The sequence below is a fragment of the Macrobrachium nipponense genome, chromosome 25 (assembly GCF_015104395.2).
Source record: "Macrobrachium nipponense isolate FS-2020 chromosome 25, ASM1510439v2, whole genome shotgun sequence".
Lineage (NCBI taxonomy): Eukaryota > Metazoa > Arthropoda > Malacostraca > Decapoda > Palaemonidae > Macrobrachium > Macrobrachium nipponense.
The window spans coordinates 34,285,762-34,357,850 of record NC_087214.1 but is presented as its reverse complement, the minus strand read 5'-3'; the positions used below and the strand labels follow the sequence as shown (position 1 = coordinate 34,357,850).

Sequence of the window (72,089 nt, the reverse complement as noted above, 5' to 3'; positions counted from 1 at the left end):
AGTATTTATGAAACTTTATTGTATATAACATATCATTTTCATACATCAACTTACCTTCGATATATACATAGCTGATTGGCACCCTTCGGTGGAGGGTAAGAGACAGCTACTACTGGAATAGACAGGTAAACAACATCTGTTGTAGGTATAAAATAAAAACCTTGGTTCCTACCTGATAGGTGGTAGACTTCGTGGGTGTTTGCCCGTAGTCTGCATCACCTCAAGAAACTTTTAGCGAGAATAGTGATCTATGGCCAAGAATTCTTGTGGGTCTGCCGAAGGGGTCTTATCCACTTACTCGGTTCATAGCCATGAAAGGACTTTGTCAATGGGTGCTGATCCAACTTACATGACAACACACCTTATTAAGGAGCACACAACCAATCCCGACCACCTGATCCTAACCACCATGTTAGTATTAAAAATTGCTCCGAGTTATCCCCAACTCTTCGCAACAACCGTAACTCAAACCACAATGCACACGCACACAATAATTTAAAAAAAAAACAAAAAAAAATTTTATCTATTACAAGATATCACAAGAGTTCCTTACTGAACGGAATGTGACTGGCCGCTTGTGCGGCAACTGCACTTGTTCAGCAGAAAGTCTAGAACATATCTATTAGACTTAAAGTAGTAAAAAAAAAAAATTTAAGGATTGTTGTCAGCTCCTGTACCCAGGATTGTGCCCGCAGACACAAAAGGACCTAAGGAAAAACATTTTTCATAGGTCACACGCACGTCCTTCAAATAGTGAGCAGCAAACACAGAATTACATCTCCAATATGTCGCTTCCAAGATATTCTTCAGTGACATATTTCTCTGAAAAGAGAGAGACGTCGCCACTGCTCTCACTTCATGAGCTCTTACTCTCAGGAGTTTTAAAGAATCATCCGTGCAAGCCTTATGAGCGTCCGTAATTACGTTCCTGACAAAAAAGGCTAAAGCATTCTTAGACATAGGTCTTGATGGATCCTTCACTGAGCACCAAAGACCTTGTCTAGAACCTCCCAACTGTTCCTTTTTCTGTAAGTAAAACTTTAACGCCCTTACTGGGCAAAGAGACCTCTCCGGTTCCCTGCCGACGAGACCCGATAATCCTTTTTACCTCGAAAGTTTCTCGGCCAGGGATTCGAAGGATTTTCATTCTTCGCCAAGAATAATTCCTTGAAGGAACAGATTGGCTGAATCTATATTGAACCCGACTTTGTCACTAAGGGCGTGCAGTTCACTAACTCTTTTTGCCGTCGCTAGTGACAAAAGGAATAAACATTTTCTCGTTATATCACGAAACGAGGCCAAATGTAGGGGTTCAAATCTCTCTGAAGCCAAGAACTTCAGCACTACGTCTAGATTCCAGTTAGGGGGAGAAGTAATCCTAGACTTCTTGGTCTCAAACGACCTAATCAGATCATGCAGATCCTTATCGTTTCCCAAATCTAGGCCTCTATTCCTAAAGACGGCCGATAGCATACTCCTATAGCCCTTTATCGTGGCTACGGAGAGCTGCGATTCTTCTCTCAGAAATAACAGAAAATCAGCTATTTCTGTTACAGAGGTACTGGAGGAGGACAACTTCTTTGACTTACACCACCTTCTAAAAACTTCCCACTTGGATTGGTAAACCCGGATAGTGGAAGTTCTCCGGGCTCTAGCGATCGAGCATTGACTGCTTTGCTAGAAAAGCCTCTCGCTCTGACAAGTCTTTCGATAGTCGAAAGGCAGTCAGAGCGAGAGCGGGGAGGTTTTGATGAAACCTCTCGAAGTGTGGTTGTCTGAGAAGATCCCTCCTTTGTGGAAGGGATCTGGGGAAGTCTACTATCCACTCCAGTACCTCTGGGAACCACTCTTGAGCTGGCCAAAAGGGGGCTATCAGGGTCATTCTTGTCCCCTTTGAAGTCACAAACTTCCTGAGCACTTGCCCCAGAATCTTGAATGGGGGAAAAAATGCGTAAACGTCTACCTGAGACCAATCTAGCAGGAAGGCGTCTACTGCTAGAGCTCTGGGATCTTCTACTACTGAACAGAAGACTTCCAGTCTCTTCGAGAGGGAACGTGGCAAAGAGGTCGACATGAGGAGTTCCCCAAAGAGACCAGAGCTTGAGGCAAACGTCTGAGTGGAGGGTCCACTCGGTATGAAGGACCTGGTTCCTCCTGCTCAGCCTGTCCGCTCTTACGTTCCTTACTCCCTGAACGAACCTCGTCAAGAGAGAGATGTTCCTTTGCGATGTCCACAACAGCAGTTCTCTTGCGAGTTCGTAAAGGGCATACGAGTGAGTACCTCCTTGCTTCCGAATGTATGCCAGAGCGGTTGTATTGTCCGCATTCACTTGTACTATTTTGTTGCATACTAACGGTTCGAAGCTCTTTAGAGCTAGGTGTACAGCCAACAGTCTTTGCAGTTTATGTGCCAGGACACTTGAAGAGCATTCCAAGTGCCTGACACTTCTCTCTTTCCCAAAGTTGCTCCCCAACCTTTTTCCGACGCGTCGGAAAACAATACAAGGTTTGGGCTCTGTATTTCCAGGGAAGTACCCTTGTTTTTCCCTCAGTGGGAGTAACCACCATTCTAGATGTCGTTTTATCAGATCTGGAATGGGAAAAACTGTCCGAGAGGAGTCCTGTCTTCATGTTCCACGAACTTCTGAGGAATAACTGAAGAGGACGGAGATGAAGTCTTACTAGATGAAAGAACTGTTCGAGCGAGGAAAGGGTCCCTAACAGGCTCAACCATTCCCTCGCCGAAGTCCGTTCCTTCCTTAGGAAGAGAGAGACTTTTTCTAAACCTCTCGCTAGTCTCTCTTGAGAAGGAAATACTCGAAAACCCCGAGAATCCATCCGAATCCCCAGATAGACCAAGTTCTGGCTGGGGATCAGTTGGGACTTCTCGAGGTTCACGAGTAATCCTAATGTCTTTATCAGGTTTAGTGTCACAGTCAGGTCCTCCAAACACTGTTTCTCTGACTTTGCTCTGATAAGCCAGTCGTCTTAGGTATAGAGATATACTGATTCCTTTCAGATGAAGCCATCTCGCCACATTTTTCAAAAGGTTCGTGAAAACCTGAGGCGCCGTAGACAGGCCGAAACACAAGGCTCTGAATTGGAAGATCCTTCCCCCCCGTCATGAAACGGAGGTACTTCTTCGACGAAGGATGGATCGGGACGTGAAAATAGGCGTCCTGGAGATCCAGAGACACCATCCAATCCCCTTGGCGAAGAGCCGCAAGGACTGAAGCAGAGGTTTCCATGGAGAACTTCTGTTTTTGAACAAACTTGTTCAGAGCGCTGACATCCAGAACTGGTCTCCAGCCCCCCGAGGCTTTCTTCACAACCAAGAAAAGACGATTGTAAAACCCTGGGGAGCTTTGATCCAGCACTAGTTCTATAGCTCTCTTGTCCACATCTGATCCACCATTTGTTGAAGAGTATCTTTCAACACAGGGTCCTTGTAATTGGCGGACAATTCCCTCGGAGTTGACGTCAGGAGGAGGATTGTCCCAGGAAAGGAATGAGATATCCCTTCTGAAGAACCGACATCGACCAAGCGTCTGTGTCGATGAGAGTCCAGGCTTCCGCAAATCCCCGGAGCCTGGCACCTACTGGTGTTGGAGGAGCGCCACTTCACTTTCCCCTTTTAAAGGGGCGGAACGAGGCTCGACCTCTTTTCTCGGTCGTTTTCCTTTTAGCGGTAACTCTAGTGGGAGGGCCTCCTCGAAAGGGACGAACAGGAGTAGACCCCCCTTTCTTTTTCCCTCCCACCATCACTGGTCTCTTCTTCCTGGACGATTGCAGGAGAAGATCCTGTGTCGCTTTTCTCCGTCAGAGATCGGGAAATATCCCTCACCAACTGTGAAGGGACAGAAAATCAGACCTAGGGGCGCGAATAACAAAGCTGCTCTTTGCGAATGTGATACTGCTTTCGTCAAGAAAGCGCTAAAAACAGATCTCTTCTTCAAGAGACCTGCTCCAAATAAGGAAGAAACTTCCCCTGAGCCGTCTTGCACCGCCTTGTCAATACATGACAAAATTGCCAGGAGTACATCCGGTTCTAGCCCTTCAGGGCATGAGCCTTCTTGGACATCACCCAAGGGACCAATCTAGGAAGTTAAAGACTTCTAGAATGTGAAAAAGTCCCTTGAGAGATGATCCAACTCTGAAAGACCCCAAGTAATCTTAGCCGTGTGAAGGCTATGTCTCCTGGATGCATCTACCAGACTGGAAAAGTCAGCTTCAGCTGAAGCTGGTAGTGTGAGACCCATATTCTCCCCAGTCTGGTACCAAATCCCTCTCTGCCCGTAAGTCTAGCGGGAGGCATGCAAAACACTGTCCTTACTAGCTCTTTCTTAGTTAGCATCCAGCTATCCAGCGATTGCAGAGCTCTCTTCATAGAAATCGTCGGTTCCATCTTCAAGAAAGCCGACGATTTCGGTGTCTTAGAGCATGAAAAAAGTGAACGAGGCGAAGGAGGAGCGGCAGGGATCAATGCATCTCCGTATTCCTGGAGAAGGAGAGCTGTCAAAACTTTGTAGTTCGACAGTCCTTCTTTACCGTGAGACTCGTCCTCTGAGTCCTCTTCCAAAATCGGATCAGAAGGAGAGGCCACTTCCCGTTCCGGGTCTTCCTGTTCAAAAACTCTCTCTACGGGAGACAAACTCCTAATAGGAGAGGGGCTAAGAGAGTGTAAAGAGCTCCTATGCTTGGCTGACTCTTCGTACTTGGCTGGCTCTTCGCGCTTGGCTGGCGCCTTCGCTTGGCTGGCGCTTGCGCTTGGCTTGCGCCTTCGGAGCTGGCTGCGCCTCGGCTGGGCGGCCTTCGCGCCTTGGCTGGCGCCATCTCGCTGGCTGGCGCCTCGCGCCTGGCTGGCGTCTCGGCGCCTGGCACTGGACGCCTCGCGCTTGGTGGCGTCTCGCGCCTGGCTGACTCCTCGCGCTTGGCTGGCGTCTGTCGCGCCTGGCTGACTCCTCGCGCTTGGCTGGCGCCTCGCGCCTGGCAGGATCCTCGCGCCTGGCTGGCGTCTCGCTCCTGACTGACTCCTCGCGCCCCCCCTTGGCTGGCGCCTCGCGCCTGACTGGTGCTGTCCTCGCGCCTCTCAAAGCTCTCGCGCCTGACTGACGCCTCGCGCCTGGTTGAAGTCTCGCGTCTTTCTGGTGGCCACATCCTTGTATGACAGATGCTTGTCTGGCGCCTCGCTTCTTGGCTGAATCCTCACGCCTGGTTTTGTTACCTCGCGCTCGGCTGAAGCTGCTGGTCTGGCAGACGTATCCCATCTGGGAGTATCCTCTCGTCTGTAAAGCGTTTCTCGCTTGTCTGACTCTCTAATCCTAGAAGACGCTTCTCGTCTGTAGGACGCCTCGCGCTTGACTGGCGCGCCGCGCTTGTCTGGCGAATCAAAATCGTCCAAAGAGTCTCTATCCGAGTAATTCTCAAAAGACTCACGTCTCACAGGAGCCTCACTCCTGGCGGGAGAGGAAGACGAGTCTTCTTGACCGGCAGTCTCACGTCTTTCTTACGAGGAGGATCCTTCGAAAGGACTCCTACTAAGGCGGATAGCTGTTCCTGCACCGCCAAATGATCCTCTTGGAAGCCTCTCCTGCGTCTTCTTGAAAACGGGAGAGGGAGACCTCGAAGGCGTATTGCCCACATCATGGGACGTCAAAATCCTCTTCGCCTTCTTGATGGAAGGAGGCGCTTCTTCCGAAAAGCGTTCTGGGCTTGAATCCAACACAAGATCTCTCCAGTGCCTTTTCAGGGGCCTGGACAAGTCCGAATCCTTCCACCCTGTTTAGGAGAGGGAGAAGCGGACGAAGAGAAGCACTCTGAGGACGCTTTTTCGATAGCGGTCCTGAGCAGTCTGTCCTATATACAGAACCTGCTGAAGGGACGCCTGACCGGGGGGTGGGGAATTCCTCCACAACCTCCGTACGGCTTTCGACTTTCCTTCTCCTCTCCTTCCATGGTAGCCATTTTTGGATCTCATCCTGTGAGAGTAGACCTTCAGTTCAGCAATTTCCGAGGCCGAATCTGAATGTAAAAGCCAGTGAGGGTCCTGATACAGAATCATAATTAAGAGAAGAGTTAGAATTATCCAAAGGCTCAATAGGCCTTGTACTACTACCGCAATCTTAGATGCAGCCCTTCTGACTCTATCCCTTTCTAACTTCTTCAAGTAAGAAGTTAGAGTCTTCCATTCCTCAACATTCAACCTCTCACACTCATGACAGGTGTTAGAAATAGAACAATCAAAACCCCTACATTTGCGACATACAGTGTGAGGATCAACCGAAGCTTTCGGTATCCTCACCTTGCAGCCTACATTCACACACATCTCACACAAACTTGAATCAGACATTCTGAAGAAAAATCAAAAGCAAGTCCAAATCCAGTCCACAGAAGCGAATGCCAAAACAACGATCAGGTACGTCACCAAAAGTCCACAAAAAGATGATCAATTGTCTAGAAAAGCGAATTCCAGTTCAAGAGGTGCAGCAACGATGTTGATACCACCGGCGACAGAAAATATATGAGTAGAAAACGGGAATGGTTCCTAGTCCTGCCGCCCAGGGCAGGCCGGTAGATCACCTGACCTACCTGTAGCGAGTGGCGCGAAATTTGAATTTCTGTCGGGGACGACGGAGTCTTAGCTATGTATATATCTGACAGGTAAGTTGATTGTATGAAAATGATATTGTTATGATACAATAAAGTTTCATACATACTTACCTGGCAGATATATACATAGCTATCGACTCCGTGTCCCCCCGACAGAAATTCAAATTTCGCGGCACACGCTACAGGTAGGTTTCAGGGTGATCTACCGGCCTGACCGCTGGGTGGCCAGGACTAGGAACCATTCCGTTTTCTAATCAGATTCTCTCTTCCACCTGTCTCCTGCGGGGAGCTGGGTGGGTCTTCAATCGTATATATCTGCCAGGTAAGTATGTATGAAACTTTATTGTATCATAACAATATCATTTTCATACATTCAACTTACCTGTCAGATATATACATAGCTGATTGACCCCCACCCTTTGGTGAGGGCAAGAGACAGCTAACTCCTGACTAGACAGGTAAACAACATGTGTTGTAGGTATTTATAGACCTTGGTTCCTCTGTAGTTTCTAAGAAGGGTCGACTTCCTAGCTATTGCATAGAGTCTGCTTCGTCTCAAGAGCCTTAGCAAGATAGTGATCTGTGGCCAAGAGTTCTTGTGGGTCTACCGATGGGTCTTATCACTACTCGGTCGAGCCTAATTGGCATTTGTCAATGGGTGCTAATCCCGGCTTATATGACAACATGCCTATGCCTATTGGCATAACTAAGGAGCGCAACACCGATCCCGATCACCTGTTCCTAACATGAGGGTTCGCGCTAAAATTGAAAAAGAGTTATCCCCAAACTCCTTTCAAACCTCAAAAAAAATCACTAAGTTAAAATAAATTCAACTCATTATTAAAGGATCAGTGTCGGCTCCTTATCCCAGCAACGTATCCGCTGATACGTATAAACAAGAGAGAGATCTCTCGTAGGTTAACTTGAAGTCCTTCGTGTAATGAATCAGTCAACACAATAGGTTTTGCATCTCTCAATATGTTAAAGCTAATATGTCTTCCTGACATATTGTTACGAAAAGAACAAGAATTTGCAAAAGCTCGCACTTCATGAGCTTTTAAATTCTCAGCTGTTTGAAGGTATCATCAAGTCACTTATGAATGCTTTAGAGATCACCATTGTTTCAAAGAAGACTAGGACTTTCTTTGAACTGGATCTCATCTGGATGAAGCCTAGAGTCTGGCTTGCGCCTGCTGGTGCGAGGAGTATCCTGTTTGGAATACTCCTGGCGCCTGACAGTCGTAACACTCCTCGAATACTCCTGCCGTCTGGAAGGCGCATCTCGCTCCAAATACTCCTGGCGCCTGTTAGGAGTATTAAGCTCAGAATACTCCTGGCGCTTGGTATGCACATCGCGCTTCGAATACTCCTGGCGCCTGGTAGGAGTAAAAAGTCTAGAAGGTACTCCTGGCGGTCCTGGCGCCTGGGAGGAGTATCGAGGTCAGAGTACCTCAAGGCGCCTAGCAGGAGTATCTCTTCCCAAATACTCCTGACCTATGGGAAGCGCATCTAGTTCCGAATACTCCTGTTGCTGGTAGGAGTATCGCTCATGGAATGCGCCTTTCGAATGGCAAGTATATTGCGCTTAGCGGGCGCTATACTCCTATCAGGAGTTCTCTCTTCTCCAGTTGGCTCTTGTTGCCTTGTAATGAAGATCTGGGCCTAGAACGATCTACATAAAGTCAGGTCTCTTTGCGCCTGGCTCCTAGTTGGCGCCATACGCTTGGAGACAGGAGTTTAACTTACCTTTCCAACGTCTCTCCTGCCTAACCGCATCGCTCCCCCTGAGATGGCCGCTTGTGCGACAAACTCCCCTGTAGGGTTCGTCGTCCCGACAGGAGATCGGTATTTGGATCTCTTAACTCGGAGCCTGTCATCCTTTTTACGAGTAGGCTCTTTAGAAAGTACTCCTACCAAAGACGCTAATTGCTCCTGCACATTCATCAAAATTTAGTCAGCTACATCCAGTAGACGATAGGAAATCTAAAAGTTCGAGAGACAAGTCTTCCTCCGAGGAGGATCCTTATTGAATACTTCCGTTGCTAACGATCTCCTCCTAAATGTTGATGAGTTTTCTTGTTGCAGAAGCTTCCCTATCCTTGCCCGAAGGAAGGGAAGGAGCCTGGAAGCTTAGAGAGATTCTGAGCTGAAATTGGTAGGACTCCTGATTTCTAGCTCTTGAATGTATCTCTCTGACCCTTTTGGGAAGTAGTTTGAGCCCTCATCGCATTCCAAAGACTCTGTCAGTAAACGTTTAAACCTTGTCTTCTTCTGTAGATGACAATGTCAATACATTACCCGGACAACGAAACCTCTATTGAAAGCGTGCTTTCATTCCCACGGTTGAATCCAGAATAAAAGGCTTTAGTTCTTTTGCCAAACATACTATGCTGGCCAGAACCCATTGCCGAGTCTTCATAGAATTTGATTCCAGATTCTAAAGCCCAAAATTTCACTTGTCCTTTTGATCGTTTAGGACAAGAGAAACATTTGATTAGGAGCAGTTCCATCTTGTCGGAACACGGAATCTGAGGCCCAAATTAGGATCCCCATTCAAGTATAAGATCTCTTACTCTTATCGTATAGAGGTATTGTATAGATCCCGAAGATCTTAATTCTCTACTATCTCTAATATTCTTTGTCGAGACAGAGTATATCTTTTTACTGTGTTCATTGATAGCATAAAATACCAAGGTGATTTTCCCTTCCCTCTGAAAGGGAAGAAAACCATTATGTGGTTACAAGAGGTATCGGAAGAGGGACAGTTTCCCCTTTCCATCTAGCACGATCTGCAGCTATTCTATGTCTTTAACATATTTAAAGGAATTATCAAGCTTCCCTTGAAAAATCCTCTCATTCATATTTACTTCTGGTCAGTCTGCACGCAGACAGACTCAGAGTGGATAGGTTTTTCAGGTCCAATATTTATAATAGATTCCGATAAAATCTCTACTCTCTTAGAAAAACCTTCCGACACATGCTGAAAGAAGAACGTGCCTCTGTGAATCCAACCTTTTTATTGCCAAAATGATGCATTCATCTTCTTCCTTTGACGCCCATTTATTTAATATCTGTTAAGAATATATATAACTAGGGGAAAAAAGACTAAAGTTTATTCCCCTATTTAAATTAAAGATGGCGTATCTTGCTACCTCTTCTTGTTTCGAGGAAAAGGAAGCAATCTATAAGAAGCTCGTTCATCTTCTGCCTTGCGAAGAGATCTGTGAATACTTTCCGCAGGGTCTGACAACTCTTTCCAATAAATGTTAAACATATGTTAACAGTTATTATCGTCGATCAAAAAGGTTCTCACGGACGTGCAAAATCCCGCATCGAACCTGGTAAGGATCGTTACGTTCCGTGTCTGTTTCCAAATAGGTTAAATCGTGCTCTGCCGAATTAAAATCCTTTATAATACCGTCACATTGTGGTAAACAGCATTCATCTAGGAAATCTGTAAGGATAGTAGGAACTCTGTAATTAACCACGGTGTGTCCATAAGGTTTAACCGTACGTTATCTAAGGTGAATTTCCTACTACATTCTTTCCTCGCGAGGCAGAGAGAGATCCTTAGCAAACGAATACGATGTTATTCATGTTTGCCTAAAAAAATCCCCTCAATTCGTGGTTAAGTCCCTGATTGTAGGGGGAATATACGGTGAAGCATTCGATCCCTTAGGAGAGAGATGTAACCAACCGTTCACGACCGAGAACCGGATGGTACTGGATTGGCTCACAATTACAGCCGTCTCGTTCACTGCCTGGCATGCATTCATTCTGAGTTGCCAGTTACTCCCTTCAATGAATGGATATAATAAAATTATTCTCGAGTCTAAGAAAGCTCTCAATAATGCAAATTTAAGCCAAACAACCTTTGTTAAATACCGAAGCTGAGTAGGTATTGTCGTAACAAACATTTTAAGCGAAGTCCTTACTAGGAAAATCCTGTAAGGATATAGATAATTCCGTAGCGAACCAGAAAGGCAACTATGGTATGCGTATATGACTTGTCATTCAGTCGTCGTATACAGCAAGGCTTCTACGGACACTCTTTCCTTTCCGACATGCAGAGAAAGAATGGAAATCTTACTCTCTTCGTCATTTCGTCAATAATCCCGAATGATTATTAGTCGAAAGAGATCGCAAATGACAACCGAGGATCGAAGAGAATCTCTCCAGCTTTTATTATCTTGGAGATAAGTCCGTATTTTACGCCTTTCTTATCTGGAAGAGCCTCTAATCATGAATGAGAGCTCGTACGAATCTTGTACAACTTCCAAACGATTGCCCCTCTTTCTGTAAATGGTTGGTTGCATTATTTTTAGAAGGAGGATGATTTTAATATCCTCTTACTAATACTGAACTAATTCTCACAATTCTGCTCTATCTTCCATTCCTCAAGTTGGGAGAAGACTGAGCAACCGGAGGAGAGCGCTTCCTTTCGAAAGGTGAAGGGCTTTAGCAGTACCGACTCTAACCTGACAAGGGCTACGGCAGCCTGTGCTACATCTTGAGTCCCTGCCTGGAAAAGCCGAACTTGCTCTTGCCTTTATTGCATTAAGACGATCCTGACAAGGGCGACGGCCGCCTGTGCGACAACTCCCGTCCCTATCAGGAGAAGCCTCGAATGTCTTTCACCTTTCGCCTGGAGGACTCTTGGCGGTTATCAGGCTCTTCTTGTAGGAGAAAGTGCCTGGCGCTAAGCAGGAGTATCTTGCCTAGAATACTCCTGGCGCCTGGGAGGAGTATCGCGATCGGAATACTCCTCGTCCTCGGAATACTCCTGGCGCCTGGCAGGAGTATCGCGCTCCGAATACTCCTGGCGCTGGGAGGAGTTATTCGTGCTCGGAATACTCCTGGCGCCTGGCAGAAGTATCGCTTTCCTAGGAGGAGTATCGTGATCGGAATACTCCTGGCGCCTGGCAGGAGTATCACGTTCCGAATACTCCTGGCGCCTGGGAGGAGTATCGTGCTCGTCGGAATACTCCTGGTGCCTGGCAGGAGTATCGCGTTCCGAATACTCCTGGCACCTGGCAGGAGTATCGCGTTCCGATCACGATACTCCTGGCGCTTAGGAGGAGTATCGTGATCAGAATACTCCTGGATCCTAAAAGGACGTATCCGCCGCTTGGGAGTTTTCTTTTGGAAAGTTCCGAGCATTGAAAGGCGATCCTCGCCTGGAAAGTTCTGTACGTCTGGAAGGTTATTTGAATTTGGAATCTTCCGCCTTCTGGAAGGTTCTGTGTGCGGAAGGTTCCGATCTCTTGTACATTTGTTCTTGCTTAGAATTCGACAATACTTCCATTTTCGACATAGCCCTCCCTTTCTTCTGAATGAGAAGGACTTCCATTTCCGATGAAGATCCTGGTTCATAGTGCTTCAGGCGCTTTGCGCCTATATTCAGGCCCTTCAGGTGCTTTGCGCCTCGTTTCAGCCGCTTTGCGCCTTGTTTCAGACGCTTTAGGCGCATTGAGCCTCGTTACGGAGCTTCATGCCCAAGGAGCTAGAAGCTTAAAAGTTATATATATATGTGTAATCACTAAACGAGATCCATATAATTCATTCGATCAACAAATATTCTTTAATATCTAATTCGTTCTTCTCAGAATAGATATATTTTCATATACATGTACCGATGAGGAATTTATTGAAATAACTATTTCAAACCAAACCCCATGGGATAGAGCCCCCCCCCCCCCCCCCCGCCCCCCCCCCCCCGTCCAACTGTACGGGGGGACGAACCCGGATAGGGCAATGCCTCTACCGCAACTGTTATCGAATGATGTCTTCCTTTCTCCGTCTCTTCTGAGGTTCCGATAGCCAGACGAGATTATCTTGCATCTTCATTTAATCTACGCCGTTGAATGTTTCTTCTCCTTATTCGTCAAGACGATAATAATAAGGGGAACACATTGAATTAGGATGCCTTTCCAATGGCTATCCCTGGCAGTCTGGGACGTCCTACGAACCTGCCGAGGGGAGCGTCTGATCGGTGGGGATTCTCTGTAACCTCCGTAAGGCTTTCGACATTCCTTCTCCTCTGGACCTGTGAGCTTGGAAGAGGTCTAGGCCTGGGAGCGAGACAAGAGCCGATCAGACGCACCCTCTATTGCAATGTGGAACACTATAATCACTTCTTACCTTATAATAGCTCGTATCTTGAGCTACATTCCTTTATCTTCAAATTGCAATGAATTGTAGTTTCTGTGAAGTAAGAAGGTGATGAGGAAACTACACTACTAGTACTGTTAATATTCTAACTGCTCGTCAGAACGAGAGCTATTAAAGCTTCTAAAAAAAACATATTCTAGTTCTATGTTTTTCTGACTTCCTCAAATAGGAAGTTACCTTATTTTCCTCAATCAAATTCTAACATTTATTACACTTTATCAATGAATAAATATTTATATTTCCCTTTCTTGCAAACTATGTAATTGTCTACCGAAAACTTCGGTAGTTACACATCCTCTATTCTTCGAAAACTTCGAAGTTAATTAATTAAAAGTTATTAAAAAGTTATTAAAAGCGTATGCCGAACCACCGATCCAGTACTTCCCTGTAAAAGTTGGCCCAGAAGATCGATGGCGATGAAACACGAAAATCAAATCAGGAGGGAAAGTAAACATATGTTTACATTCCCAGCGACAGAGAGAATCTGATTAGAAAACAGGAATGGTTCCTAGTCCTGCCACCCAGCGGCAGGCCGGTAGATCACCTGACCTACCTGTAGCGTGTGCCGCGAAATTTGAATTTCTGTCGGGGACGACGGAGTCGATAGCTATGTATATATCTGCCAGGTAAGTTGAATGTATGAAAATGGAAGATATGGACATATTGTGCCTGAAAGCCAAAGAGGTAGCTACTTCTCTGATTTCATGAGCTTTCACTTTAAAAGTAGGCACCACATATTCCTGGATCTGTGAATATGCCTCCGAAATCAAGCCACTCTCAGACAGAGGACGAGAAGGTTACTGGATGCACCTCTAATATTTTCTGTCCTACTCGGATAGTACTTCAAGAGCTCTTGCAGGACAAAGTACTACCTCTTCTTCCTCAGAGCCAAGGATGTCTATTAAATTCTTAATGGTAAAAGAATGAGACCAGGGTTTGGATGGGTCCTTGTTCTTGGCCAAAACCCTAGGATAAAGGAGCAAACTGCATCCCCTTGGGAAACCTACCCTTTCATCAATGGCTTGAATTTCACTAATACTTTTGGCAGTAGCTGATGCAAAGAGGAAGAGTGTCTTAACCCTTAAATGCCGAAGCGGTATTTTAAAAATCGTCTCCCGTATGCCGGCGGTGTTCGCAAGTGAGCGCCGAAGTGGAAAAAATGTTTTTTTCCAAAAACCACAGCATGCTTATTTTTCAAGATTAAGAATTCATTTTTGGCTCCTTTTTTTGTCATTGCCTGAAGTTTAGTATGCAACCATCAGAAATGAAAAAATATCATTACATATATAAATATTGGGATATATGACAGCACGAAAAAATTTCATATACTATAATTGTATACAAATCGTGCTGTGGGAGCCAAAACGGTTAAAGCTAACGAGTTAATTTTTTTTTTTTGTATTGTACACTAAATTGCGATCATTTTGGTATATAACACATTGTAAAATGATCAAGGCAACACAGAGAAAATATTATCACAAAATGATGCATGAATTTGTAACGCGCGGACATAAAAAAAGTTTTCAAAAATTCACCATTAATCGAAATATTGTGCTAGAGACTTCCCATTTGTTGCAAAATGAAGGTAATTGATTGAATATTACTAGACTGTAAGTGTTGTAGCTTACAATTGCAGTTTTCGACCATTTCGGTCGAGTTAAAGTTGACCGAAGGACGAATTTTTTTCTATTTTATCGTTATTTTATAAACGAAAAATATTTATCAAAACTGATAAAAAGCTACAACCATGGGTTGTTTTTAGTTGTATTCTACATGAAATTGCACACATTTTCATATATAAAACTTTATGTAACGGCTAATTTAAAATGGTGCAAACATTACGACAATCGGACGAAAAAAATTATGATTTTTTCGGAAGAGTTACCGTGCGGACGTAAGGAAAAAGTTTATTTCATAAATTCACCATAAATTGAAACTTCCAATTTATTGCAAAATAAAGGTAAATATTTTAATATTACTAGAATGTAATAGTTTTAGCTTACAATTGCGTTTTTTTACCATTTCGGTCGAGTCAAAGTTGACCGAAGGTTGAAATCTTGCCACTTATTGTTATTTATATCAAAATATTTCAAAATTGATAAAAGCTACAACCATGGGTTGTTTAACGTTGTATTCTACATGAAACTGCACATATTTTCATATATAAAACTTTATGCAACGGCTAATTTAAAATGGTGCAAACATTACGACAATCGGACGAAAAAATTTCAGATTTTTTTCGGAAGAGTTACCGCGCGGACGTAAGGAAAATTGTTTTTTTTTTCATAAATTCACCATAAATCGAAATATTGTCCTAGAGACTTCCAATTTGTTGCAAAATAAAGGTAAATGATTGAATATTACTAGTATATAAGAGTTTTAGCTTACAATTGCGTTTTTTTACCATTTCGGTCGAGTCAAAGTTGACCGAAGGTTGAAATTTTGGCACTTATCGTTATTTATATGAAAATATTTCAAAACTGATAAAAGCTACAACCATGGGTTGTTTTTGTTGCATTCTACATGAAATTGTGCACATTTCCATATATAAAACTTTATGTAACGGCTAATTGAAAACGGTGCAAACAGTATGACAATCGGACGAAAAAATTTATGATTTTTTCGGAAGTTACCACGCGGACGTAAGGAAAAAGTTTTTTCATAAATTCACCATAAATCAAAATACATACTGTGCTAGAGACTTCCAATTTGTTGCAAAATTAAGGTAAATGATTGAATATTACTAGAATATAAGAGTTTTAGCTTACAAGTGCGTTTTTTGACCATTTCAAAACTGATAAAAGCTACAACCATGAGTTGTTTTTTGTTGTATTCTACATTAAATTGTGCACATTTTCATATATAATACTCCATGTAACGGCTAATATGAAATGGTGCAAAAATTATGTCAAAGTGACGAAATAATTTCTGAGATGTGTCGCTGATGCTTTTTAGTGCGAGGAGAAAGAAATTCGCGCTTGCGCGCCTGGGTAATGATTGTAAACAAAACAACCCTTCATCCGTGAGCTCCCAGCATCCCCCAAGGCGCGATTCAAAAGTTTTCACCTAGTAGGCCTATAACTATTTTTCCGCGAATTTAAAAAAAAAAAATTTTATATCGACGTATATACATCCAATCGGCACCCAACAGACAATTCATATCGACGTTTAATACGTCCAATCGGCGTTAAAGGGTTAAGAGTGAGGTTCCCGAGAGAGGTGGAATGAGGGGTTTCAAAAGCAGGACGTGTCAGCCACTTCAAGATTGTCCTTCCTCTACTTTGACGTATCCGAGGACTTGACAAAGTCGTTAATGTCCGAGTCTGACGAAAGACCTGGGCCTTTATGTTTAAAAACTGGGAGAAGCATAGCTCGATAACCCTTAATTGTGGAGGATGACAAATTCTAACACTTCCACACAGGTCTCATAAGAAGAGACGTCGTACTTAAGGCACCATTGGCAAAAAACTGCCCACTTGGCCTGGTAAACAACCCAAGAAGACTTTTGCCTGCATCATGCAATAGCCTCTGCAGCTCCCCTTGAACAGCTCTTCCCTCCGACAAGCTTGTGGACAGTCTGAAGCCTGTCAGGGCAAGAGCAGACAACCCTTGGTGGTGTCTTCTGAAGTGAGTTTGCTTGAGTGTAAACAAATTTTGGAGAACCATTCCTTCAGGGGCCAAAACAGGGCTATGAGGGTCATAGTTGCAGTGTTGGGCTTGAAATTTATTTATCACCCCCTTGATCATGCTAAAGGGTGGAAAAGCATACAGATCCAGATGGACCAGTCTTGCAGCATGGCGTCTGTTGCCCATCCAAGAGGGTCTGGGTCTTGGAGGTGGTAAATAGGTCTTATGTTGGTTTGCTCAACAGTTTCCATAGATCTTTACAGGCCAGAGGATCCAAGGTCCATTCAGTAGGAAGGACCTGCTTCCAACGGCTAAATTCGTCTGCCAAAACATTCAATTTTCCCTAGATAAACTGGGTGACTGGAGTCACTTGATTGTGATCAGAGACTTTACAAAAGGCTACCGCATGAGTAGAAATGTCAGCTATGTAATTACTTGGCAATTTACTTATATGAAATGGTATATACGTATTTCATACAGACATTTTTCCTTCAAAGAAAATTTTACAAAATGTGGTGATATTATTTTGAACATGGCCCCCACATAAAAAAGGGAAAAGATGCAGAGAAATAATTATTTTTTATACTAGTGTCTGCCCAAACAGTCAGTCACTTAATATTTATGTGACTTCACACAAGCTTAAAAGGTTAACCTAAATCTCAATGAAAATACATATGACCGACACGAATTCAACACAAACCAAAACTGAAGATGTTACTCACAGACGGCATAACCATTTGGTTCGAGAATCCCGCTATCCTTGTCCTTGGTGGCACTTGAGGGAGAACTAGAATTGGACAATTCTCGATTGGAAGCAGCTAAGTGTGTTGGAGATTCTTGAACTAAGATAACTCTGTGTGGTTTTGGTGGGGGAGGCGGTGTCTGTTCTTTCACTTTATGTCTTTCTGGTGACTGTCTGCTGGGTGGGTCCTCCTCTTTGTGGACTTCTACTGGTTTCTCATCCACTTGTGGCCTTTGTGCGGACTTTCCGAGAATCTGAGCTCTGTGTAGATGCCTGTAGCCAATGAACAACCAAAACCAAAACAAATACTCATTATCAATTTGGAGTCAAACAACTGGTTTTGTTACAAAGAAAGTTCTAATTTTTCTTTTTTTGTAATATTTACTCACAGACCACAGTATGTATACAAATGGCAAAATCTGTATCTTACATTTTGTACCTGACTCTTCTTTCTTAAAGATTAATTACTGTTAACAGCATTTTCAACATACACCATTTTGTGAACGTGCAAATTCTCAGCAAAATGATGAGTATTCATTACGCAGTAGATTCTGCAGACTCTCGCAAAGCACTGCCCAGACACCGATATTATATGTCACTAACCTAGCAAATCCAACAGCTAGTCAATCTGTGTAACACTTTTTCATGTCTAACCATTTTTATTCTGTCTCTAGGCAGGTTAATGTTTCTTGCTCTCGAGAGGAAAGAGATTGGTCATACACACACACACACACCTGTGGAGAAGAGGATGAAGTGGTTTCCTGGAGTTCTACCCTTGACTTGAAACCCAGCTCCTTCAGCTCTTCAGCATCTGTGGAATTGCTTGCCTCAGGCTCCTCTTCCTGAGCATGGGCTCTTCTCAACTGAGGTATAGTACCCTGAACAAGGCATAGAAAACATAGGATATCAAAAATGGAGACTTCACACAAAAATTGCAAAAGGACCTGGGAAAATAATTTGCGTACTAAGTAACAACAAGAACTAAGATGACGAGAATTCGGGCCATTGCATATCATTATCTTGTTTAGCTATTTGCCACAGAAGGGAACTTCAATTAGTGCTGGTAACTACAAGAATTATAGTGCTTGCTACTAATTCTATTGAGGTACAGTGCCAAGACTTTTACTTGATTGTTGTAAATCTTTCAGACTTGCCTCAACTGTTTTTATAGATAAAGTAATTTGCATATGTTAACTTCCCCTTATTCATTATCTTCTCTTTATTTTCTCTTTTCTCTTATGAATATTCTATTCTGCAGAAACTTCTTTATTACTCGCGGGACTTTCAAGCTGGTATCACGTCAATGTTATTAGTTTTCAATAATAAAAAATGAAACGTAAACGTTTAAATTTAAAATTATTATGGCAATCCATAAACTTTGGTAGCAAATTCTCCTCTGCGACACACACAAACCTATACATCTTCTACGACGACTCATATATCTTTCCACGAGTGTGCAGGTAGTGTTTCCAATCTAGCAAATCTAATTTCTCTATCATGATCCACTACATTCTAATACTACAAGGGCTTCCACCTTTTAAAAAATTATCATCTCAAGATTCACCTTTGTTTACATTCAAGGAAGTATTCATCAAGATTCTGTTCACTGCTAATAATCTTTCGGTGCTTTCCAAGTACATTTCCTAAGGATCACACACTCTTTTGTCCATTATACTACTTAATTTGTGTTTTTATTATGCTTGACATATAGTTTTCCTAAAAAACAATTTTCCCTTTAATAACTTTGTTTCCTTGATTTTAGAGATAACAAGACATATAATTGCTTCAGTGTTTGATGCAAACGGTTCATTTCTCAAATCTTTTATTTTCTTGAGAGAAAGATTATATCAAGGCCCCTTGGTTAAACAATAACATTTCTGGCCGATTCTGTATTTTTTATTATTAATTAGTTCCGATAAATCTTCAGACTACCAAAGAAATTCCTTTCTGATGTCACTAGCTGAAGGTTTTGGGATGCACTCATCTGCAGAATCAATGATGAAATTTGTGATATATATTTGTTTTGTTATGATCTCTTAACCCTTACTGGCGGGGGGGGGGGGGGGGGGGGGGGGACAGGCATGATCAAGTGAGGCAAATAATAGCTCTACAGTGCTGAGCAGACCACCTCTGGTGAGAATCAATATTTCACGCCATACAGCTTGAGCGATTTTCCTTGGAAAATGTTGAAATTGTTCAGTGGCCCATCAATGAGTCATGGCAATCTTACGGCAACACTGTAATACCTCATTACGGGATAGAAGGAAATCGGTGTGACTTGAAATTTGACAAAGGAATGTAATGCACCTCCCCACCCCAGGACATCTTTTTATATATTTGCTCATAAATATACCCAGAGATTGCTGTAAGTTTTCATTCTTATCTTTTATGACAGTATGTCGGTTATAGTAACTGTAATTTCACAAACTAAAGTACAAAGAAGTATTGACCTCACTAAAAGGTACTGCATCACCCATCTCAATACTTCTTGTAAAATATTTTACCAGATGTATACTCAGAATATGGTAATGATTTTAGTTCTTGTTTGTTATGATATTGTGTGAGCTGTAATCATAATTTCACAAAATATACTACCTCTCTCACATGACGTCTTTTTATAAATTTTGCACTAAATATACCCAGGGTTGCTGTTGGTTTTAGTTCTTATCTTGTATGATAGTATGTCAGTTATAATTGTAAAATCTACAATTGTCTAGTAAAACGAGACCCCACAAAAGGTTGTAAATAGGCATTTTCAAATTCTCGTGGAAGGTAGGAGAATTTCTTATAATTTTTTTTCTTACACCTTATGCATTTGCATATCTTCCTCTTTCCACTGGAGTGTTTTTCTTAAATTAGCCGACCACAAAGTTTCTCCCGGCCTGATTTTTTAGCCTGGCTCTTATGGGTTAACGGATTGCATGGTGGTATTTGTATAGTAAATCCAAAGTGTCATTTTCCTAATTTGTTGTTATTTGTGCTATACTGTTTATATCAACAGAATGTTTATCTGGATTTTTTAACCCCTTGTGGACAGGTTACATACATATATGTTTACATATAGATTTGTGGTCAAGTCCAGGTAGCATACATATATGTTCAGATTTGGCGCCATAAAGTTTGAACAAATTCTGAGGGACAAATGTTCCTAGTTCCATTTATCGCTGTTAGCAACCTTCAGATCAGCATGTAAGAGTTGGAGTGAGCTGAGAGAGGTGCCCCCATTCAGTCTTTGCATTGGGAGGTGGTAAAGGGGAAGGATGTTGTCACAACTTCCCATCCAAGGATGCATCGTAAATATTGAAAGATAAATATACTCAAGAGTATTTGTTCCTAGTTTTATTTGTTCTCATCTGTTACGATGTTGTCCCAGCTGTAATTATAAATTGACAAAACAAAATAAAAAATAATATATATATATTAGAAAGACCACTTATAACTTTGTAAAATTAGCATATTTTTACGAATTGGCTTGGGGAAAAGAAGCCTGCACCGGAAATAATCACTTCCACCTTTCTGTAGAAGGTGCAAAAAATGTTTTGAATTTTTTCTTATACCATCAGCATATGTATATCTTCCTCTTTCCTTTGAGGATTTTTTTTTTTTTTTTTTTTTTTTTTTTTTTTTTTTTTTTTTTTTTTTTCAAATTGGCCATCCTCTAATTTAGCATGGTCATGGGTGTATGAATTAGCATATGTACACTAGCCTGGACTGAGAGGGTTAATAACACTACCATATTAGTACTGGGTAATGATCTCTCAAATCTAGTGTCATATCTCTGCCACCCATATCGGTTTACTACAGGTATGAATCAGTGACCAATCAACTGGTCACAAGAATCTACTCGTTTTAGAATACTACTAGTGTTTTGCATCTTCCTCACTTCATCACATGAATTATTTTATCAATTTATCCATGTAAGATATATTATCAATTAAATATTCTATCTCTCCATCAAATCTGTGAAGTTTGCCATTTTGAAACCCACAGAGAGTTGTGGCCACTGAAACCACAAGTAATAGTAATGGCTGTGGTGATGTATTGCACTTGGTTGTAAAATCCCTGCATCCAAAATGTATAACGAGAATGGACTCAACTTTGAAAGGGCACTTACATTTGGTAGACCACTGCTCCCTGCCCTAGGACTAGGTTTTATCGTGTCTTGTAAAGAATCATCACTATCATCTAATACGGCAGTTTGCGCTCGCCTAGCCATCTGCTCGTTTCTGAGAGCCTCCTGTCTCTCACGTTAGGCTCTCACTTCCGTATTCTTTCTTTCCGCTCATCTAGTTCCTTCTTCATTTGTAACCGTTCGCTTTCCATGTCTTGATCGACGCGTTTGTTTATATCTTTGTAATGGACCACTATAGTATCTATCAACCATCTGAAATGGAACGGTAACAATTGAAAGAGGTTATAAAACATGACGAAAAATTTTTGGTGACTAAGAACAGATCATCCCGACACTTTTATAGCTCTGAGAATATCCTAACCAATATCCTACAAAGAAAAATGACAAATTTTTAACTAATTTGTATTTTTCATAACTTACAAACCTGAGGTCTTAACATTAGGATAAATACTCAGCGCCAGCTGGAAACCGGTACAGTTTAAAAAATTGTGTACGCAAGGGACTATTGGCATCTGTGCTTTGTCACGAGACATGTGGAGCCACCCTCATACACCGCATTAACTTGTGACTTCGTTAGTTATTTTCTTACCGCCTTTAAGAGAGGACGTGCTTTGCCTCCGTCCTTTTAAAGCCGGTTTAGTTTGCCCCCTGTTGTTTTCAGTTTGTTGTTTGGAATTCCCGGGTATGTAGCCATCCAGATTCTGAGTTACTACCAAACGATGTGATCAACAAACAGGCTCCAAAAACTTGGGCTATCCTGTATTCATTAAATTAATAGAATGACCAATGTTGCCAAGGCTTTGTCTCTGCTTTCCAAACATGGCAAATGATGATGATGATGATGACATTAATGACATCATTAAAAGATACTGAAGTACAGTAATCCAGATGTGGTGTGTGGTAAACATTTAGTGATAACTTTTCAAATATCCTTACTCTGTTTCTTATTATTTCCACAAAAGACAAGAAAAGAGGGAGGGAAAGAATATCTTCTTATTCAAAACTGCTTTAACACAAGATGTACAACAGATTGAACACAATTTGCTTTAGTACAGAGGTCAAGACTTCAGGGCAAAATAAAGAATAGAATATAGAATTTAGGCCCAAGGACAAGTGCTGGGACCTATGAGGTCATTCAGCGCTGAAATGGAAACCGACAGAAAAAGGTTTGAAAGGTGATACAAAAGGGAAACCTTCCTTTCTGTTCCATTATGAAACAACTGTTAAAAGAGGTTTGAGAAAAGTGAAATGGAAGAAAATGAATATGAACCGAGATACAGTAAAAGGAACGAGAGGGGTCGCAGCCAGTGGCCGAAGGGATGCTGCAAAGAACCTTAAGTAATGCTTACAGTGCACTGCATAAGGTGAACTGATGGCACTACTGACTTAAAGGCCAAGGCAAAATAACAATGACTATGTTGCCTGGTAGTACCTTCAAGCAATACTGCACTGAGTCTCAAAGGTAAAAGACAACGTTATATAAACATGCTTACCTAAAGCCGTCCGCAATCGGTTTATCAGGTTTATTTTTCCGTGTCGTTATGGCAGAACAAGTTTCGACTCGCGTAGGACACTTGTACTTATTTACAATTTCTTCTACATTAAGCGACTCTACTAAATCTATTTCATCCATGGCACCTTCCACATCCTGCTTGTTCGCAAGCCTGAAACAATTAAGGAGAGCAATAATCTATTTTGTCTAAACTAGTACGTACTGTTTTTAAATAAAAGTATTTTTGGTATTATAATTTTTCAGTTTTTCTTTTCAATCATTCTACAGAGAAAATGTAGAAAAAGCAAGTCCCACACTTTAAAAATTAAATATTCCCCATTAAGTTTGAATGAAAATACTCCTATTAATGTTTCCATCATAAAATTACTGGACGTTAAGAGACCAAAACCAACAAATTAATTATGAGGGATGAATTTACACTTCACACAGTGTTGAAGACTGAAAACACTAACCTACTAGACCAATTACCAAAGAGAATAGAAGACAGACCATATGTAGTGAAAACAAGGGGTTCAAACACGTTTGCTAAAACTGTACGTATTCCAAAATTTCCCTTCAAAACTGAATACATACCAAATTCCTCCCAAAACTGTTTCTATTAGTACAAGAGAACCATTGGGGCTACCAATCTTGTAAACTTAAAAGTAAATTACATTCATTACAGACCCCTGGACCTGCTATTTGCGGTTCTGGATTCGCAGCTTATTTGCAAATTTTTCTGTGGAACGTTTATTCACGTTATTCACGAAAAATTTGCCTATCTGCAGATTTTTTCATAGAGAAATAGTCACTAATTGTGGTACTTTCATATTATTTTCGTGACTATGTAATTACATTTTTCATGACAAAACTATTAAAATAGTCAGGTATAAGCATTTTTAGATGAGGTTTTGGTGTTTGAACTATCATAAAAAGGAGTTATAAGCCTTTTTTGAGGGGTATAAATCATTTGCGGATTTTACTTATTCCTGGGGGGGTTGTGGTCCCTAACCCCTGCGAATCCCAGGGGATCAAATATATCTAGTTTAAAAAGAGAGCAGTTGCATTTTTAGACCTACAGGGTTCACCCAAAGGGTTTATTCCATAGTGATAGGGGAAAAATGAGAGACAGTAAGGTTAAAAAGACACTGGATAACTAAGTGGGAAGAGTCGAAAGTAAAATGGAATGCTCCAAGGGGCAGAAGGAGGAGTTGAGAGAACTTTTACCCTTTTCTAAAGGGGAAAGCACAAGGCAGGCCACATGTCACTGTCCTCTTAGAGAACTATAAACTACTGTACAGAACAATACCACATGTCAGAGGCCATATCGACATATCTAAACAATAAACACAGAGCGAATATACTTACACAAGAACAGGCTTTCCAGCAACTTTCTTATGAGACAGCAACCCTGTTAGGACCTCTCGACATTCTCGTATTCTATCCGGAGCACTGGCATCAACCACAAAAATAACACCGTGTACCTGCGATGCAATATAGGAAAGAGCACACTTATTTACTTGTTAACAAATAGCCCCTGTATAATGCAAGATACATATTTTACAGTGCCGTCATACCACTTACTACGGGACCACGGAACTCCTTTTCAGATAAATTATTTAGGCTACAAATAAAATGTTGAATAGTTTTACCCAGGTGTAATTGTGGAACCTTTAGATCCCAATGTTTAAAAACGAGGAGCTAGTTCATTTCTGCTTTCTGGTGATGCCTCCTAAATTCTGGTGTAGCATCAGTTTTATTTCTACTCATTCTTCAGTGACTTATCACCTTTTCATTTAATTTGTCTCTCTCTGCAGGATGGTTTCCCTTTGGAGTCCTCTTGGACTGTTGACTCTCTCCATTAGGGTTTTCAGCTGACGATGTAAAGATAGACAGATAGAAAGAAAAAGATTCCCAGACACTTTACAAGAGGAGAGTTTCATTACTGATTCTGTTGCAATATAGATAACACTGATCATCACTCTAACACCCGTTATGCCATATTTTGCCCTTTGTAGGGTTAGACAAAACAGTGAGTTTTTCATTCCCACCTGATAAGAGGGCTTCATCATTCTAAACACCGTTATGCCATATTTCCCTTTGTAGGGTTAGACAAACAGTGAGTTTTTCATTCCCACCTGATAAGAGGGGCTTTGAACTTGATTATCAGCCTGATACTTCTGCATTTAAGACTTTCTGGCTGCTGCCTCAACTGTTTGAGATCTCGGGGTAATAATGTGAAACATTACACAAAAATGACAATTTGTCCAAAATTGCATTTTTTCCTAACTATCAAACCTGAGGTTCCTTTTACAATAGGAAGGTACTAGCGGCAGCTGGATAGGTCGTAAGCCTTCGAACAAGGGGTTAGGTAGTTACTGCTTGTCCGACAGGCGCGCTTGCGCGCGCGACTGGGAGGTAAACAAATCACTTTTGCTTTTGGCCCAAGCAAAAACTGCAGAGTGAGGGGTGGCATGAGGTTTACTATGTGTAAAAGGACCTCAGGTGTATAGTTAGGAAAAATGCAATTTTGGACAAATTGTCATTTGTTCCGACACGGCATACAAACCTTCGGTCCTTTTACAATAGGAAGACTCACTTCTTGGTGGGAGGAATCTGAGTCTTTTGTGAACAGGGACTGGTGTTCGCCCAACCTTGGAAGCCTCCCTGGTCGTAAGAGCGAGGGAGGGATCCAAGCCTCTGTCCGATTGATCGGGGTGTGCAACCGCAGGATCAATGGTCAGACCTCTGGACCAAGTACTAAGAGAGAGGCAAGCGTATCTCGTTCGTACCATCAAACAAGAACAAGTTCCTATTTGCAAGAGGCAACATAAAGTTATGGTTTGTCTCTTGTTGGCATCCACTTTCCCCCCCCTTGTAGGAGGAAGTGGTGGATATTCGCTCCCATCCCTAGTGAAAGGGATAGGATGGGGCTCTGTCGAGTAGCTCACCGGCATCTCATCCTTATCCAGCAAGTGATGACCGTATCCCTCTACCCACAGGTAGAGGGGTAGAAAAAGATAGGAAGAGAAGCCAGTCACTCTCTCATTCACTTATCTATTCTTACAGTCACACCAGGACTCGATGCTGTTCATCCTGCTAGGGTCTGGGTTAGCTACACAACGTGTTGAGCAGCCACCACGGGTCCCAAGGAAAACGATCCAAGGACCTGTGGGCAAAATCCAAAAGGTAGAAGGAGGTGCTAGTGGTCTGGTTGTACCAGACCCCTGCCTTCAGTACCTGTGCCACGGAGAAGTTCTTGTGTAACTCGAGGGAGTGTACTTCTAGGTCATCTTGGTGCTGACGAAGAGTCTTCAACACTCAGCCTGGGATGTCGAGTTTCTTCAGAAAGCGCGGTCGCGCTTTCACAGGACAAAGCAGCATCTCCTTCGCATCGAAGGCGGTGAAGTCCATTAGGGAGGGGATTGTGAAGGACTCTAACGATCGTCAGGAAACCGAAGGGTTTCTGAGTCTTCGCTACGAAGTCGGTACGAAATCGAGCGTCACGAATCCCCATCCCCTGGATGCTTGACTTCGCAGGAAAAGTCATGCAATTACCTCAGAGGAAAAGAAGGGAATGGTCGTATGACCTATCCCTCTTCTCGACTTCGGTGATGTCCTGTACCCCTACTGGTCTATCGTCTGCAGCGAAGTGTCTCACATTCTCTATTCCCCATGCAGTGAAGTTCTTCTCGGTAGTGGATAGGACACCGACACTCAATGGTGGGTGTCGATGGTATGGGTACTGTGACAAGCCGTTAGGACGAAGAAAAGATTGTTATGGAACAACCGAACTAAGTCCACAGCGAGTTCGTAACTGACTTGGGCGCTCTGACAGCTGCCGACTGACTGCGTTCGGTAGGAGGCAAGTTTGTCCAAGCGCCCGAGCAAGTCACGTGACCTTCGCCTTAAAAGGGTTTTATGCCAAGAGACTAAACAAATAATTTGTTCGTCACCGATGCCAGAAGGCGAGGTGATGATTCTCTTAAGGCATGTGCCCAACAGGCGAAAGTCAATTGCCTTCTAGAGACCGAGTTCCCTGATGGCAAGATATCTCATAGTATAGTTGATTCTCAGCTAAGGAGAAACAACACTATGTGTGCGTTGAAGACGAAGTGTACAGAAAAAGCAACTTACGTCTTCACAGCTGAACCGAGAGAAGGATTCTCAAGATTCTGAACCTGTGCTACAAAGACTGAGAACGCTAACCCGCTTCAGTTGCTGTCCGGTGAGGATCGTAGTTGCAATAAAACGCGAGCGCTTTTCAGTAATGAAGAGACAGGAAATACTGCCTAAAGAACTGCTTCTCATGGGCTGAACATTTAGAAGTAGAGCTGTCAGGTCGGAGAGTAGGCGATGTCTTCTGACCACATCTGTTAATTCGGGGCGAGCAATGAATAATTGCACACCTACGAATAAGAGATATTTGAAGACAAACTCAGATGTCTGCAAAAATCATTCGCATTATCGCGGTGCGATGCAGCGGGAGACTAGTACAGACTTCTGTTACCCGGTGCGGTTAAACAGAAAGATGAAAGAGTCCAAGAGATATCTCTGTTGAAAATTCTCGCAATGTCGAAGGCGATGAAATCGAGCGTCACAGCAGTAGATGGTCCTTCATTATTGCGAGAATCCCCGTTAATCAGAGGACCTAAGTCCATGATTGTTGGGCAGAGATACGGTTCGGTAGTCAATCAAACCAGGGGAGAGAGAGACGTAACCGACCGTGCATCTCCGAGACCTAGCTGATACTGAGCTGCTATCAGGCAGTTCAAATACGCAGTAGCTCTCGGTGACTCTCATCCTGAGTTGCCAGGTAATCCATTATTCCACGAAGGAATGCGTTCGGCTAGAACCATCGAGCATAAAGAATACGCTCGAGCAATTATATTTAAACGAAACGGATTTCGGTAAATACAAAAGCTGATTTGGTGTTGTCATGACAATACCAAGTATCTAAAATCGAAACTGATAACTGCTGGGAGGTTGCAGGCAACCCCGAGTTGCAGTTCAATTAAAGGATACAATTCGTCTCGGTCACAAACCGTAGAGTAAACTACGGTATGCGCCTACCCCCCGGACAATTCAACTGTTAAAAGAATCATGTCGCGAGGGTAATATACGTAGTATATTTTGTAGGTTCTGTACCACGACCTCCATCCTAAATTCTTTTCCTCTCGAGGAATGAGAATAAGGATTGGAGATCGACCGCCTTCGTTCTCTAGTCAAGAGAGTGAAGGAGAAGTCTTTCCCAAAGGAAAGCTTCAATGGTTAACAGAATACCGAAGACGATAGTTCAAGCCAAACTGGAAGTTCCCGTCCGTTCTTCTCTATTCCAGGTTAATCGCCTACTGTGAGATACTCTTCTTTCAGCAGCAGTCTTCTTCCAAATGCTAGAAATTACAGGAATTCGAGCATAAGCGAGGTTCCTGATTATCGTGTAACAATTATCGGGGATTCTCGCTCACTTTGGACCGTGGTCTCGCCTAAGTGTTTGGAGATCGTAAAAAACTCGAACACTCTGAGTGCGCTAGAAATTCCGTAGAATTCTAAGCACTCTGCGAAACCCCCCACGAATTCGTCAAACGATATCGGGCTGGTGGTCCTCTCGATTCCCGTAGAAATCGAGAAAGGGGCAGGATCCCTCCTCAACGACCGGGCTTACGTCAGGTAGGACCCGAAGGTCCCCCCCGGTAGCGCAGCCCCTAACGTGGGATCTTACAAAGAAATCTCTGTAGGATCCCTCCCCTTTCCCTCGTAGCCGTAAGGAGAGAGGGGGGAATGGGGGAGGAATTGGATACTGGCTCGCCTTCCCAGCGGAACTAGCAGTTGGAGAAGAAAAAAGGAGCAGCCATCGCCTTACGGCGATGGCCTCTCAGAGCCTGGGAAAACGTATCGTCAGGAGAAAACGTTTCCCGAGGAGGGTTACGAACTCATACTGTAGGTAAGGGTCTGCCGCCACTGTGAACGTCGTCTGGGTGGGGTGGGGGGGCTGATCGACACCTGACAGGAGAGAGCCGATACCGTCCTCCGACTCATTCCAGTCCTCGTCGAGGTCGAAACCTCTCAGGAGGACCGAAGGGGTATTCAAATACGGTGTCCGAAGACACGTAGAAACGCCTCTGTCGCAGTAGAGGAGGTGAAGTAGCTTGTTCGACCGGCCAGAACTGAGAGAGCCTTCTTGTCCGGAGACGAGAGACTACCTGGTTAACACAGTCGGCAAGCTCCGATCGCGGCAGACCCACCGTCGATTTGGGTTCCCTCTCGGGCCCCAAAACGACTCGAGCTGAAACGTGGCTCTGCTGGTGGGAGCGGCGATCCTTCCCCGAGGTCGTTGTGCTGACGAATCAGCGCCATAACCTCGGCAAAGTTCCTCTGGATCTCGGAAGTCACAGCATCTTGCAGAGTAGGACCGTTAGCCCTTCGAACAAGAGCATATTCCGAGAACCTTCCTCTAAGAAGGGGGAAGCGAGCGACAGCCCTCTCGGTCTTCTCCATCCACTTGCGCATCGTCCTGGCGGTCCCAAGAAACCGTGCCTGGACGTAGGGCATCGTGGTGGGATCAGAGGGCGCACCCCTCACGACACTCCTCAATACCTCGCTCCTCCCGGTGTAACCGAGGAGGTTGAAGGTACGGGAGAGGCAGACCTGACGCTCCCTCCTCGCTCGCTGGCAGAACCAGCAGGCTTGGAGGCTGCAGGCGATCGTCAACCCGCGGTGGCGATCGAGCTGCAGCTGGTCGAACCGTCTCGCTGTGGAGAACGGCTGGACTGAGCACAGCGGCCCCGATCTCGAGTGTCAGAAGAGCTGGTGCTGGTTGCCGTACCCGATCGCTCTCTGTGAGAGCGACGGTCAGGCGACCTGCAGGCTCCACTGTCACAGTGAGACCGGTTGCTTGTCCTCACGGCACGTCACGTCGCTGGTTCCAGCCGTGGCTGGCACGGCGAACGGGGGTACCTCTTCCCAGCCTCAGCCCGTGGCCGGTCGTGGACCGTCACGTCCCCGGGTAGCCAGCTGGTCGCCGCTGAGAGCGAGAGCTGGTCTGGTGAGAGTTGCGTGAGCGGCTGTCACCAGTCTTCCGCCCCGTGCCGTGAACCTGACGCTGAGCGGGCTCAGAGGTCTGGTTCCTGGCTGCACGGTAGTCGGTGACGGCGGACCGTACACTCAGTACCTCCCGCGAACGAGAGGCCGAGACGGAACCCTGATGCAGTGGCAGAACCACTGACACCAGGCGAGGAGTACCGGTGTTAGCCGGTACCCCTTCTTGGTCCCCGTAGTCTTTTCCTTCCTTGCGGAAGAAGAGACGGGCCCCGCTCCCGAAGGAGCAGGAGGACCAGCGGAAGGAACCCTCCCGTCCACCGAGGTGAGACGGGATCCCGAGAAGCTCCCGAGGGAGACTTCTTAGGAGGGAGGAGGCAACCTTCTCTTCCTTGGCTGTGAAGCCTTAGAAGTTCGAAGGGGAATGATTTGGCGGCAGCCGACGACGATGAAGAGAAAAAAAAAAATGAAGATGAAGACGCGACGACGACACCTTCCTCCTCTTCTTCGTCAGCTTCCTCAGGACAGACGTAAGATTGCTGTATCCAGGGCGGAGCCGGGGCTGCTGTAGCCGAAGCCACAGGGCCCGGACGCACCTGTACAGACAGACAAAGTCTGGGGTAGTACCACCACGAACAGGGACGACGTCAGCAGGTATGGGCATCTCAGGAACAGCAGGCACACCAGCACAGCCATCGGTAGGGGACAGCAGCGCAGCAATGGCAGGGGACAGCCAGCGCAGCAATTGGCAGGGACAGCCAGCGCAGCAACGGTCAGACAGCCGCGATCAACTGCATGGACAGTCAGCCCAGAATCGGCAGGTACGGCAGGCAGCACCGGAAAACCCACAGGAAGTGGAGCAGCAGCCAGCAACATCCTGGTACCGGCGGCAGGTCCAGGGGCGAGCTCTCGGGCAGCGGAAGTGTGGTCGCAGCAGCGCGGCAACCACGAGCGGCGGCAGGGCACTCCCCCCTCTCGGTACGGCGAACGGCCACTTCACAGCGGCTTGTAGGCAAGAAGACTGACTTCACACGTGAGGCGGAGTTACGACCAGTACACCAGGTGAGGAGGGACGTCGTCACCTGGAGCGTGGTCACCACTCCATGGGTGACCGCAGTAGGCCCAGACATAGAACCGCAGCCCCTGGACACTAGCACGCCCTGCAAATGGAAGGACGCCCCATCACCTCACCAAGGTCCACCCTCGTGGCAGTAGCACCTGCGGAAATAACAGTAGTAGCGATTAGTGGGGGGGAAGTCCCCGTGCGCGGGGGGGTGAGCCCTCTCCGAACGAGTGGAAGACCCCGAATACAATTGTACATGGGCACGAGCGCCCTCCCCACGCTCGATCGATCGGGCGAGGAGAAGAACGCAGGATAACCTCCCCCCCCCAAGGGGAAGGGCCATCTGTGGGAGCTGAGCGGGGGGGGGGGGGGGGGGGGGTTATCGTTCCCCACCCCCGCACAGCACCATGTACCCAACAATAATAATAAGAGCCTGAGAGCAATCGTGCCCTCGGCCCGAATGCAAGGGCATAAGGATCAATTCCCTGACTGAGCGGAACTTGAACCAAATAAATATTGATGCAATCAATAATAAAAGGAATAAAATGAAAAAGAATCTTGCATTACGATTCACTTCACAATGAAAAAGGGCTCGGATCGAGCGCATTTGCGCCCTCGGTACCGAGCGCAATGGGTAAAAGGATCCTTCTTCCCGATTATGAACGGAAACCTTGATCCATAATTAATTGATGCAATCAAAATATAGATGAAAATGAAAAAGAATACTGCGCTTGCGATTTCACTTCATACAAAATAAAAAGGGGAAGGATCAATTCCCGGGGAAATAGCGGAAACATTGATCCAAGTAAATAATGCAATCTCAATAAAATATGAAAATGAAAAAGAACTGCACTTGCGATTTCATTTTTCATTCAAATAAAAAGGGGAAAGATCAATTTCCGGGTAAGAGCGGAAACTGATCCAAAATGAGTATTGCTACAATCAAAATAAATATATGAAAATGAAAAAGAATACTGTACTTGCGATTCCACTTCCATACAGAATAAGTTTTCGTGCCGAGCGCATTCGCTCGGCAACGAGCATACAGGTCAAAAAAAATATAAATGAAAAGGGCACTTACTTACGATTTTCATCTACACATTTCCAACCAAAATATAAGCTCGGAGCGAGCGCTCTCCCGCCCTCGGCACCGAGCATACACAATACGAGGATCATTTCTGGGAAAAATGAATTCCCGCACTTACGCCCTTCATTCCCGGCACTCGGGTAATCGGAGGGCGTGGAGAAACCAAGATCCTTTAATTCACAATTGAATTCAATGGAAATAAATATGAAATGATTGTACTTACAATTCAGTTTCACTAGATAAATAGAAAAAGAAAAACACAACCATGCGAAAGCAACGACGATGAAGCGGCAGAGAGAGCGATGATACACGTCTACACGCCAGCAGGCCGAAAGCAAAAGTGATTTGTTTACCTCCCAGTCGCGCGCGCGCGCCTGTCGGACAAGCAGTTAACTACCGAACCCTTGTTCGAAAGCTTACGACCTATCCAGCTGCCGCTAGTACCTTCCTATTGTAAAAGGACCGAAGGTTTGTATGCCGTGTCGGAACAAATAACCACACCAATAAAGCTTTATAAGTCACCTAATTGCGTGTGACATTATATTCAGAAATTAAAGAAAGAAGTACCAAGTACTTTCGTGTCATTTCCAACACATTTCCAAGGTAGTACAATCCACTGTAACTTCTCTCTTTTATTTTTCCTGTGGCTTTAGCTGAATACCAATAAACTCTATGACAGATAAGCCCATTCACTAAACCTTCCATGTTGCAATAAGCAAAGCAGCAGATCACACAATATCTTTCCTCGCATATTTCTATTAAGTGATATCAGAAGCGATCTGGTAATATAACCTTCACAAAAATGTTACTTTCATGATAAAATTAAGTTTCATATGCAGGCAGTCCCTGGTTATTGCCGGCCTCGGTTATTGGTGAACCGGTTTTACGGCCCTTGTCTAGTGACAACAATACCTGGATTTTTGGCGCCAATACGAGCTGATCTCCGTTTATCAGCTATCGGTGCTGATAAGCGCTGTTACCACCTATTTTCACTTATCGTTACACCGTCGGGAACAGAACTCCCGCAGAGAACCAGGGACTGCCTGTATACTTAACAAATAATTACATAGCTGTAGTTTCCACTCACGAGGCAGCCTAAATTTTAAAATCTTGGTAGCGCTTCTATTGTTTTGCGTAGGTGACTAACCGTGCCCACTATCAGGGAATAATAGGAACAACAGAGCAAAGAACTCAATTCATTTATGCCCTTACGCCCATGAGAGGGGAGGAGGGAGGGCTCAAATCTGTAGTGCTTACTAGGGAAGTATATAATAAACTTAATTTTATTATAGAAATAACACTTTTATATACATAACTTGCATAGCTGAATCCCACATTGAAAGGAGATGGGATACATGGACACATTCTACTCAAAAACATTCAGATATGGAAATGAATTTGAAATAAAAAAATTTGCTAGCACTGATACAATGCTTGTTGTTTCCTAACCTGGTAAGAGAGCTACTGCAGGTAACTATTGCCTCTGGTCGGTGCTCACCTTAACCTGTAATGGCATGGCAGAATAGCCATGGGTTACCTCTACTTTAAGTGGGAGCTTTGCAACGAAAGAAAAACAGATGCCCTTGCCCTGGGTGCTGTACCAAAAACAATAACCAGACAACACTGTCACCTACACTGAAATAAAAACCACCACCCATCAACTACAAACTGGTGGGCACTCCAGGTACACAGTATCTCCAGGTTCTTCAATGACGCAACACCCTACATCAAGCCAAAGAGACCAAGGATAAAAGGAAGTCTTCCTATGCTTCTTCCCCCAAAACCATGCCAGGCACTGATAAATAATGTGACAAGAATATCAACTTACCCTTCCTGTAAGGTTAAACTGTAAAACAATCGAAGGATAGTGAATATTATGCCTGAAACCTAACCAAGGTAGTGACCGCTCTAATATCATGTGCTTTCACCTTTACTACCGCTCTAATATCATGTGCTTTCACCTTAAAGGTAGTCAGGATGTCCTCTTGGATCCGAGAATGTGCCTCGGTAATAAGATCCCTTAGGAAGAACGACGATGCGTTCTTAGAAAGGGATTGGGAAGAAATCTAGACAGAGCACCAGAGATTGCTGGATGGTTCTCTGATCTTTTCAGTCCTGTCAAGGTAATACATTATCCATAACAGGGCAAAGGACCCTTTCCTCCTCTTCCTGTTCCTGGGACCACATCCCAGAAACTTCCATGTTTCCCAGATGGGCTCCCTAACCGAAATCTGAGGCATCTGAGTAAAAGTCTAGGTCAGGGCTCAAAAGGGAGCAGAGACTTTCTTGCTGAAAATCTTCCTTCAGACATCCACCATCGTAGGTCCAACTCAGGTTGCGTTCTCCTGTTCCAACAGGCTTTCAGGAAGAACTCCAGGACTCTATATAGCCTGACTAACTTGAAAACTGTTCAAATGGAGGCGAGAGTTCCCAATAGATTCATCCACCGATTGGTAGAGTGAAACAAGAGAAAACTGTGGACTGTCTGTAGGCAGGAATCAATTCTCTTGGGGGATGTAAAATAAAGAATCTTCTGAGTCAGTCAGAGCTACGACTTCTGCAGACTGATCAGTAATCCTAGCTCCTGGGCAAGGAGAAGGGTCTTCTGTAGGTCCTTCGTGCACTTCTTTGAAGGTGAACAGAGGAGCCAGTCGTCCAGGTAAAGACAGATATTGATGGCGAGAAGATGGAGCCATTTTGCAAGAGGGACATGAACTTGTCTAAAAGCTTGAGGAGCTGTAGAGAAGCTGAAGCACAGGTCCCAAAACTGAAAAAGTTCGTCCTCAAAGACAAACCTGAGGTATTTCCTGGAGTCTGGATGGATAGACACATGGAAGTATGCATCCATCATACTGAAGGTAATCATCCAATTGCCCTGGTGAATGGATGATAGTACTGACTGGTTTGTCTCCGTCTTGAACTTAGTCTTATGGATGAATAAGTTCAGAGCGCTGACATCGGGACAGGTCTCCAACATCGTGTGTACATTTCTTCAAGAATGAGACTCATCTGGAAAGCACCATCAGCACCTCTTGTCAGGACTAGAATCCTCCGAGTCAGAAGACAACTGAGACACCTTTCCAACAGCTGTCTGTCGAAGCTTGGGAGTGTGCAATAAGATTGACTTAGGGGGCGACTAACTGTGGGCAAACCCCACTGGTCTCCCTTAGACTTCCGGTATGACTTCTCCCAGCTTCAGGGGAGTATGACAGGGACCTTCATCTAAGAGAACCAGTAGGATGAGCAGTCACCTCATCCACTTGCACAACACTATCACTTTTAAAGTTTTCACTGAACACTTTGTCCATAATGACCTTTAGGGATGCCCCTAATTCAGCCAATGTATTAACCACAGGTCAGGATGCCCCTAATTCAGCCAATGTATTAACCAGTCAATCTTACAATTGAACCTGCACTCAGAGACTAGCAATGGAATCAGGGTCCGAAGCATGGGAGCTAGGCATGGGAATCGGTAGTACAATGGTAGGGGGACTGGCGATGGGAGACAAGGCTGGAACAGGGGAAGGACGAATTGAGATATTGTCTGCAACTCTAGGTCTAGGTTGTAGATTCTAGCAACATGCCATACTTTTCAGCTCTAGAAGCCGTCTTCCTCTTCCTATCCCTATCAAGTTTTGAATACTGGCAAAAACTTTATATTGTATACATTGTTCAAGATTTTAAGCTAGAACCATGTTTTACCAAGTTTCATACATCTTTGTCTATATGCAAGTTGCCCCTTTCAACTGGAAGCATCCATTCTCTCGAAAAAGCTATCTCTTCTCCCATTGGTTGTTGGAATTACCCCCTACAGGGCAGAGGACTCAAAAGGATCAGAGGCCAGCGGGTCGCTCTCAGAAGAACACCAGACCTAGGACAGGTCAGACCACCTCCTGCACCCAACCCGACACTGCCTTCTCCCCCTCTTTGCCTGCTTCCCCATGCTCTCTGGGAAGTCCCAAGTATATTTTTAAAGTCCATAGTGCAGGGAGACATCAAGGAAAGACTACCAGCCCTCAATATCCAGGTACTGTGAGAGGAAATTCCAGTTCAGCCAGGGAATTGTTTTTACCTTTGTCTCTATTTCATTTCCTTTTCCAAGGCGACTTGTGTAGTTTCTCATTCCCCCATCTGGGGCGGGCTCAACTCTGTGATTACTCCCCTTTGATACTAGTAACATCCCCCTAGTAAATTCAAGCAACGAAATAGATCTCTTTGTGTAAATTTCCCAGTCATTTCATTCCCCCCATGAGTGGCCTTTTTGATTGAAAGAAATAGCGTATAACGTTCGCCCTTTGTGTCCTCTATTTGCAGACAAACACCGTGCCTGATTGTGGTAGGAGTTGGAAATCCTTGGAGCAAGCTTGCCTTTTCAATCCATTTGCGCAAAATCTCTGAATGCCGTGAGTGGATTGCTCCAGCCATGTGTTCCGGTGGATCAACAAAGCGACCCTCTTTTTTAGTCTTCTGGACCTCTGTAAATTCATGTAAATACAGTGCATTTAAAACTAGAGTCCAGCTTTTATGTAAATTCCTCCTTCCTCAGTATGTAATATCGGCCTTATGCCTGAGTGGTTTTGTTTTCTCTTTGTTCTGATCCCTCGCCCTCCAGTCAAGGCCAAATTTTTTAGCGTTAATTATATTTCCTACGAGTGATCGAGGTGAATTCAGAATAATATACATACCTTTGTAGTTCCAACATTCCAGAGTGGACTACAAAACTTGGCTGGGGTGTAAACCCACTGCTACATACACAAACACGCACATGAACTTTAAACCTACAAACGCTCACCTCTGAGAAATATTTTGCCCATACTGGCCGGATTTTGCTTCCTCCTCCCAAGTCGTAGATAGTAATTTCACAGCCCCGATATTCAATGTTTTCTGGAGAGAACCCAACAGTTGGAGCTACATCTTCCACCGGATCTGAAAAAGATACAGTATATTTGCATACCAAAAGCATACCAATTTTTTTAGAACAAACGTCACAGTAGAACGTCGGCAAAAACTACACGAAAAAGTGGTAAATAAAAAAAATCTGCATAAGTACCATCTCAACTTAACAGACACATTAGAATATAGAAGGCCAAAGGTCATTCAGTGTTGGAAGGGAGACTGAGAATAAAGGGGATCTGAAAGGTGTAACAGGAGGAAGACCTCAAAGTTGCACTAGGAAACAATTGATACAGAGGGTGGAAGGTCAGCTGGTAGAAAGAGAATATGAACGGAAGTACAGTAAGAGGAATGAAAGGGGTTGCAGCTGAGGGATGAAGGGATGCTGCAATGACCCTTAAATAATACCTGCAGTGCATCACGTGAGGTGCAATGACGGCACATTGGAAGTGTGGTTTTCCCGATAATTGACAAAGCCTGCCAAGTAACAGACTCTATAGTACGTATAATGTGCACTTGAACACCTTCTAGATACTATCTTAGAGCTAACAGCAATTCTACATAGTTCCTAACCTAAAATAACCTACACTTTACCCTTAACACCCAGTTTAAGAGCTTTACCTAAAAATCTATCACATCTAAACGGTAATATAGCAAAAAATAATCATAATACAGGCAGTCCCCGGTTATCGGCAGATTCGGTTATCGGTGATCCAGTTTTATGGGGCTTGTCTAACGCCATAAAATCGGCGATTTATGCCGCCATAATGGGCCAAGTTCCGGCTATTGGTGCCAATAATAGAGTTATGGCACCGATATCCAGTTATCAGTGCAGTAAGCGTCATTACGGCGCCATAAATCACAGAGGTTTTGGTTATGGCGGTGTTGCTTATCGGCACACCGCAGGGAACAGAAGCCCTGCCGATAACTGGGGACTGCCTGTAATGTAGCTGATAGGTACAGCAGTCGCCTAAACTGAGGTCTATTATGTTGAGATGTTACTTTTCATTTTAGACTGGAACAAAACTAATCAGTCAGCCAACGAAAAAAAATAAACATACTGTTTATGCAATAGGTAGCTCCTTATATAACATCAATATGCTTGCTCATCATGCAATACAAACAAGAACACTGCCGCCTCAACAAAACAATACCGATATTATAGGAAATAAAATTTTATGGAACACAATAAAAAATAATGAGAGCATGCAAATTTGCAGTGAAGGGAACAAGAACATAGGCCAGCCAAAGACATACACAAATTAAGCACACAAAAAATACGCAGAATATCAAGAAAAGAATATACACACCTCCCACAATCCCCTTGGCGGCTGTTGTCTTTCCCGCATTATCCAGGCCCACAAGAAGTAGAGTGACAGGCCTACATTAAGACACAATATACAGCACTGAGTACAATTTAAGATATCATCACAGAAGAATTTATCTTAAAGAAATACGTATGTAAATCTTAAAGTATTCTAACCCACTACTACCTGGTTCTCAGTCTAGAATTCTTTCCTTCCTTTGTACGTTATACTTTTGTAGATTATACTCTATATATTAAATATTTCTGATCTGTTTTCTCTCAGATACAAGGTTTATTTCATTACTACTAAGAAAATTCCTTAACAGAATATCAAAAAGAGATCATTTCAACTAAGCTACCTTCATCCTACTGAGTTTAGTCATAAAACATGAACCTTAATCCTAAGGATCAGCCATGCACACCCAACGTAAATAAAATTTATTTGTAAAGATAAGATAAAGAAATTTCCTTTCCACATGCCGTAATCTCTTTTAAAGGACTAGGCAGTCGTCTTTAAGTATACAGAGCAAAAGAAAATATCTGAAGCTTTCAGTTTCTTTTAGTTACATTTGCTTACACAAGGCTAGCCAAATCCAGTGGTGTGGCATGGCTCTAGTTTCATACTGCAGCGTCTAGAAGCTATAAAAAAAATGAAATCATGCATAACACTACAAGACAGGATGCCTATTTACTACAAAAATTTTGGTGTTTATACCAAACAAACCGCTGCCTAATAAGCCCTAAGCTTAGGTTGGATGTGTACCTAGGGCTTATATGGTAACAGTTTGTAAATGGGGAACTATTTTGAAAAGTTTTCACTTTGTTAATAAAAAAGGAATAAAACTCTCACTTTTTGCCACAAATTCTCCAAGCAATGAATTCCGAGTACAGTACAATGCATCCTGTTAACTTTCACCCATCACTTGTGCAAACATCGCTGAGACTTACCCTCCATCCTTAATATTAGGCTAATTTAATATTCCCTAAAACAAAGAAACACTTGGTTAGGGTTGCCATAGGATATCTAGGTCAAGTTAAACAATATCACAGGCAACTGTACTTGAAGCCTTTCGCATTTTCATAATAAACAGATTTTAATGTACGTCCATGAACCAATACTCGACTTATATTTTTGAAGTGCGGCACTCAGACAATCCCACGGTTTCTTTTGGAAGTAATGTCTTGGGTATAAATATAGTTATCTTTCCTGTAGCCATTTTCCAGCCAGTTTTGAAGACAACAATGAGAGACTGTTAATGTCTTCTATTCTTGAATGCACACCCTACACATTATAGTACTACTACGTATTCCCACACACCACTAAGTTACTTTTCCAGCCACAGCAGACTTCTCCTCAGAGTCCACAGAGAGAAGGAAGTAGAAACTCCCAGTGAACAAAATGATTTTACTGATGAAGAAAAATCATCCAACAATTAGAAAGGGAGCAATGAAGTTACGTCTCCTCTATTTCAAATTTCAAGGATTAGGAGACCCCCTCTCAAAGCTATCAATTCAAGGTTACCGACTGATTACAATAAAGGTCACTTTAGTGAAAGAGGCAAACGGCATCAACTCAAAATCGACTTGAGCCTCTACTAAAGGCTGGAAGCAGGTATACACACTGTACTAGTCTTGAAATGAGTGGCTCATGAGAGAGGAGATTATCTTAAGAAAAACAGGGGGGAGGGGAATTAAAATCCATGGGGCCATATGACTACAGCTGCTGCCACCAAAGGATTTAACAAGATGTCAAAAGTGTGTATACTACTATGAAATACAGGCAGTCCTCTGTTATCTGCAGGGGTTCTGTTCCGACAGCTTGATGATGAGCGAAAATCATTGATAGGCGAAAAGCGGTGATTTTCAGGGCTTATTGGCACCGATAACCAGTTAATGGCAACTATGTTAGGTATATATCAGTGTCTGTACTCTATTACTGGCACCGATAACTGGGAATAGGTGCATTTCGGCCCCAAAAATTGCTGATTTTCTGCAATTTTTGGTGCTAGATAAGCTGGGGACTTCCTTATCCCCAACATCAGATAGCAGTTTCCAATGGAAGTAACAACGAATTTCTGCTTGAATACTCAAGAGCCTTTTGGGTTAACCTAAAGCTCTACCTCACACACCCTAACTTAGGTGAAGGCCAAGTGTTTCTAGAGAGGGGCAACACATATTATGCTTGTTTGTTAATCTTAATGCATGAAGTGACATTCTTCCAAGAATAGGGATGGCATCAGCTTCAGGAGGCAAAGAACACATGTGGATACAAAGTCCAGCATATCTAGTGGCTGGTAAGTATTTTCAGAGACCTGTACATGAGCATTTGAAAACATTTTCCCTATTATCGGCAGCAAATCAGTAGGCGGGTAAGATCAAAATATCTTTTGAGACGCACAAACACCAGGTGACTGAATTCTGCTCCGATATTGGACAACAAAAAAGTAACACTACATATACTATGCCAAAATGCCTACCAAACAAAGTAAGTAGTAATTAGAGAAAATCATGCAACACAGCTCAAACTTCAAATGAACCTACCCCTAACTGCAAAACATGCCAGTTTCTCTGTATGAAAGCAAAATCAGTCACTATGAAGTACTAGGTACTGTAGTATATAAAGATTGCCCCATTTACTCTCTTGATTCTTGGACCCAGCTGGAACCCTTTAACATTTCAAAATCCTGCAAACCCAACTACAAGAGCATTTTCATAATTCATTTACTGTCTACACAAGACCATCCACTCAAATCTGTTTTATTATTACACAAACTTGTGTTGAAACATCATACTTTTCTAAAGAAAATCGTTATTCACTTGAGTTCATTAACACACACTTAAAATGATAAGATCATAAGAGTTACAGCTCAAGTCATCTACGAAAATTTATGCCAATTAATCTATGCACAATACCACAGCAAATGGTGAAAAATTTTATGTTACTTCTGGTTCATGTCATCATTGTTTTAGGCAAATGAATCAAAGCGTACCATAGCAACTTAAGAGCGATTGTTTTTCTTTATGTACATCCATTTAAGGCGAGGCTGCAAATAAAAAAAAATAAAAAAAAAAGTAAAAGATAAAATATTTTAGTATACAACAAAATACCTGTTCAGTATTTATATAAACTGGCCAACTAAGGCCACAGAGCATCTGATTGATAAGGCAATGACAGAGTGCCAAGAATCTTTTTTGTGTATTTGACACAACCTTGAGCCTTGTGGATGTGTACAATACACAAAAGGTACTTTTGGCAGTCTGTCCTTTTCTGTTACAAGATTTCATGGTGGCTCCAGCTGACGACTTAATCACATGCATAATTGTGATTTTAAGCTAACTATATCTGAATATGTAAAGGTACAGTTGATATACTGTATGAGGAAAAAAATTACAGACCATTTATCACTAATGCTGCAATGGCCATCATAAGAATGAAAAAGAAAAAACATTTACTTCTCAAAAAATAACTGTACTATACTATCAAATCCAACAGGAATAAAAAAAAAATGACTGTAATGAGCATGAAAAGGATTAGGATTCCTTCCATAGAAAATGCTGAGAACTTGCTTTCTGGTAAAAAAATTACAAATTTTCAAAGTGATTTGTATTTTTTCTAAGTACAGTAAACCTCCCGGGATTCATGGGGGATGTGTACCACAACGCCCCTTGAAAAGTACCTAAAAATCCGTGAATAATTTAAAACTTGTCTGAAAATGCTTATACCTGAGCATTCTAACAGATTTATTAAAAAATATAAAAATGCAGTAATTAGCGCATATTTCTGTGAAAAATACTGCAAATAGGCAAATTTTCCACGAATAATATGTATATGTATATATTCCAAAGAGAAATTCGCGTATCAGTGAGTCGGCGAATTGCAAGCCCACAAACAAATCCGGGGGGTTCACTGCAGGACAAACCTGAGGTTTTTAAAAGATCATTCTAAAAGGGTGCTTCTGTCTGCCTGACTTTCTCTTCTAGGTGGTATTCTATCAGCTTTTGTAAGTTTTTTCTAAATATTTTGAATGCTGGTAACGATACTTAAGCTAAATGGTCAAAAGTTACTGCCTGTTGCTATTGATCAAAATCCCTACAGCATTCAGTGGTTAAATCCTGCCAGGTTAAAAAAAAATCTAACCTTACTTCTGGGAAACGAAATTTATTGTGAGTGTCAACATGAGAATGGAAGGAAGATAATATATGAATAGAGGTAGTACTACAGTCAAAGGAATGAAAGGGGTTGCAGATAGGGGCCCAAGGGACTCTGCAAAGAAGCTTAAGTTAATTTTTATGAATGGTATTAGAGGGAAAGAAAAACAATCTGTTCTCCAGAAGTCAAATCATATCTGTAAGGTAAACGTAGGACTAAAACCAATTCACGTTCATGAACACAGCTGAAATAACTACCATCTTTTAAGTGTTTTTTCAATAGTGGAAATATCAAATTGATCATCAATGTTATGTGCCAAAATGAATGAATTCTGTATGTCAATGTGATCATCAATGGCCAATGTGCCCACAAGCATAAATGCGACCGTGGGACTGGTGTCACGTGTTCTGTTCGCCACAGTCGCTGGTCTGAAGTTGCCAGCCTTCAAGGACACAGACCCTGCTTTATAAAATGATGCCTACAGGACATGAGAAATGAAAGCTAAAACTATAAGACACATGACATTGTTAGTGTATGTGACAATGTGCACCAATGCGTAATCACAGGTAAGTGTTGAAAATGTTTTTATTAAATAGAAAAAGGTTATTTATAAGAGTCTGTTCTGAATGTTCTTATGTTCTCCTACGGAGTTCAGTTTAGCACATGCAGTCTTTAAAATACAAAAGCCATAAATCCTATCTAGAAAATGGAGTATATTTCAAAGAGGTTCCCATGGTATAGCTCAAAAATGATAAGAATAAACTGAAGAAAAGAAAAGATATAAACCACTTTAACTGTAGAAAGAATAATGAACAGCACATACATATATCTAAAAAACCATCCTGGAAGTTCCCATCAGCTTTTAGAATCAAGTAGAGCTCCCTCAGATCAAAAAGCGAAAAACAAAAGAAATCCCATGATGAACTGTAGAAGTGTATGGGGTAAAACCTAAAACCAAGCAACTGTTTTCCCATCTTATTTTTTAATTTCAGCTTCATTTAGGATTTAGTAATTTTCTTTCTATTCCCTTTACCCTTCTTTTCCTTTTGGACTCTCATTCAGGCCTAGACTGTCTGGCCCATTGGTTGTCCAACAGTATTGGGAGGTGAAAAGGGGCAATTCCTTTTCAATAATTCTGATCCCGACTACTATCTCATAAGCTAGTTTCTGGTTCCTCTAGCAACAACTGGTTCGTATTACTAAATCTAAATTAGTACTCGAAGAGCAGCTACTTCGTAAAATCAAGAAATACGTATTCCGAGAAAATTTTACGATAAATGCAACATAAATTCTTATATCAAGTAGATCCACTTATCAATGTGTTCCAAAGATCTTAGGTAACGAATGCCTCGAGAAGTCAAAAATCAATGTAAAAAATAAAAACAAATACGAAATGAAATCTATACCATGCAAACCCTTCCAACAAATTCTACTTCTGCGTCAATGCTACTCTAGCATTTCTCTGACTAGCGATATTCCATGCCTCCGGCGAGAAACACTGACCATGTTTGTATCCCATGTCCTCAGTATGGTACTGTCAGGATACATCAATCAGGTTAATCAAATGTTACATTACAAGTCGTTCATAACTATTTCACTACATAAATTCCTAGACAATGTAATTAGTACATAGAAAGATTTAAAACTTACATTCGCAGTCATTGCTTAATACAAAAAAAAATAACAGTACATTAGTACCTAAAATTCACACATCAAGCGGGAAATTACACTAATGACTGGGCAGTAAGATAACATCCAGAACCCCTTTCAGTCAACAAATATCGTAGTAAGTTCATACAAATACATTGTACAAGGCAACAATAGTTTTCCCATTTAACTTACCTTTTCAATCTCATTCTCCTAGAAGAATAACATCCAAGTACTTAAAATCTAAATCTCAGCATTACCTCATTCAATCTACTAGCCTCAGGACTTCTGTATCTGTTTTTTTTTTTTTTTTTTTTTTTTTTTTTTTTTTTTTTTTTTTTTTTTTTTTTTTTTTTATTTTTTTTTTTTTTTTTTTTTTTTTTTTTTTTTTTTTTTTTTTTTTTTTTTTTTTTACTCATCACATCACAAAATGCTTGCAAATTACTATTATTTACCATTTTCAAAATTTTGAAAACCATTATTCAACATTCCCACTACAGTACGTACTACTCTTCATAATTTGAAGCATTTCTAGAGCATTTGGCTCTAGTCTTCATTTACTACAAGTTCACTCCACACATTTCACAATAGTCCTGAATACATTCTAGGCCATCTAGCTGGAATAAACACTTTTCTATAGACAAATGTAAAACTCACACTTTGGTCAAAACGCTTAAAACCTCATACACTGCACATATGCAGTTGAAAGGGTTCTGGTATGCACAACAAACAAGGGTAACCAGCCTCTACATTTGAAACTAATTCTATATCAATATTTTCAGCAAAGGGAGGACCTAAACTAGGAATAAAGTGGTTGCTTTCGAGGTACAATATTATAATATAAATAAATGGCAAGAGATCTCTACCTATAACATATAACATACGCACACACAGGTGCACTCAAACAGATGAAGAGGGCAAGTTCACCTCTCGTGTCTTCATCAGGCAAGAGCACATGCAATTCGGTGTGTGAATACCTTTGGTGGAATCTAGCGCAAGTGTTGTAATGTCTTCCTCTTGTGAAAAATAAGTGAAAACCTAGAGAAGGACAAAATTAAATTGTGTTCCTAAAGACAAAACACTAAGAACATTCCTCTTAAGCAGCTTGATGACTAGTTCTAATATAAAAAACCATAATCCAAGTCTAGACAGCACAAGATCTTTGCTAGTAATTTGTGAAATCAAACATGATTGAATTGTTGCACGGCTACAAAATTCCTCTTAACCTCACATGGCACTAAAAAATTATCAGACGAGGATTTCCTGTATTACTTTGCAATTTTGAATGAAGAAATTCCAACAAATTCTAAAACTAGTTAAATTAAAATAATTTTTTTTTAAGAATTAACCTTTCAATCCATTACTATATTCCTCTAGCTTTAAACTACAGGTTGTAGCTACTGACAGACCATCTTATTAGAAGCCAAGCAATGTGGTGCTTGCAAACATCTGAGGAAGCATATTCTAGACGAGACTTCAGCTGGTCCATCTTTTGGCTTTTTTCTGGACACCAAAGAGAACCATAACTTGGTTTTGAGGTAACCCAAGACTGCATATAGAATCCTAATAGTACTGCACTGCGTTCAATGCTTCTTGATGCTAATGAAAACACAGCTTCTTCACATCTGAGAAAACCTTATAAGAACAATCCAGCTGCAATCCTTGATAGACAACACATAAAACCAGAGTAAATCGAGTCAACACAAAGTAACTACTACAATACATTTCACTCGTCTTGAGAATTGTTCGATTAGTATGAGTTTTTTTTGGCAGAGCCTTATTCACAACCTGTTGTAATTTTGGTTAGCATAGAACAGTGGCCAAAAGTAAACAGTTACATCAGTTTGCTCTTGATAATGAGGAGAAATTCCAACTTCGATGAAAGCACTTCAGGCGAAATTCCTTGTGATGCAACAATGATGTTTTATAGGCGCGCTCTCTCTCTCTCATGGAAAACACGGCCACCTGAACCTTGATTTATACTTAAAAATTTGATGTGTATGTTGTATACACTGGAACTTGGTTTTCATACATAATCCATTCCGGAACCTCCCACAAAGTCCGAAAAGTACAAAAATGATATTGTTAAGATACAATAAAGTTTTTGTACATACTTACCTGGCAGATATACTTAGCTATAGACTCGGTCGTCCCGACAGAATTTCAAAACTCGCGGCACACGCGACAGGTAGGTCAGGTGATCCACCATTCCCTGCCGCTGGGTGGCGGTCTGGAACCATTCCCGTTTTCTAAGCCATTAATTTCTCTTCCACCTGTCCTCCTGAGGGGAGGATGGGTGGGCCATTAATCGTATATAATCTGCCAGGTAAGTATGTACAAACTTTATTGTATCTTAACAATATCATTTTTGTACATGAAAACTTTACCCAGCAGATATATCTTAGCTGATTGGCCACCCTTGGTGGCGGGCAAGAGACAGCTAAAACAAATAATACTTAAACTAAATACATTAAAAAACAGGAAAAAAAACAACCTATGTTCTTGGATAAAATAATCCATGGTTCCTACCTGATTGGGCTGAAGACTTCATGACTACTGTCGATGAGTCTGCCTGCCTCAAGAGTTTCAACGAGGAATGAACCTATGGCTGAATAACTCTTTGGATCGTGTCAATGGGGGCTAGCCCGCTTACGCGACAGAGCCTATTCTGGATCATACCAATGGGGGCTGACCCACTTGCATGGTAGAGCCTTGACCTTTTGTCATATCAATGGAGACTCGCCCTCTTACATGACAGAGTTTAAGGTTACTAAAAATAATCACAAGGAGCACTGAAGCCAATCCCGATCACCTGACCATGTTAGTACTGTTATAATCTAAGAATTGCAAGAGGGTTCCCTATTCCTCTGACAATTAACCAATAAAAACAACCACCCATAAAAGATAATTTAAACACTAAAGTAAATTACGAAGGATTAGCCTCAGCCCCTTCTCCCAGCACTGAATTCGCCGAAACATACGCTCCCAGAGCAAAGCACTTTTCGTACGAAATTTTTTACGTCTCTTAGGTAATTCGAGGCAAACACAGAATTACATCTCCAAAACGTAGACTCTATAAGTGCCTGCAGAGACCATGTTTTGTGAAATGCCATTGACGTAGCTATGGCTCTCACTTCATGAGCTCTTACTCTGAGAACCTTTAGGTGCTCTTCATCGCACTTAAGGTGAGGCTTCCCTTATTACATCCTTTATGAAGAATGTAACGGGCGTTCTTGGAAATCGATCTTTTTCGGATCTCTTACAAGAGCACCAAAGACTTTCTTCTGTACCTCCCAGCAACTTTTTCTTCTCCAGGTAGAACTTGAGTGCCCTGACTGGACACAAAGTCCTTTCTAGTTCTCTTCCTGTTAATGAAGATAGTCCTCTTATCTCAAAGCTTCTTGGCCAAGGCTTTGAGGGATTTTCATTTTTTGCTAGAAAAAATGGTTTAAAGGAGCAAATCGCTGAATCCTTCTTAAAACCCACATTTACCTTCCAAAGCTTGCAACTCACTAATTCTCTTAGCTGTTGCTAACGCAAAGAGGAATAATGACTTTCTCGTTTAAGTCTCTAAAGAAGCTGTGTGAGACGGTACGAATTTTCCGACATTAGAACTTGAGGACCACATCCAAGTTCCAGCTAGGTTTCTTGATTACATGGTCTTTTTCGTGGTTTCGAAAGACCTTATAAGGTCATCTAGATCTTTATTATTGGTCAGATCTATTCCTCTATGTCGAAAGACTGAGGCCAGCATACGTTCTGTAACCCGTTCACTGTTGATAATGCCAGGTTACAGTTCTTTTCTCAAATATAGGAGAAAATCTGCTATTTTCAGTTACAGAGGTACTGGAAGAGGATATTTTTCTTCCCCTTACACCATCTTCTAAACAACTCCCACTTCGACTGATATACTTTAGAGGTGGAGACTCTTCTGGCTCTTGCAATAGCCTTCGCCACTTCTCGTGAAAAGCCCCTTGCTCTGACAAGTCCTCGACAGTCTGAAGGCGGTCAGACTTAGAGCGGGGAGGTTTTTCTTTTTTGTGAAACCTACAAAGTCGAAGTGGGGTTGTTTGAGAAGATCGTTCCTCAGTGAAGCGATCTTGGAAAAATCTACTAACCACTCCAGCACCTCTGTGAACCAATCGAGAGCTGGCCAGAGGGAGCGATGAGGGTCATTCTTGTTCCTTCCGAGCAAGCGAACGTCCTCAATACTTCCCCTACTATCTTGAAAGGAGGGAAGGCGTATGCGTCCAAGCCCGTCCAATCTAGCAGAAAGCTGTCTACTGCTACTGCTTGTGGATCCGAGATCGGGGAGGCAATAGTTCTCTAATCTGTGATTCCTGTTGGTCGCGAACAGGTCTATATTGGGCCTTCCCCCACAGATGCCATAGTTGCTGGCAAATCTGAGGATTGAGAGTCCATTCCGTGGGTAGGACTTGTTCTTTTCTGCTCAACAGATCTGCCCGGACATTTTTTCTCTCCCTGCTGCTGGATGAATTGGCACATGGAAATACGCATCCTGAAGGTCCAGGGACACCATCCAGTCCCCTGGACGAAGAGCAGACAGAACAGAGAAGACGTCTCCATCGAAAATTTCTTCTTCAAGACAAGAAATTCAGGGCACTGACGTCTAGAACCGGTCTCCATCCCCCCGATGCTTTCGGTACCAGGAATAGCCGATTGTAAAAATCCTGGAGACTGGAGATCTTGAACCAGTTCTACCGCTTCCTTGGAAATCATCTGTTCCACTGCTTGCAAATAGCAAGCTTTCGGACCAGATCCGAGTATCTTGCAGTCAACTCCCTTGGAGTTGTCGTCAAGGGAGGATTTTCCCTCCCTGAAGGGGATCAAGTATCCCTTTTTTCAGGATCGAGAGGGACCAAGAGTCCGCGCTCCCTTCTGCGCCCAGACTTTTGCAAAGTGGAGTAGTCCTGGCGCCTACTTTCGTCTGGAGGACTCCCTTGCTCATCTAGACTTCCCGAAGGACCTTCTAGATGGTCTACTCCTTCTATCTGGTCTGCGACCTCTAAGAGGGGTCCTAGAAAGAGGAGGCACCTCGAAAGGGCTGTACAAAAGAGGGTCTCTCTTTTTTCTCGATAGGCACGGCCGGCCTAACTTCTTGGCTGAGTGAGTGAGGAGATCCTGGAGTTGCCTTCTCCGTAAGAGATTTAGCAACCTCTTTAACAGTCTCCTGTGGAAACAGATGCGGGGACAACGGTGCAAAAAGAAGAGATGTTCTTTGTTAAAGGTGATACGGCTCTTGCTAGAAAAGAAAAGCTAAAGACCGATCTCTTCTTTAAGACTCCCGTTCCGAAAAGTGAGGCAACTTCTACGGAACCGTCCATAACCGCTCTGTCCAAGCAAGCCAGGACGCTTGAAAGTTCCTCCATGGAGACAAAGTCAGTGTCCTGAGCTCTCTTAGCTAACGCTCCCAAAGCCAAAGCCCATCCATAAAGTTGAAGACTTCCAGGGTCTTAAAGAGGCCCTTTAGAAGGTGGTCTAGCTACACATGCCCCATGTTGCTTTAGCAGAAAGCAAAGACTTCCTCCTGGAAGAGTCCACTAAGGAAGCGAAATCCGCATCTGCGGATGAAGGGAGGCCTAACCCCATAGGTTCCTTGGTCTCGTACCACCTTCCTGGTTTACCTGTTAATTCTTGGAAGGAGGGCAGGAAAAAACTGTTTGCCCGCTTCCCTTCTGGAAGTCAACCACTCTGAAAAGGTCTTTAAGGCCTTTTTGTTTTTTCATACAAAGAGCAGGGCACATCTTGACGAAGGAAGACGACTTGTGAGCTTTTGTGCTCGACATCAAAGATCCTGGTGAAGGAGGGTCAGCAGGATGAAGGGAGTCTCCGAACTCCTTGGAGGGCAGCAAAAGGGAAAGCCTCTTGTCGTCAGAAACTGCTACATCTACGGGGCTCCTCCTCTTCCGATACCTGTTAAACAACGGATCCCCCGAAGGAGACCGGTTTTGGGAGTGATCGGGCTCTTCCCTTTTGAGAAGAACTCCTTTCCCGAGAAGGGGAGCGCTGAACGTTCAAGAACTTCTATAACGAAGAGTGAGGCTCCTGTCTGTCCGAACACACTCTTGCGCCTACTAGACTCTTGTTGTCTAGGCCCTTGCGGTTCGCCAGGCTCGCGGCGCTTGATAGGCTCCTGGCGCCCTGATTCAGGGCGCTTGAAAAGATCCCCGCATCCTATTCCTGACGCTTAACAGGCTCTCGGCGCCCTCACTCTTTACGCCTAACGTACTCCTGGCGTCCTGACTCATGGCGCCCTGACTGCTGGGGTCCTGATTCATGGCGTCCTAATTCCTGCCTTCTAGCAGACTCCTGACGTCCTGAATCCTGTGGTCTGAGAGGCTCTTGACGCCCTTTCTTGTGTCTCGCTGCCTCTTTGCGCCTGCCTGGCTCCTGGTCCTGCAGACCCAAAGGATCCTGATACTTAAATCGGTTTTGTCTATCTTCCGGTTCCTTGAACCTAAACCGATCGAGACTTCTGCTCGATTCGCGGCGTCTCATAGGAGAGAGGCTACGATCTTCCTGTCTACCAGGATTCAAAGCCTTACCCGTCATAGGGCGCTTTGGAGAAGAAGAAAGCCTATAGGGCGAAAGAACTCTCCTCTCAGGAGAACAACTCCTATCGGACGAGTCTCTCGACGAAGGGCGATAAACCAACGCCCTGGAGATTGTGAGGTTCTCTCCTATACGAAGAGGGCGCTTAGCGGAACTCTTAACAGGGAGCGAAAACATCTTTTCCTCCTTGTCGAGTCCTTAGCAAAGGAGCCTACTAAAGAAGCTAAGTGCTCTTGCAGATTAATCAAAAACTTCTTCGTAGGATCCTGAAGAGAGGGCTCCTCTTGTCTCGTCTTCTTAGGTACCGAAGGCCAAATTCTCGGGAAAAACGCTCTGGGCTGGAATCAAGCCGCTGGCTCCTTTAGGCTTCCTTCCCAGGCTCTCTTCAAAGGGCGCGAAAGAGAGGCCGAACTCCATCCTCGTTTAGGAGAGGAAGAGTCTGAGGCCGAAAAACACTCCCTTAGGACGCCTTTTCTGCGGCAATCCGAGGCAGCCTGGGACTTTACAACAGGATCTGCCGAAGGGACGCCTGACCGTTGGGGATGTTCTGCATCCTCCCTGCGGCTTTCGACATTCCTCCTCCCCTGGTCCTGGGAGTTTGGAAGCGGTCTAGGCCTAGGAGCAATGAGGAACCGGTCAGACGCCCCCTCCACTGCACTGGGGACACTGCACAAGTCACTATCACCACTCTTACCTTCATTTAGAGCTCGTAACTGAGCTTGAAGTTTCTTGATGGAAGCTTTTTACATTTCCCTCTCTGAAGAAGAATCTTGGATTCAGAACAGGGAGAAGCAGCTGAGGCTAGGGAAAATCGTTAGTAGGAGAGTTAACTTCTTGTTCTAGAGAACAAGATCTACTAGATGACCTAGCTGAAGCCTTTCTTACTCTATCTGCTCTCTCAAGCTTCCTAACATATAAAGATAACTCCTTCCATTCAAGCTCTGTAAGGTTCTCGCACTCAACACAGGTATTATTAAAAGAACATTCATTCTCTCTGCATTTAGCGCAAATACTATGAGGATCTACTGCCGATTTTGGCAGCCTAACCTTGCAACCTTCCCTACTACAAACTCTAAACATAGGTAAAGCCTTAGCGTCAGACATCGTGAAAGAGTAGTCAAAACCAAAGTCGAAAAACAGTCCACAATAAGCGTATGCCAAGCCAGAGAAAAACAGAATACTAATCCACCAAAAAACCAATCCAAATTCTCGGCAAACGAGTAGAAATCCAAGATGGAGGAACGAACAATAGGTGTTGTCCGTTTCAACCGACAGAGAAATTATGGCTTAGAAAACGGAATGGTTCCAGACCCCGCCACCCAGCGGCGGGAATGGTGGATCACCTGACCTACCTGTCGCGTGTGCCGCGAGTTTTGAAATTCTGTCGGGACGACCGAGTCTATAGCTAAGTATATATCTGCTGGGTAAGTTTTCATGTACAAAAACCGAAACATAATTCCTATAAAGGAATAATGTAAATACAATTAATGCGTTCCAGATCCCCAAAATTAGTTTTAAAAAATACATTTCATATGGAATTAACACAGATTTACATACAGAACAATAAGAATTAAATATATAAATGACTAATGAAATGAAGAAATAGAACATTCAACATCACTCTTACCTTTATGGAAAACTGTTAGCACATGGGAGACAGAGAGGAGAGGAGGAGAGGTTATTGTTTGGAAGGGGAATCTCCCTCCACAAGGACTTCAGGTATCAAGGATCTATCTAGGGTTAGTACTTCTATACTATTCACCCTATGTAACAAGGAAAAAATGTCCTGGTTCTTACAAGTACTGTGTATGGTTTACTAAATCAGCCTTCCTTGCAATGAAGTTTGCTCAAGTATGCACAAAATCACTGTGAATTGACAAAGTTTTAATCAATTGTATTTTTCATAAGCAAACAAAAAAAAACAACCTTGGTCTTAACAATTGGGATGAATCTTGAGCGCCAGCTGGAAAACCTGGTTTAAAAAACAATCAAAGATTGTATAGCAAGGAATCTGTGAGATCTGGCAACTCCTGCGCGTGGTAGAGGTGAGAGCTGGTCAGAGACTGCGCACCACTCCGTGACGTGCTAGTCTTTTCTTTAACTGCCTTGGAGAATAGACACTAACGCCTTTTGCTCTCCTTCCAAGCCTGTTGATTTGTTGCCTGTGTTTCCTTTCTTTTTCTGTGTGTTTGTTGTGAAAGTGTTTCTATTTGTAATGGATTCCTCCGAGTCTTCACGGGCTCATCAATGTACATGCCCGGGCATTCAGGGATTCCTGTGCTCCAGGTTTAAGCGTCTGCGATCACTGATCCTCATATTGGGACTTGCAGTAGGTGCCGAGCTAATTATTGTATGATTACCAATCCCTTGAAGAAAGGAAGGTACTATACTTTAGGAATATATCTGTCAATTCAGAGGTTCAGCAAGAACTGGATGTATCCCAGTAACAGATTTAAATATCAGGTTTGTACAAGAATGTCAATACATATACTAGAGAAACAGGCAGAACTTTTCCAAAACTAAAACAGACGAAACGTAGCAACCAAAATAAGACATGAACATCATAAAAAATTTTAAAGAATGTCCTGAATAGTAAAGTGATTTACTGATACGTTACATACTTCGAAACAGAGCATTAATTTGATTTTAGCTATACATACTCCACTGTAACACTTTCAGCAAGCATTACTTTTAGCTTAGATGGTCAGATTATAGCTAGAGCCAGTAGTTTAATGCTCATGAAAACCCATGAACTGCAAAGAAAATGCTAAAAATCTAGCAGTACCACTCTCTAGTGTAACTTTCTTTTTAATTAACAAAAAATGACATTATATACTGTATACATAGTTCTGAAAAAATTATGTAGACAGTACGTACATAAACAAAATAAACAAAATAATTCAATACATGATTCAGAGTTGAAAACAAAATTTACTTCCAAAGATCTAAATTGATTACTTCAAGTCACACAGTAAAAAAACAGGCAGGAATCTCTTGGGGAAAAAAAAAACAAAAAAAAACATGCGCACACACTCAAACTCACTGTCTAGCCACTTCTGGTGTTCTCGTTTTCTTCTGGAAACAAGGAACACAAAACGGTTTCGAAAACAAAAGGAAAACTTTAGCCTTTATAAAAGAACACATTATTCCTTCAGAGCTTCTTAACAAACTCTGTATACTCTACAGGATTAGCCAATATAAAATCAACACCTACAGGTTTTCCTCCTTAAAATGTGACATTCATCGTATGTATAGTACTACTAAACTTCTCATTACTAATCTGAGCACTGATTTTTAGACCAACAGTGACTGTTTCTTCAATCTATCACATCATATACATAACACCCAAAGCCTTTGGCTAATACTAAACACTTTTCAAATACTACCGAGCTGTACATAAAACATAATCCTTTGCTCCGTACCAATCCACTGAATTTTAAGAGCCTTTAATTAAAGGAGTTGTGATAGCTTGTACTTAAAACTAAATGGTCATTAGCAACACTTTTTACCAAAAAGTTATTCTTTGACTGCTTTTTGGTCATTGTTTCACCCTCAGAGCTACATTCTTCTCATTCTAGATCATTAGTACCTGTAATCCAACCTAAACAGCATGCTGAAGGTATTCTGGAACTATTTTGAAACATGAAACTACTACTTGGTTTTGCTATCTTACATGCTTACAAGTCTTCATACAAGGAGAGAGATAAGAGGAGAGAAGAAGAGAGAGAGAGGAGAGATAGAGAGAGAGAGAGAGGAGAGGAGTGGAGCGGAGAGAGAGAGAGAGAGAGAGAGAGAGAGAGAGAGAGAGAGAGAGAGAGAGGGGAGGAGGAGGGGGGAGAGAGGGGGGCAGAGGATTCTATCCCTGATGCAGACCTGAGTCTTGCTAAGGCACCTCCTCCCCAGCCAGGGTCAAAACAATATTATCTGTACAACTATTATAGTGCAACTAAACAAATCATGTTTCAGTATCAGACCCCAGACTAGTTCACGCCAACCTCCATGATAACTATTACCAAATATGGTCGTTTCCTACATTCAAAGAATATACTAATGGCTAAACCTTAGCCAGACTAATTACACTATTCTGAAGCTTTAATAGACATTATTTGGTATAAGAATCTAATACTATCAACAAAACCATACAAAAAGAAACGAAGATCTGGCAAATTTATTTCCTGCCAATACTTTTTAAATAGCACCGACAGGTGAGAGGTAATACTTATGACAATTTTTCCCGGTCTAAATTTGATCTTTAAGATCCACAGTGTCACTCTATGAGATCTCAGTTCCCTCCTCACATGAACATGACACATTCTTTCTTCGCCACCCACGTGACATCAAGAGGTGATTTCAGCCAATTAAAAGTCAGCAAATAAAAGTCATGGAATGGAATGGGATACAGTAGGCAGTCACCGGTTATCGGAGGGGTTCCCGTTCTCGCCATAGTGCTGATAAGCGAAAACTGCCATTAACCGAAACTTCATTTATGGTGCTTATGGCACCGATATCCTGTTAATGGCGCCGATAACCACTTAACCCTTAAACGCCTATTGGACGTATTAAACATCGACGAAAATTGTCTGTTGGGTGTTTAATTGACGTATTATACATCGATGCAAAAAAAGTTTTAAAAAATTCACGGAAAAATAGTTATAGGCCTACTTGGCAAAAACTTTTGAATCACGCACCTTGAGGGATGCTGGGAGTTCACGGATCAAGCTGTTGTTTTGTTTACAAGCGTTACCCAGCCGCGCATGCGCGAATTTCTTTCTTCTTGCACTAAAAAAGCATCAGCGACACATCTCAGAAAATATTTCGTCAAATTGACGTAATTTTTGCACCATTTTATATTAGCCGTTACATAAAGTTTTATATATGAAAATGTGCACAATTTTATGCAGAATACAACAAAAAACAATCCATGGTTATAGCTTTTATCAGTTTTGAAATATTTTCATATAAATAATGATAAGTGCCAAAATATCAACCTTCGGTCAACTTTGACTCAATCGAAATGGTCAAAAAACGGAATTGTAAGCTAAAACTCCTACATTCTAGTAATATTCAAGCATTTACCTTCATTTTGCAACAAATTGGAAGTCTCTAGCACAATATTTCGATTTATGGTGAATTTTTCAAAAAACTTTTTCCTTACGTCCGCGCGGTAACTCTTCCGAAAAAATCAGAAATTCTTTTGTCCGATTGTCGTAATGTTTGCACCGTTTTGTATTCGCCGTTACATAAAGTTTTATATATGAAAATATGTGCAATTTCATGTAGAATACAACAATAAACAACTCATGGTTGTAGCTTTTATCAGTTTTGAAATATTTTCATATAAATCACAATAAATAAACAAAATTTGACCTTTGGTCAACTTTAACTCGACCGAAATGGTAAAAAACTGCAAATGTAAGCTACAACACTTACAGTCTAGTAATATTCAATCAATTACCTTAATTTTGCAACAAACGGGAAGTCTCTAGCACAATATTTCAATTTATGGTGAATTTTTGAAAACAACTTTTTTTACGTCCGCATGTTACAAATTCATGCATAATATTGTGATAATATTTTCTCTGTGTTGCTTTGATTGTTTTACAATTTGTTATATACCAAAATTATCACAATTTAGTGTAAAATACAACGAAAAAAATTAACTCATTAGCTTTAACTGCTTTGCTCACAGCGCGATTTGTATACAATTATATATGAAATTTTTTTTTTCGTGCTGTCATATTTTCCATAATTTATATATAATAATGATATTTTTTTCCATTTTTGATGGTTGCATACTAAACTTCAGGAAATGACACAAAAAAAGGAGCCAAAAATGAACTCTTAATCTTGAAAACTAAGCGTGCTGTGATTTAAAAAACTTTTGGAAATACCGGCTCGGCGTTTAAGGGTTAATGGCGTCTCCTTTGGGTATGTTAAGATGCCATAACTCTATTATTGGCACCTTATGGCGCCAACAACCAGAACCTGGTGCGTGCGGCTTCATAAATCACCGATTTTATGGCGCTAGACAACCGCCATAAAACCGGATCGCCGTTAACCAAGGCCACCGATAACCAGGGACTGCCAATAAAATTGAGGCAAAAGACCCAGTGCTGAGACCTGAAAGGGAAAATGAAAGTAAAAAGGATTTAAAGGTGTACGTGGAAGAAAACCTCACAATTGCACAGTTGTTAGGAGAGAGTAGAAAGTAAGATGGAAGAAACAGAATATGGATGGAGACATAGTAAAAGGAATGAAAGAGGTTGTAGCTGGGAGCCAAATGGACACTTCACAGAACCTTTGGTAATGCAGTCAGTGCACTGCATGAGGTGCCCTGACGGCACCATTCCCCTACGGAACATAAAAATTCCGTGCTTTACAGGGTTCGCTCAAAACCCAGACACTTCCCAAGTCACTTGTGAAACCTTCTTTAACCTTTGCTAAAACATATTTTAATAAATATAATCATTAAAAGCAACACAAATTAATGCCAGCACAAAAGAAAATATATAAATAAAAAACTGTAGTAATATGGTAGTGAAAGCTACATTTACTTTAAAGTATTTCAATTCCTGCATCATATCAACATTAAGGTAATTAAGTATTTGTAACAGTCGTATAACATATGCAAACATTGAAAGTTGTTACAATTAATGAGATACCCCACCTAGGAAAAAAAATTATAAACAATATTTGTAGTTAAGAAATACAGTAACTTGTAAAATATTCTCCGGCAGACATATCCCCACCATACTATAGCCTACAGGTTATCTTTACAAAACTTCTTCAACTTACCAAGCAAAAGGTTTCTAACCTAGCCAACAGAGCCTAACCTTAGTTTTTTAGACATTTCTAGCCTATTGTAAATTGGCCATTTCTAACCTATTCCTTAAGTATAGGTGCATTGTCAGACTTATACACTATAGTATATCAATGGGTAGAACTGCAAATGAGTTGAAAATTCTATTTCTGCATGTCACAGCCACCTTAAAAGTAGAACCATGATATATTTCAGTAAAACTGAAGACTACTACTGCACTCCTCTATGTTCAGAAGTACCAGGTTACATGCAAAATGGGTACAGTGTTTAGTACCAGCCCCTTGGGGATGAATGTTTAAGCATAAATAAAAGACAGTAAAAAATGTTAAAAAACAAATATTTTGATTGACGGGTAAAAAATATAAAGCATAAAATTAAAAACCATTAAAAGTATCATATACATAAACCAAAAGATAAATATACATACAAATATAGAGAAAAGGTAGTATATAGCCCAGTTGGTGAATGGCAGATGTAAACTTCAGTGTTACCTATAATGAAACAGGGGTACATCTTAACCTAATCTAAACTTACCCTAGGGTACCGTGGTCCTGACCTGGCTGGGGGAAAGGAGCTTAGCCCTCCTTGGGCTTCCACAATGAGCTCTGGCCTTACAGATATCGAAGCAGGAGGTGGTGTACAGAATTACTCAGCAATATTATCCAACAATTTTATTCAGTATTACCTATGTGCTACCCATGTAACAAAGACAACAGTCACCTAGTCAAAGATAATTAGACCTTGAGAATTGTATTGCCTATCAGTAAGCAGACCCCATTAACGAGCCTATCGTAGCCATGGACAGGGTAATCCTACAGTTTATGGGTCCAAATTCACTGCTCCCTAGCATGTGGTTAAGTTTTCTTTCCTATTCTCAATTTATTTTTTTTTGACAGGCTCTGCAAACAAGTATATTTGCTAAAAAATGAGCAGTTTATCTGCTTACAGAAGCAAAGATTGTAGAAAAGAAAAAAGAAATAAAAAAGGAAATAAAGCTCTACACCTCATGCAAATAGTGTAATGTGCCCACAACTGTGTTCTTGGAGTGAACACACTGAAACCTGGTGTAAACCTGGTATTGGCTCTTGCTCTTCAGCAGCCACTTTTTATATATAAAAAAAAACTAAGTTTATCTGCTTACAGAGTAGAATACAGAATTTAAGCCAAAGGTCAAGCACTGGGACCTACGAGGTCATTCAGCGCTGAAAGAGAACTTGACAGTAAGAAAGTTTGAAAGGTGTAACTTTAGAAAACCTCAAAAAACAGTTGCACTATGAATCAATAGTCAGGAGAGGGTGGAAGGGAAGGAAGATGGAAGAAGAATATGAAGGGAAGTACAGAAAAAGGAATGAAAGGGATTGCAGCTAGTGACTGAAGGAACGCAGCAAAGAACCTTAAGCAACGCCTACGGTGCACTGCATGGGGTGCACTGACAACACTAACCCCTTAAGGGAGTTCTTACAGAACTCGAGATTTACTATGAATTTCTCAAAATACTATGAGTCTGTATTCCCTATGATATGTTTTTGTTTACTTTTATAACCTTCTTTTTTTGGTAGTTCTAGGCAATTACTCCGCATGGACTGCAAGGAATGGTCCCACGAATACGACAGCCTCTAGGGATTGGGGCATCAAATGTATTTCTCCGTGCTTAGTACTGGCCCCTGGGGGTTAATTACAGTTAACCCTACAAAAATAAAGGTAAATCCTTAATAAACAACCGAAATACTACCTATGGGAAAATGTAATTGGCTGTAATTCCTAAAGAAATACACGACGCAGAGTTATTACCTAGATCTACCCTTTTTTTTTTTTTTTTTCAATAATTGGGGAAACACCCGCGGTTTTGGAGCCATCGTCATTGTGTGGCTCAGCCATATTCACTTGATATTTAATTGGTGAAACAAGAATACAACTACATCTTTAAGCATACCACTCAAAAGATTGAAGTTTCGTCAACATAATTTGATATATGAAAGCGCCATACGAACTAAAATATGCACGTGAGGTCTTCATAAAATATGTTTTCAAGGCAGTTTTGAAATCCAATATGGCAGCACCCGCGTGACGTGCCGTTCATAACCACAGACAAGCCACCATCTTTCCCAGCACTCATTTGAACAATGTTAGCGTATATATGTAACGTTTATTGATCTTACTCAAGATTGCAGTTGTAATCAGCACAATAAAACAAAATTTGTTGCCTATATTAGTGAAAGTATGAAACTTGTTATTCTCGGGGTCATGGTTTGAACTGAAATTCATTTTTACCTTGTAATCAGTGGTTTTATCCTTACTGCCATCACAACTGAAACTCCACAGTGCTTATTTGATTGTAATTATACACATTTTTTTCTTAATTCACTCCAAATTGCACTTGAACTACCCTGCAGTTCCTGGTTCCTAAGCGCTCACTCCACTAACACAGTTACGGGCAGCACATGAGTACGTGGTTTATGAGGTGCAAAGCTTTATTCCCTTAATTGTTTACTTTACTCATTATTTAGTTTAACTTTACTTTGTTACTTCAAAATGTGTATTTAATTCATGTCTATTATCCCGCAACCAAATTAACCCCCAAATATTACAGATATTTCTAAAGTACATACGAGCAGACGACAGCAAAAGGACTCATCGTTGCCTATCAAGTGGAGCTTCACACATACACCGATGCATTTACAAACTGTTTCCCTGAATTCTAGTTGTCACAGTAATGCAGTAATGATAAAGTTGCTGTAATATGTATATATATTACAAATAGATACTCTAATTTCACTTATTTCCCCGGTTTTGTGTAAGTCTTATACCCAGTTTAGATGGTAAACACATACCAATTGACAACACTGATAAACAATTGAAGAGCGCGAAGAATGCCGTAGGTACCATTCACAAGCAAAACTGTTGATATTTGAGTCAGGAATCTAGTTACTTTTTCAACAACAAATATTTTCAAATTAATAATCAAGAATATGTAAAAATATTTATGCAATTCATGACCTTATACTGCCATTTAACTATTTATTTAAATAATTATCTAGTGCACGCTTCTTCTTTTCTACCAAAAATTGTAGTTTTCTTAAAAAAGTAGTGGTTGGAAGTCGCTGTTTACGATTGTTGTGATAAAAGTGCCTCAGCGTCTATGGGTACAAGTGGTGTGCGGATTTAGCACAGGAAATGGGAAGTTTGTTGACACAAGCGACTCCGCAAACAGCGAGATGGCATCAATCTTCTAAATATTCTGTGTTTTAAGTAAAAATTTTGAAAGCATCATGGAGGTAGTGTGCACTACGTAGGGCCAGACTTTTCATTACCGTCTGTTTAATCTTAAAATATAGCCTTAATTTCTAACTTTGGAGAAAATACTTAATTCCAAAGGAGAGTAGAGGTCTCGAGCTCCTCCTCACTCCACCAGCAACTCATGACTGATGACCATCTCCGGTGTCAGGACATGTTCAAGTACTTTTTCGGACGGTGACCTCAAACACGGTAGCCAGTGGCTAGGCTAGTCCAGTCGGTTGCTTACCCTATATGATTCTGTAGGCAGATAAGCAGCTCATTTTTTCTTAGCTTTCCATGATTCAACAAGTATTTGATCAATATGTGAGCTGGACGTTACGTAAAGCAGGGTATTTGGACCCACACACGGTAGGACGGTCCTGTGGGCCATCCTACTGCGGTAATAGGTATACCATCACACCTAACCAGCCCCATTGAAACCTGACCATCTGGGCAAACCTATACCCACACAGATGCCAGGATAAATGAATACCCTATCCAGTTAAACAAGATTACGAGGTAATGTTATGCTGCAGAAGGCTGCCGGGATTTCTGTTTGGCAAACCATCGCCATTACTACTACGAGAGACAAACAACAAAAAGTCTACACTAGCGGCTCGGCCAGTCCTCCTACCTTTTCTCCTTCTTAAGGCCCAGCAAGAGAAGACAATTACCCATGTTTGCTAACCCCAACATCAATGAAAAGGGATCTGAAATCGGGTCTTTCCTTCACATTTCGAGATGGGGCCGTCACCCGTCACCCGTCAGTTGCCGACGACGCTCGATCCTGGAATGTTTTGTTTACGTCCCAAAATCTCGACATCGCCGGGTGCACGTCAAGTCTACCTTTATTTATTACTTTTTCTACTCCTTTTTTGTCTATAAATACTCTTTAAAAATATTCGTAATATAATATTCGATCACAATTTATCTATTTTGGATAAAAGGATTTGTTTATTATCGGTAGATCAATTTCCAAAACATGTAGCGGGCTACGAGCCTAATGTAATCTCGATGTTCGGTGCACGTCAAGTGTATCCTTATTTATGATTTTTTAGAAATTATTTTTGTCTCTCATTATTCTTAGAAAGTATGCTGTGAATTTTTTATTCTTTTAGTCTTTCATTATTCTTGGAAAATATACTTTAATTTTTTTTCATTATGTTTCTCATTATTCTGCGAATTTCTTTTATTCTTTTTGTCTCTCATTATTCTTGGAAAATATGCTGAATAAATCAATCGTAATTTATTTATTTTGGGTAAAAGGATTTATTTATTTTCGGTATAGAGTGTGTAATTTCCAAAACAAGTAGGAGGCTACGAGCCTAATATATTTTTTACGTTAAGCGAACGGAGTTGTCTTTTTTCCGTGGAGTTTTTTAGAATTAAAACTCTTCCTGATTTAAACACTAATGAAACGCATCAATATATTGCTTAAGACTAAATTACAACACAGGCTGCGGTGAATTAAAAATTTTATAATGAAACGAAGCACCTGGAGGAATAAAAAAATATATATATAAACGAACAGTTGAACCAAATCACTTTGTACTTTAGGCTCGTATGGAATTAAATGTCCGTCTAATATCGGATTCTTGCCTTTCGCGTTTGTTTGAAATTCTACCAAGATGTCCCATTCACTGGCTCCCTTGGTTCCTGTTTATCAAATTCAGGCTTATAGAATTAGGAAGAAGAGTTTATTCTTCATTCAGGCTGTAAAATTCGCCTCATAATAACGTCTTGTCGCTTTTATCTTGTGTCAACATTTATTATTTTCTTTAATGCCTCTTGCTACCAGCAGACTCATCTATATACTTCCCCCTTCTCCCTACTTTGATGTTCCTCTTCTGGAGCATCTCTTTCTTCGCCAACTCTTTGGTCTATCTTTTCATCCTTCCCGTAATTTGTCATGTAACATTTCCGTCCAATTTCATTCTTTCTCCATCCACTTACATAGATAATATATATGGTCACAACTTCTCTTCACTGTCTCCAGTTCGCATTGTAGTATGCCTACCATCAGCAAACCTTTAGGTACCCATCAAGTTTCCATCAATAGTGCTGTCAGTGCCCCTCACTATAGGTGCACTGTACGCATTGCTGGGTGGAATTTAGATAGCAGCGTCCCTTCAGACTTTATAGCTGAATCGTCATCCCCTTATTTTCTAGATATCTTTATATTGCCTGTAGTACTACCATCTTAGAAAGGCTTCACTCTCATCATGTAAGACTTTTCTTGGAAACATATACGATTAACACGTAGTACTACCACATGCCCTAAAATTTGATTGCAAATCCACATTGCGCGTCTATTAATTCTGCCTTTTAGCCCTCTCTGGGCTGTACAATTCACAACGATCATATTTCTATGAATTATCTTGTTCGGCGCTGGATTCAGACCCTTTGGGGCCTTAGGTTAAGGATACAGAAGAGGCTCTAACAAGTGAGTGAATTAACCAGCCAGATCATCTGAGTTTTTGAAAATACGAGCAATTCAAGGAGCTATTTTGAAGTTATATGCAAAGCTATACAAATGGCAGGAATAGCATTGCAGCTGACAGACACCTTGGCACCGAAATTTCTTTTGCGAAGTTGGCCTCGATCTGTCACTGACTGTCAGTTATCTGTGGAACCAGTTATACACACAGAGGTTCTTTCTTTTGGCACTGAGTCTGAGAACCGGAACTGTTGAGTGGTTCTTGCACCGTAATCATAATGAAATGTGGCAACGAACCTTCATAAATTGTTGTATTGTTTCAGTAGTTTTAGAGATATACAGTACATCACCAGGCGAATTATAAGACCGGCAGCGTCAAATATTAGACCGAGTCCACTTTTGTTTAAAAGGAGAATAATAATAATAATAATAATAATAATAATAATAATAATAACAATAATAATAATAATAATAACAATTCCTTCATAACTACATATAAAGGAATCAATTAAAAAAACATGCACATTTATTTCCAGATATTTTAAAACAAATATATTAACCAGAGTTGATCCTCGATTTTGCAAACTATGGAAAAGATTCACTGAAATTATTCATTATTATGCAACGAAAATATAGGATCACGCTATAGATGCTGGTGCGTGGTGGTACTATCAGGGATGGGCTGCATCTATACGTATACAGAGGTGTCTATGTACACGCCCAGTGATTGAGGATTCTTCTTCATCCTGCAGATAGTATTACTATATCTCTATCATCGGATCATCCAGGCTAAAAAAAAAAAAAAGGGCAAACTGGACGAACGCCATTAAAAGGCATGCTGATACAAAACTCCTGATTTACTGGGCAATAGTACAGTTCAAATATGACATGGCGCGAAGTGGCCATATAGTATGTCGTGTAATGTCTGAGGGTAGATGCATTTACACGGTTGTAGGGGAACTTGGCTTGAAGTTAAACACCGTATATATATATATATATATATATATATATATATATATATATATATATATATATATATATATATATATACATATATACTAAAGATATTAGAAGAATTAATGGCGCCTTCTGGCCGGGCACATATACTACTAATACGCCCTTTCGTATCCAAGAAAGAAAACTATGCATGCAGATATGTAAACATAACTTCTCGCTCATCATAATTATAGATAATGGCAAGTTATAAAGAGTTTCATAGCATCTAATAGAAGAGTTTGAATTAGATTATTCAAATTAAAGGCTTACAAAACGGTAATGTTTAAGCCAAACATGGTCGCACGTCACTACAAAACTCTATAATGACTTTGAGTTGAGTTTAAGAATTTATGTAGTATTCGGCATCTATACGGTTCAGTTGTTTTCAAAATGGGTTGCTGATGGTTAATATTTAGATCTATAATGAAAGTGGTTTTGTCTAATGATCTCTGTCTAACCTTAACTTGAAACATCCTGCGATAGTTGCTTCACTTTCTTTTGACAGGATATAACCGTTCTTTTCCTAATGGCCGCACTGTTAGGCCAATTGTTTGCAGAACAATTTTTAGGTATATTGAACTCCTGGAATGGCGTATAACAAAGAGTGCGACATGAACCAAATAGAAAATGTATGGGGAAATATATAGTTAGCAGTTGTTTATTTATATGCGCTTGAATGCTATTGAGTTATTAGGTTTCTATATGTGGGAGGTGGAAATAAACATAGTATAGGCCTAGCATGTTATGCTTTGGTCTATCCTGTAGTAGATTATCAAAGAATAAAATACTTGGTAAACTCAAGTCTGCATAATGCCAATTGCGTTTATTATAATTATCATCAGCAATCCTCAGTTAAAGAAAATATCTTTAATCTCATTGTGCAGGGTAGAAACTCCACACGTTGATATAAGCATGGAAGGCATCGTTGACGATGACGAAAACATTTTGAATTTGCTGCCGACTATCCTCTCGGAGAAACAAATACAGCATAACTACATTTGAATCAAACTTTTCTGGACATTCTTTATAACCGTGTGCATGGTCCAAAACCCATTTCAGAAGACGAGAGAGAAAGACATCACAAACGTATGGCATCACAGACTTATGTTTCTCATCCATTTTCTTAAATGTGTGAACAGCCAAGCCAAGCCACTCCAGCATTGATCTGGAAAGCGAATTTCTTCATTAGTACTGTTCTGGAACCACTGTCGGACAGCGAAATAAAGCTGATTTCATTGTATGTTATATATAGGCTATACAGTCAGGCATACATTACAATTGAAACTCCTAATAGGGTTCTACCAATTCCTGTGCATATGGCCTAAAATTTTAGGCCAACAATTCCTTGCAACAAGGACGATTCCTTAAAAGTGGAAACGCTGTGTATAGCCTAATCATACATTGTATAAACGTAATGTAATACGGGGAAGTCATAGACTAAAGTTTATTTAATAATGAATGAGGGTTTACCACTCCTTTGGAGGAGCTCTTCAAAACATGGGTAGTAGTACTAGTACTATTCGAACCAAGTGGACATTGCTTGGTGACGAAGCGTCTGCCAACAGATGATTTGATGGCATCGTTTGAAATATATATTCATATTAGAGAGTGACCAGTAGATTCTCTCTCTCTCTCTCTCTCTCTCTCTCTCTCTCTCTCTCTCTCTCTCTCTCTCTCTCTCTCTCTCTCTCAGCGAGGCGTATCTGTTGTGATTTTTTTTTTTTTTTTTGGGGGGGGGTTATTTTGACGTTTTACCTTTGGTAGATTTTTGTATGACGTTAAGAAGATAACATCGTTTGTAAATGGCTCACTAAAACTTGTGAAACTTTGCATAGATTGACTCAAGTAAGAGAAACGTTTATATATTTATTTTGGGTAGTTGTCCTAAATAGAACCATAAGGATACGGTTAGTCTTATTACTCTTAATATATCTATATATTGGAGAGTCTAAGACTTGATAATGATTGCTTAATTTACGTATTTTGAGAGTATTTCTCTAAAACTAATGAAACAATACAACAATTTATGAAAGTTCGTTGGCACATCACATTACGACTATGGCGCAAGAACCATTCTAGTACAGTTCCGGTTCTCAGACTCATTGCCAAAAGAACCGCTGTGTATAACTGGTTCCTCAGGTAAGTGACACTAACAGACCTGTAGTCCATTGTATATATGTTAATTTGCCTAATTGATATGGTTAACATTAAGTCTCAGAATACAAGGTGATTACTAAGCAATCTAGACTTCGTGCCAATACTCCAAATATCAGACTAGACTCCTTAGCCAATCACGGAGGTCCAATTCAGTTTAATTCTAAGATTACCAAACCCCCTCTCAGGTAAAACTCAGAATTTTTAGGTGATATTAGATGATTAATACGTAATTTAGGCGTGGATATAAAAAAAGAGATAGAATATGGACATGAAAGATTTATAGTTAGCCAAAAGTTTACTCTGGACTACCATAATATCAGTACCACACACAGACTTTAACTATCCGTTCTGCAAAGACATTTTAGGTTCAGTTTTCCTCATTCTTAGTATTATAATAGTAATAAACATGTAGCCACCACATACCCTGTGTTTCTAATCTAGCTGTCTTGTGCTAGTCACGTAGCTGCCTGGAGAACTAATTAATTTGACGATAGATATAAGAAGTCATGAATATATTATACATGCGATAACATGGAGTGTGGTTCTAATGGCTTCAAACTGTCTGTTTATTTCCCTTAGAGTTTTTGGGCCATACACTTAGCACCAAAACATTTAATTTTAGCGTTTTTTAAAGGATACTTGGCAAAACTCTGTCTTTGTTATTTGTGCATGTCTTTGTGTGTGTGTGTGTGTGTGTGTGTGTGTGTGTGTGTGTGTGTGTTCATCATTAAAAATATGTTCAAATTTATTGAGTCACTTAGTATATATGCCTTAAGTTCCTGATGAATTTTCTTCCATTATTATTATATATATTATCATCTGCTCTCTCACTTTTTATTGTAACAGATACGAGTCAAGATTTAAAAGCGTATACCCTTGAGAATACGTTAGAAGTGTCTTTTATTAAAAAGAAAATATTCTTTGATTCTAATTATTAACATTTCTTGTGATGTATTCTGCAATCTGTGTCTATTGGTTCACTGCTCTATGAGGACTGAAGCAAATTACTATATGCCCGAAAGTTGCAGAATGCAGATGTTCTAAATTGATCGAAAAGTGACATTTCAATTCACCTGTTTTGAATGAAGTGCAGACGACGTTTAGCGTAGATTTGAAAAAGATGTGAAAACGAAAACAATAGATAGCGTCTATCTTTATATTTTGGTAATCGAGTCGAATTTGCATGTTTATATCGGCTATTTTCATTTCGTAGCAATGTAATAGAGTGTAATGATGATTTATGCATCGTTATTCAGCTTAAAGGAATGTGAAACGCTATCAAGGAAAGCGTTCTCGCCCATGTTTACATCGGCGGTCTGTGGGAGGAGCCACCACGGGTGACTGCTGAACGCAGCGCTTTACGCTTATATCCGCTATTTTCTTTGTGTGGCAATGTAATAGTGTAATGAGGATTTACGTATCGTTATTCAGCTTAAAAGAATGTGAAACGCTATCAAGGAAAGCGTTCTTGCCCATGTTTGTATCGGCGGTCGGTGGGCGGACCCACCACAACTGGCGGCCTCTGAACGTAGCGCCTTACGCTACAAAGGTAGCGGACGAGCGAGAGAGAGCGCATGTATTTCTCAAATTCTCAGACTTCAGTGTTAGAATGGAACCATGAGTGAGAGGAGGTGTCGCCGGTCAGTGCTCGGGTTAAGCCCGTACGTTTTACTTTCCTGTTTATTTTTGACGTCGGCGGAACACACATGCAACCACGTCCATCCCAAACCCGACGAGGTAAGTCAGGGCCTGGGGCGGAGCCCCCCCCGTGGGGGCAGGGAAAGTGCCCCGAAATTATTGATTTTAGTCGTGTGTGTTGAGGCGATGATAGTAGGTAGTATAAGTGTTTGCACCAGGAGAGAGAGAGAGTGGGAGTGTGTGTGTGTATCTCTCACTCTTTTTCTCTCTCATTTTCATGCTTCTCTCTCTCTCTCTCTCTCATGGCGCCCCTGGCGATCAGCTGATTTCAAAATGCAGACTCGTTCTATTGCTATTTTTTACATTTTATTTTTATTTTTATTTTTACTTATTAACGGGCATTCCGCTTTTGATACCCTTTTTGGGGTATTTATGCCCTGAGTGTGTTTGTGGCACTTGCATGCAGCATGGCGGTCTGGTGGTGTCCATGTGAATAAAAATGAATAAATAAATAAATAATTAATTTAGCCTTCTCAGGTGTTCAATGGCGCAGCCATTTATTTGTGAGAAATTGAATAGATATTTTTATTTATTTATTTATTTGTTTTTATTTTTAAACCACAAAAATGAGATTATTGACCATTACTTATACTTTTTTGACTTTTTGGAATTACTCAACACAAACCCTTACAAGAGGAACGTTTACAAGTATAAATATAATTCTGGCCCGGTCAGGATTCGAATTTTGTGTATTGAATTATATTATATTTCCCCATTGGTTTATTATCATTACTTATAATTCCCCCTGGGTTTTATTACCACTACTTATAATTCCCCCTTGGATATATTATCACTACTTATAATTCCCCCTGGTTTGTATTATTATTACTTATAATTTCCCCTGGGTTGTATTATCATTACTTATAATTTCCCCCAGGTTGTATTATCACTACTTATAATTCCCCCTGGGTTGTATTATCACTACTTATAATTTCCCCTGAGTTGTATTATCACTACTTATAATTTCCCCTGGGTTGTATTATCATTACTTATAATTCCCCCTGGGTTGTATTATCATTACTTATAATTCCCCCTGGGTTGTATTATCATTACTTATAATTCCCCCTGGGTTGTATTACATTATTATAATTCCCCCTGGGTTGTATTATCATTACTTATAATTCCCTCATGGGTTGTATTGTCATTACTTAGAATTTCCCCTGTGCTGTATTATCATTACTTATAATTCCCCCTGGGCTATATTATCATTACTTATAGTTCCCCCATGGGTTGTATTATCATTACTTATAATTCCCCCTGGTTTGTATTATCATTACTTATAATTCCCCCTGGGTTGTATTATCATTACTTATAATTCCCCCCTTGGGTTGTATTATCATTACTTATAATTCCCCCTGGGTTGTATTATCATTACTTATAACTCCCCCTGGGTTGTATTATCATTACTTATAATTCCCCCTGGGTTGTATTATCATTACTTATAATTCCCCCTGGGTTGTATTATCATTACTTATAATTCCCCCTGGTTTGTATCATTACTTATAGTTCCCCCTCCCCCTGGGTTGTAATTATCATTACTTATAATTCCCCCTGGGTTGTATTATCATTATTTTATAGTTCCCCCTGGGGTTGTATTATCATTACTTATAGTTCCCCCTGGGTTGTATTATCATTACTTATAGTTCCCCCTGGGTTGTATTATCATTACTTATGATTCGCCCTGGGTTGTATTATCATTACTTATAGTTCCCCCTGGGTTGTATTATCATTACTTATAATTCCCCCTGGGTTGTATTATCATTACTTATAGTTCCCCCTGGGTTGTATTATCATTACTTATAATTCCCCCTTGGTTGTATTACATTACTTTATAAGGGTTTCCCGTGGGTTGTATTATCATTACTTATAATTCCCGTTTGGGTTGTATTATCATTACGTATAATTCCCCCTTGGGGGTTGTATCATACTTATCAATTTCCCTTCCCCCTGGGTTGTATTATCATTACTTATAATTCCCCCTGGGTTGTATTATCATTACTTATAATTCCCCCTGGGTTGTATTATCATTACTTATAATTCCCGTTTGGGTTGTATTATCATTAAGTATAATTCCCCTTTGGGTTGTATTATCATTACTTATAATTCCCCCTGGGTTGTATTATCATTACTTATAATTCCCCTTGGTTGTATTATCACTACTTATAATTCCCCCTGGGTTGTATTATCATCAATTATAATTCCCCCTGGGTTGTTATCATTACTTATAATACCAATTTGGTTGTATTATTATTATCCATTTTAGGCTTAAATTACCATTGGTTTTATCACGTATTGGCCTATATTTCCCTTGGTTGTATTATTGTAATTCCTCTTGGTTGTAGTTTTATAATTCCACCCTGGTTGTAGTATCAGCTTTTCCAGTGGAAATATGAGCAACTTTTGATTTCCATTCAACTGCCCACTGATATTACTGACAAGTGAACTTACTTAACTACCGACACTTAACTTCTTTTGCTTAACTGATTCTTCAGAAGACAATGAATAGACCAGTGTATTTTACTACAGTCAGGAACAATTTATTTAAAACAATTGATATATATATATATATATATATATATATATATATATATTGATTGATTGGTGTTTATAGTCTTTTCCTTTGTGCTGTAGGCCTATAGGTTTTGAATTTATAACACAGGCTGTAGTATGTACTGCTAGTTTACTGATAGCCGTTGCAATCTCTCTCTCTCTCTCTCTCTCTCTCTCTCTCTCTCTCTCTCTCTCTCTCTCTCTCTCTCTCTCTCTTGCTGGTACACGTGTGTGCATCTTCATCATAGCGATCACACTTTTCCCCTAACCATAGGCTTATATCCACATATTTCAACCATTTATTTTTTCTAATCGGTTTAGACGATTAAAACAAACAAATACGTTATTTCAACTCTTCGTTCCACGATCAGTCGTGTTTGTGTGAAGTATATATACACACCAAAGTACTACTATACACAGTTCTTTCTGAATTACAATCCTTCAAGCAGCTATTCGGGTCCTCTGCCGTTTAACCTGTTCGTAGGCCTATAGTAGGCTTCTCCCTCTACCCCCTACCTCCTACCCCCTCCCAACCCCAAGCACGTCATTAAGTCTTGTTATTTTATATATACTACTACGTCCAAATTTGAGGGTTTCGCTGACGTCTTATCGACGTCACGCGTCGTCGTCTTATCTGTGGCGAACTGTAGGTGATGATGTCGTTTCTCGTACCTTTGGTTTCAGGTGCCAGGCACTCGTTTGTCTGTTTGTTTGTTTTTTCTTTATCTGCCCCATTTTTTGGGTGATTTTTTGTGTTGTTTTTGTTTATATCTCGATATTTTTGCCTATTTGCTTTTGGTTCTTACCCCTCCTTTCCTCCCTTCCCCCGGTCCCGTAGTAAGAGGGGCGGGAGACTGTTAGAGCCGACACTGCAGCTCATATGGCGCACTGTAGGTGTAGGTACTTTGCGCCATCTCCCTCTGCCCCTTACGTATAGATCCAACCCCCCCTTTCATTCCCTTTCACTGTACCTCCGTTCCTATTCTCTTTCTTCCATCTTGATGTCCACCTTCTCTAACGATCGATTCATAGTTCATCTCTATTTCCCCTTCAGCGCTGCATTGATGACCTCGTTGGTCCCAGCGCTTGGTCTCTTTCAGTGTCTCGTGAAATGATTATACAACCTCCCCCTCTCTCTCTCTCTCTCTCTCTCTCTCTCTCTCTCTGACCTGGGCAGGTTGGAGGCGCCCCTCCCCACCGGAGGATTATATAAAGGGCTATAGAAAAAAGAACATCTAAGGGCGTAAGCGTCGAGTGGTTATATATATATTCGACCTGTATTTTTTTTATTTTTTTTTTCTTTTATACGAGCTTTTGTGCGGTTTGTTATATAAAGGTGTATAAACAGGATAGGTTGGCGAAATTTGTTTCAGGTTTCACTGGTATGGGAAGGTGGGTTATATATATATAATATATATATATATATCGAGCTACAATGTCCTTTAATATCTAATTCGCTCTACCTCGGAATTAATATATTTTCATATATAACTTAACCGAAGGGAAGGGGGAAATTTTTTTTTTCTCGATAATAGACTTGCCTGGACCAGGGCGCGAACCCGTGTATCCTTTCAAACCCAGGAACGTCAGTGAAGCTTTACCATACTACACCACCGCGAGAGACA

At 41.3% G+C, this 72,089-nt stretch overlaps 2 protein-coding genes across 2 annotated transcripts in view; one reads left to right on the top strand and one right to left on the bottom strand.

The window, feature by feature from the left end:
- Positions 1 to 17,121: 17,121 nt before the first annotated feature.
- On the bottom strand, positions 17,122 to 61,403 carry LOC135199031 (ADP-ribosylation factor-like protein 13B). Its single transcript, XM_064226948.1, is given in 9 exon segments — positions 17,122 to 17,422; positions 17,882 to 18,027; positions 21,264 to 21,409; positions 21,412 to 21,533; positions 22,775 to 22,945; positions 24,142 to 24,257; positions 36,754 to 36,887; positions 38,165 to 38,235; positions 61,261 to 61,403. Coding segments are annotated over 9 exon segments (1,269 nt in total). The 5' UTR covers positions 61,323 to 61,403.
- A 6,394-nt stretch (positions 61,404 to 67,797) lies between these two features.
- The window catches only part of LOC135199339 (leishmanolysin-like peptidase), a 128,499-nt gene continuing 124,207 nt past the window's right edge, over positions 67,798 to 72,089 (top strand). Inside the window, exon 1 of the mRNA XM_064227284.1 lies at positions 67,798 to 67,953. Within this exon, the coding sequence (XP_064083354.1) occupies positions 67,834 to 67,953 (120 nt within the window). The 5' untranslated portion in view covers positions 67,798 to 67,833. The remainder of the gene's footprint in view (positions 67,954 to 72,089) is intronic.